Source organism: Ruditapes philippinarum, unplaced genomic scaffold, assembly GCF_026571515.1.
Source record: "Ruditapes philippinarum isolate M1 unplaced genomic scaffold, ASM2657151v2 ctg2660_1_1_1_1, whole genome shotgun sequence".
NCBI classification, from domain to species: domain Eukaryota; kingdom Metazoa; phylum Mollusca; class Bivalvia; order Venerida; family Veneridae; genus Ruditapes; species Ruditapes philippinarum.
In genome coordinates, this window is record NW_026865822.1 from 307,938 (window position 1) to 380,026 (window position 72,089).

The 72,089-nt window shown below is 31.6% G+C and overlaps 1 protein-coding gene across 1 annotated transcript; it reads left to right on the forward strand.

Moving 5' to 3' along the window:
• Positions 1-6,762: 6,762 nt before the first annotated feature.
• Positions 6,763-16,170, forward strand: LOC132730420 (tyrosine-protein kinase receptor torso-like). The gene is made up of 10 exons (XM_060716338.1): positions 6,763-8,629; positions 9,011-9,168; positions 9,405-9,624; positions 10,333-10,517; positions 10,903-11,017; positions 11,339-11,409; positions 11,775-11,989; positions 12,385-12,522; positions 12,969-13,127; positions 13,876-16,170. The coding sequence occupies exons 3-10, from the start codon at positions 9,408-9,410 to the stop codon at positions 14,375-14,377; spliced, it is 1,602 nt and encodes a 533-aa protein (XP_060572321.1). The 5' UTR covers positions 6,763-8,629; positions 9,011-9,168; positions 9,405-9,407; the 3' UTR covers positions 14,378-16,170.
• Positions 16,171-72,089: the final 55,919 nt, after the last annotated feature.

Below are 72,089 nucleotides of genomic sequence, written 5' to 3' on the forward strand. Positions count from 1 at the left end.
CCCCAAACATACTATATGCCCTTTTTGGTTTTGGAATTAGAAATTTTAAAAATAAAATTAAATTTTTTTAAATTTTAAATTTTTGGGGAACCCTTTTTTTTTAAAAAATTTTTTAAAAATAGAAAATTAAAATTGTCCTTTGTAACAACTTGATGAGTTATTTAATAAAAGGCAGTGGACCCTTATTATTTAGCTGCCAAACCCCGGGAACCCTGTATAACTTCACAAAACATAAAACCCCTACAGTTTTTAAATTTTCTGCTGGGAAAAAACAGGAGGAAAGGGGGATTTGTGAATTTATCCAAAATGTCATAGGTATGTAAGATTTACCACCCTTTTTCCCTTTTGTAATTGATAGTCTTTTAAAAAAAAATGTTTCCGTCTTTTTATTTTACATTAGAACATTGATTATTAAATTTGGATTTCCCCTTACGTTAAAATTGGGGAGGTTTATCTTTAAATCTTTTTTTTCAACAAAAACGCTAATGGGTACCAAAAATCAAAAAACAAATTTTCTCTTTAAAAAAAATGGTCCATTATAGAAAGGAAAAAGAAACATTCCTTTCATTTTTTCCATTTTTCTTTTTTTAGAGGAACCAAAAAAATTTTAAAAATTCAACTCCTTTGGCAAATGAATTATTGAGATATTTTACAATTTTTAAAGTTAAATGAAAAGGATGCCTTCCCTGTATTAGATTTTAATGCTCGTTACCCTGCTCAGTGGCCCTTTTTCCCGTATGTTAGATCACTTATTAACGTTAGTAATGTTGTTGCTTTTTGGCAGGTGGCCCCTTTCAAAATTTATTTTTCGATAGTTTTTAAATTTTTTTCTTTTTTAAAAATATTTCTAATTTTAAAGATATTTTAAAAAAACCTGGAGAGGGGGTTTTTTGATACTGTTTTTTCCCCTTTTTGGCCCCCATTTTTGGAAGGGGGAGCATGTAGTTCAAGGCTTTGGGGTTCCCGCTAAAACTTATTTTTACACCGCTTTTGGGGGGTGCTAACCCCGTTTTTTAATTGTTAACACATCAAAAACTATTTCTTTTAAAATAAAATTTTATAGGTATGAAATTCCCAAAATAGTTTTCTTCCCCAAACCAAAAATTTTTTAAAGCAATTTTTTATCCCGTTTTTTTTGATTATGAAGGGGGAAAAAAATTTGATTTTTTGTATCGATCCTTAATAAAATATTTTAAAAAACCAGTTAAATTTTTATTACTTTTAATAACCCGGGAGGGGACACCCTGTCTGGAAATTATCACAAAAAATTGGGAAAAAGTTTAAATCATTTAAAATGTATTCCAAACCCGAAGCCCATGTTTTTTATGTTTTTTTTGATTAAATATTTTTAAATTTGTTGTTTAGAAATATCAAATTTATTTTTTAATTTTTTTTTTAATCAATATAAGTTTTATCTACCCTTAAACGATAAATGGGAAAAAGATTTTCAAACCCCGTGAATTTTTGTATCTGCTAGCCCCCTTTTTTAAAATAACATGAAAATTTCAAAGATTTTTATTTTACCCTTTAAATAAATTTTGCAGTTACCAAACCTTGTTTATTTCCCTTTAAACAAATCAAAGTTTGGTTAAAGTTTCTTCTGTTTATTTTCCAAAGAAAGAAAAAACCAAAAAAATTGAAAAATTTAAAATATTTTTTATTTTTTTGTTTTTGGAAATTGGGCGAAATTTTTTTCCCAAGGGGCTAAAGCATCATTTTATTTATTTCTAAGTTTTGATTCTAAGATAACTTTTTTACCTATTAGTCACTTTCAACCAAATTTAAACATTTTGGGGTTTTTAGCCATTTTTTTAAAACTTCCCTTTTGGGGTTGGCTAAATTTTTTAATCGTCCGTAAAAAAAAACTTCCCCTTTTCCCCGGGGCTTAACAACGGAAAAAATGTCCTAAATATTTAAAAGTCGAGGGGAAAAAATATTTTGAAAAACAAGGGGGGGCGAATACCAATGAGCTATGTAAAGGTTTTAAAAACCCGACAATAAAATGGGAAAAAATTTTAAGAATGGGTAGGAAATGTTCATATAAAAAAACCCCCCGTACAATCAATGGGCAGACAACCGTTCAATCGGGCCCACAGTGTACATTTTAAACATGTCCCGGTTTTTTAAAAAATTTTTCAATTAAAGGCGGTAAAATCAAAAGTTAATTGGGGTTTTTGTTAAAAAGATAAAAACTTTCCGGCCTTTTGGTTTTTTAAAAAATGTTTTTACTAAAATTTCCCAATTTCCCAAATTTTGGTTTTCGCCAAAAAAATTAAAAAAATTTTCTATGCTAATTTTTTCTATTTTAAGAAAGTGCAAAACGAATTTGTTAAAACTTTTTAAATACCTTCAAAAAATTTTTTTTAAAAAAAGAAAATTAAATTTTAACCCAAAATTTTATGTTTGGTTCCCTTTTTTTCATTTTAAAGGGGCTTTTTGGAAAAAATTTTAATTTTAAGTTGGTAAAAAAAAAAAATAAATTTGAAAAAGATTTGGGGTTTCTTATTTTATTTGGGCTTTTAAACAACGAAAGTTTAAAAATAAAAATTTTTTAAAAAAAAAACATAGAAGCATTAAAAAAAAAGGATACCGACAATTTTTGGAAAAAGGTAAGACAAAATTTTAAAATGAAATTTTTGTAATGTAAAAAAGAAATGAAAAGCCCGAAAAGGGAGAATTTTTATTGTTTATATTTAAAACTACTTATACAAATAATTTTTTTCAAAAAATTTAAAAAATTTTGGGGGAAACCCCAAAAACTTTTTTTTAATTTTTTTTTTCCATTTTTAAATTTTTAACCATCTCCTCCCCTTACATTCAACCTAATAAACCCCTGTTTTCTTTTATATTAAAAATTAAAACAAATTTTAATAAAACATTTAATTTAAAAAAAAACTACGGGGGGGGGCTTAAATCAAACACAAATTAAACCCAAAAATAAAAACATAAAAAAACTTAATTTTCAAAAATAAATAAATTTTAAAAAGTAAAACTAAAAAAAAATACATTTAAAAAAAAAAAAATTTTTCCCTTTAAAACCCTCAACAAACCCTTTTTCTTACCTTTCTTTTTTAAAAAAATTCAAATTTAAAACATACAAACATTTTAAAACATTCTAATAAAATAAACTTTTTTTAAAAATCCCCCACAACCCAAAAAACACCCCATTAAAAAAAATTTAAAAAAAACATTCAAAAATCATTCCCCTTTTAAAAAATTTACTTTTTAATATTTGGGAAAACCCCCTACAACAACATCAAAAATAAAAAACAAATTTTTTGGAAAACCCGGGGGAAAAAACAAAAATGATATTTTCCCCTTTAAAAAATTTTAAAATGTTTTTTTTTTAATTTTTTTAAAAAATTTTATTTTTAGAAATAAATATTCTTTTTATTTGGCAATTTAACAATTTTAAAAATTTTGAAAAAAAATTTTCGTTTCCCCCAAATATAAAAAGTTTTCCCCATTTAAAAATTTAAAAAAAATTTTTGTTTTTGAAAAAAAAGTTTTAAAAATGGGTTTGTTAAAAACCCAAAAACCGGTGGTTTTTCTTGGGTTTTTGGGAAAAAAAAATTTCTGAATAATTTTATTAAAAAAAAAAAACGGGGTAGAACCAAATTTTAAAAAAAAAGAAAACCCCAAAATTTAAAAAAAAGGGTTTTTGGGTTTTGAATAAAAAATTCCCAAATGCTTAATTTGGCTATTTTTCAATTTTAAAAAATTGGAAAAGGATTTTTTTAGGAAAAAAATTTCGGCCTAAACGTGCAATCAATTTAATAAAAAATTTGGGGACCAAAATGGTTAGAAAATATGAGAAATAAAACCTTAAATAAAACTTTGCATTTAAGAAATTTGGGATTTTTTTAAAAATTTAAAAAACTACTTTTTAGTCCCCTTTTTAAAAAATAATCTTAACTTGGGGGTTTAACCCTTTTTGCCCAATTTTACAAAAATAGAAAAAATTTCAAAAACCTTTTTTTTATTCACGGGCTTCTTCCAGAAAAAGGTCAAAGGGAAAAAGGGGGTCAAATTTTTGTTTTTAATTGAAAAATAAAAAAAAAATGAATTTTTTTCCGGTTTTTTCATTTTAAAGGGTTTTTGTAAAAATAAATTTTGTTATTCAAAAATTTTATTTAAAAAATCCTTTTTCAAACTTTTTAGTGTTCCCCAAAAAAATTAAACAAAATTGGTTTGTTTTTTTATTTTTTAAAAAAAAGTTTAAAAAATTTAAAATTTTAAAAATTTTTTATGGGGTTTTGCAAAAAATTATCTCAAAAATAATTTTTAAAAAAAATTTTAAGAAAAAAAAATAATAATTTGGAAGGGAAATTAATTGGTTAAAATTTTTTTCTAATTTTAATTGGATACATTTAAAGAAGCACCTAAAACGCCTTTAAAAATGTTTTGTTTTTTGACAAGAAAAATTTCAATTTTTTTAAAGTTAAAAAAAAAAGAAAAAACAAAGTTTTCAAAAAATTTTCCCCTTAAACCAAAATTTTTTTAAACAAAAAGGAAAAGTTTTAAAAAAAAAATTTTTGTTCACGTTCCGCATTGGGGCCAAACCGTTGTTTCCCCCAAAACCCCCTTGGGAAATTTTTAAAGGAAGGTTTTAAATTTTTAATGTTTCCAAAAAAAATTTTAAAAAATAATTAAATTTTAAAAAAAACACCGGAAAATTTTAAACAAATTGAAAAATTTAAAAGGAATTGGGATTAATCAATGGGAAATAAAATTAATATAAAAAGGGGCTTTTTAATTTTAAATAAAAATGGAAAATTTTTAATGGTAAAAAATTTCCCTTTTGTACCTGGGGTTATTAAAAATATTGTAATGGTTTTAAAACCCAAAAAACCTTTGGTCCCCCTTTAAAATAAAAAATCCCTTTTTTCTTAAAATTAAATTTCCCTTTTTTTAATGGAAAGTTTTTTTTGACAGAAATTTTGTCCCCTTTTTTAAAAAAACTTAAAAAAATTTTGGCGGTTTTTGGGGGGATTGGTTTTTTCCCCTTTAAATTTAATAGTTTTTTCCCTTAAATTGGATTTTGCCATTAAATTTTTTAGAAAAAAAAAAGCAAAAAGCTTTTTTTTTTATTTTTTTTTTTTTCCTTTTCTTTTTTTCTAAAAATTTTTTCCCTTTTTTTAAAAAAATTTTTTTTTTGGCAAAAATTTTTTTTTTTGGGAATTCCCATGGGGAAAAGGTTTTATTTTTTTAGCAAAAAATAAACTTTTCAAATTTTTATTTTCAAAAAAGGGAAGGGAAAAAAAGGTTAAAATTTTTTTATTTTTTAAAAAACCAAATTCCTTAAAAATTTTTTTGTTTGTTTTTTTGGTTTTAAAGAATCGGGGGGTTGGAAAATAAGTACTTTTTTAAAAAGTTCCAAAGTTTTGGAAAATTTGGACTTAAACTTTATGTTTAAAAATTTGACATTTTCCTTTTTTAATAATTTTTCTTTTTTTCTTTTCGTAAAATAGGGGAATATTCCCTAAAATTTTTTGGTTTTTTTTTTCCCGGGATTCAAAAGGGGAAAAAGCCCCTTAATTTTTTTAAAATTTTTTTAATTTATAAAAAGGGTTTTGGAATAAAATTTCTTTTTTTTTCAAATTTGAAAAAATATTTTAAACCCCTTTTTTTTTCACCGTTTGTCCAACCCAAACAAAAAACCGGTTTTTGGTTTTTTCCCCTTTTTCCAAAAAAAATTATTTTTTTTTTATATTAAAAAAATTAAAACCCAAAACTTTAGGGTTTTTTATTTGTTTTAAATTTTACGCAATTGTCAAAAAAGTAAAATCCCTTTTTTTTAAAAAATTTTTCAAAGAAAATTTTTTTTAATAAGGAAAAAAAAACCTTTCAGACTTTTTAAAAGGCAAGGAAAAGAAAACCTTTTTTAAATAATTTTTTTTAAATAATTTTTTGGGGGGTGAGCTTAATAACTTGGAAAATTTTCAAATTTAGGTTTTACCAAGTTTTTCAAAAAAAAAAAAAAAGCCCCTTTCGTCAAAAAAATTTTTCCCGCCCCCGGGGGTTTATTGGAAAATTTTTCCCCCAATTTTTAAATATAATTTTTAAAAAAATTAAAAAAAGGCCCCTTTCTTTTAAAGAAACCCAAGAGAAAAAGGTAATTTAAAAATTTTCATGAAAACCTTGTTTTAATTTTTACCAATTTTTAAATAAAATCCCCCCGGGGGAAAATTTGGCCCCCCCCTTTTATTTCAAAATTTTCCTTAAAGTGTAAGGGAAAAAACAAAAAATTCTTTTTTAAAAAAAACCCCCAAAAAAATGGGTTTTTTTGATTTTTTTAAAGCATGAAAACATTTCGGTTTTTTGTCTAACAATTTTTTTAAAAAAAAATCCCTTTTGGCCGGCAGAACGGCCCCTGTCCCCGGGGTTTTAAAAAAATTTTGGGTTTTTTCTTTTAAAAAATTTATTTTTGTAAATTTTCTTTTAAAAACCCAATAACCCGAGGTTAAAAATTTTTTAGAAAAATCTTTCTTTATGGGTTTTTACCAAGTTTTGTTTTTAAATTTTAAAAAAAATTGGGTAAAAAAGGTGGAAAGGTTTTGGGTGGGGGAGGCAAAGGCCCCCTTTGTTTTTCTTTATTTTTTTTAGGTTAAAAAACTTAAAATTTCAAAGAAACAACTCTAACGGGGTTTTTCCAATTTTCATTAAAAACCCTTTTTTTATTAAACTGGGCCCTTTTCCAAAACCCATTTTAAAAAAACGGGTTTGGTTTTTTTTTTTTTTTTGGTTTTGTTTTTCGTTCTAAGAGCAAGGGAAATATATGTACATATGGATGTTTTACTTTATCTGTATTTTTTTAATTTCTAAATGGTAACTACATTAAAAATTTAACAATGTTTGAAACATTGTACATATATAACACGAACAATTAATAATATAAACAGTTGCCGACGGTGGTCTATATTTATAGTGCTAAAATCTTGATGTTGAGTAATTTAAGTAGCATATTTGTTAAAAGGTCTGCGTAAATTATCCAGTTTTTTTATTAAATCTAAAATTATGACATGCCATGTTTGGCATAAAAATGGGTCAGTGTTTACCTTAAAAGTGTGTGTAATAAAGTGTGTGCAGTAAAGGCTAGGACCCCATCAGGGGTTTCACTCAATGGAAAATACTTAAATTAAGTAGATACAGAAGAAAACTAGTTTTATGATAAAAAATGCCTTGCATTTGACTTTAGAGCTTTTCTCACATGACATAATTTTTGCTTTCATTTTAGATTTATTTTTAAAGCAGATACTTACATGTACGTGCATGTATATATGCCATTTAGTTGCCTCTTTCCCCTGCCAGTTTCTTAATTTGAAAGATTTTACAAAATTATATTTGTATAAATTTGTTTCGCATTAAATTCTACCCCTCCGAATTGCAACTGAAATATTTTAGATTTATTTGATCAACATGTATGTTTATGGTTTTCATTGGTAAAAGAACACAAAGCTGTTTGTTTCTTAACTCACTTACCAGAACTAAACTAATGTTGTGTTTCTAGCTTTATGTCCACCTTCTGTTCTTTTCCGCCTCTTAATCAAAATTCCTAACCTTATTGTTCATTTTTTTTATCTTTTAACAAAACTAAGCAACATTTAATTAATACAATTAGTTTTTAGGTTATATCTAACTCTATGCTTTTGTTGTGTTACTTTTATTGTGTTCTCCTTGTGTTTTACATTAACTATCCAAATCAATTAAGATCGTGTTGTCATTGTTATTTTTATTACTCTACTTGGTTTATAATCTACATTTGAGGTACTATGCAATTACGAATCTCTTCAAATGATATTGCTTATATGCACTTACATAATGTATTATGTATTCCAACACTTATTTTGTAAGCTTTCGTTTTGTGGAATGTAAAAATATTTGCAAATTTTGTAGAAATGTTTATATATTTTACTCGTGATACAATAATCACAATTTTTTGTGATTGTGGTACATGCATGACTTTGATGCATGATTTAAAGATGTATTATTTATAATGGAAATTAGGTTTGTTTTTCTCTTCAATCTGCATGCTTGTTAAAACAACAAGAGTTATTTTCTTTTTTTATATTTGCTATTTTATTTGTTCAAGAGCTATCTTTAATTGCATACATTCCCTTTTCGAGAGTTTTATATAATCTTATTGAAATAGAGATAATCAATATGTTCGTTTGTCTTTCTTCTTATGTGACAAGTAAAGTTAAATCATAACACAATTTGCGAAGTAGTTATAAGTGACTATAGCTTTCCTTTAATTTAACAAATCTTACGACATGACATTAATGATTGGCTTAATAAATTGACGATAACAATAAAAGATGAATTGAATATTTTCAAAATGTTAAGTCACTTGTACAACAACTGTTGCTGTAATTGATGGTAATGATTTAGAGAGAATATACGAATGGATGTAATAGTTTTCTAATAAAACGAATTCGTAATCACATCGACATTGTAATGCTTTCCATCACGAATGTCTGTATATAAAATTGTTTAAATTTTGTATGATCTCTTTTCTAAACCTTGCTTATAAACTATTAGATATCGGGGTTTGTTTATATTTAAGGTTTATACACCCCGGACGATGCATATACCGAGGAACCAAGTAGTACTGAACAGTCTGATAAAGGTAAGATGACATGCTATAACATTAATATAGAAATAATAAAATCCATATGCTTAAAGGTATAAGGTGTTTAGACTATGTTGTCCGTACGTCCAATCAGTGTTTAAGCGGTCTACTTACAACGAGCTTACAGCTTTTTATCTGCCGTCTTGGCATTCTGAATGGTTTCAGTTTTGTTTTATTTTGTTATTATTCTAAAGTGTTTTGGACTAATTGTTGATATTTGAAAAGTAAATCGGAATTGGTTAATATTGCAATTACTGAAACTCTAGTTTTCACAATCATTGACTAAATAAAAAGACATTGCATGTATGTTGGATAGAGATAATTTAAACATAATAATTGAAAAATGAAATTTAAAAAATAATAAAAACATGTTTTCAGAATCAGAACATAGTCTAACTATCAAAGAGATATTGTCTGTAGTGTTAGTACCTTTGGTCCTCATCATCATCTTAGTGGTAGTAATAGGGTTTATTATTGCAAAACGGAGGAGGAAGTACAAGAGGTATCCATCACAAAGACGATTTGGTCCAGTGGAGGTACTTTTTGAAACATGTTTTTCTATTATAGTATAGACGTGTATGGAAAAAATTCGGTATAATTAAAATCTTCACGTTCAATGTTATACTTGTTAAAGCGGCAGGACTAAATATTGAAAATTATTGAAAATAAAACAACCCCGCCAAAAACTGTATCAAAATATTTTGATTTAAAGAGTATATTTTGAAAATTATTAATAAATAGCGTATGTAATGCTTCTTTATTTTGAACCCAGGAAATGAATCCTATATATGATGGAATGGCTTTGAATATAAACAGTGAAAAGAAAGCTCAGTTTGCAATGGATGGGTATGAGATAGATTATTCCTGTCTAGATTTTATCTCTGTTATCGGAGAGGGTGCTTTTGGAAAAGTTGTCAAAGCAGAGTATTATCCTAATCCTGAAGATAGAAGAAACCAACAGGGAACTATTGTAGCTGTCAAAATGTTGAGAGGTACTTCAAGAGTCAATCTTGTTACAATATGTTTATTCTCTGGCATAAAATATTTTTGATATGAAATTTTAATTATTAAAGATTTTAACTCGCATAAGCACTGTCTTATTAATTCGAATAAGGTTGCGCAATCAAGTAACAATTATGGACAATCAAATAATTGTTATTGAAATGATATACATAAGTCTGCAATGTTTTACAATCACTGACTTAATTCCTCGTTTAACGATTTATATCCTATTTTAAACATATTTTTTTAAATGATTTTATTATACAGATTTTTGCATAATGTCAAGGGAATAATAAAAGAAAAATACATTTGTATTATGGTTACTTTATCAATTTTTGTATAACTAGACATATAGCTTTCTAAATTTACTATGCATGGCAATTAATTGGATCATAACTTATACTTTTAAATTAATATTCAATAATGATTATTTATTAAGCAAAACTTATAATGTTCATGACTTTGACAATGAGTTGTATTGAGTCTGCCTCAGATATACTTTTATTTAAAAAAATAATGGCGCTAAATTGCTATTCTTTTAATTGAACATTTAGGTCATGTAGGTTTTGTTAAAATGTATAAAGCTGTTTATGTATTACCGGACAAACGTGTGTTAGTAAATTAGTTATATGTAGCTGTCGAATGTGGACTTTACTGTATACAAGTCTTTGCTTATGATGTATTTTATCCATGTGTAGACTTTTATACCGGTGATGAGTCCAGGAATTTCCTGTTAGAGATACAAGCTATGAAGAATTTAGGTCACAACCCTTACATAGTTAGCATTATTGGTTGCTGTTTGACTGGGCCTAAATTATGTCTTATCATGGACTATTGTGCCTTAGGGGACTTAAGAAATTATCTCAGGAAATATAGAGAGAAAGTAAGTTGTTTCCCTTACACTACATAAAACAATTTCTAAACAACTTCCGATTTATACTAAAAACATGTTATTTAAAAAGCAAATTAGTAATATGAAAAGTAACACATATAAACATTTAAGTTTACAGTTTTAGTTCAATTGTGTTAAAAGTTATAAGCTTATTGAAACACTTTCGAACGAATCTGTTCCTGGATCTAGCCAGTACTAAGCAACGAGTGTAAAGTTTCGTTTCATACTTGCTGTAAGTTGTAAAATTAAATGCCTTATGTAATGACGTAAAAATTGTTTAATATCATAGATAATGTGATTTGTATAATGGGATATTTATAATATGTAATTGTTTCATTAGTTTTAATTTCTCAGTTACTTAGTTCTATCATTGTAGCTGATGTATTCAATATCTACGCCATATGGACTAATGACAAAGCCAACAAACTGTTATATGCAAGATCAGGTGTTCCGACCTGAAAAGCAGACTAGCGATGGAAGTGGAAGTTCTGGTAAATAATGAAGTCAATGACTGAATCATGAAACAGAAAACAATGCATAGTTACATAAATTGTTATCACGCAGTATTCACCAAACGAATGAAACAAATATTTTCAGATTATAAATAATAATAATTTATTTCTAGCATAAACTAGTACAAAATGTTTGCATATGGTACATTTAAACGATGTTATGATAAATTTATATGTCGATATTTCTACTTTTTGTTAATAAAACGTTGCTTTATGAAACATATGAAACATCAGCCAGCGTGAATTAATATGTTATTGTTTTGTTATCTGTAAATGTCATCTTAAGTGTCATTTCTTCAGATTTGAGTGAAACTGCTGAAATATCTGAAGCACAGTTGATATCATATGCCAGACAAATAACTATGGGAATGGTATGTTGAACAAGGAATACAATCATTTTTGTGCTAGAAATTTAGAACTCTATAATAGCATTCGTCTTTCAGATTGTCTTTAAAGATTAAATCAGACAAATGTACTTTCATTTCCACGAATTCGTTTTAATTTCGAAATATCTTAGAAGACCGGACTAATTACTTAAATATACGCTGATTAGTTTTATGAAACTCGTAAATGTTTACTGCATTTAGCACTAAATATGTCTTATTTGGTATAATAGTATTCAATTGGTATGCTACTTTATTGTTCTATCAACGCAATAATAGCAAATCACATATACAATGAACGATGTAATGTAGACAAGAAAAGTACAAAAAATAAGTAATAAATATTGTTGCAGGAATTTCTTGAACAAAGAAAGTTTGTACATAGAGATTTGGCGGCAAGAAATATTTTATTGTTCGACCATCGCCATGCAAAAATATCTGATTTCGGACTTACAAGAGATGTTTATGAAACAAATGTCTATCAACCAACTTCAGCAAGAAAACTACCTTACAAATGGATGGCGATCGAATCGTTATTTAGTCAAAGATTCACCGTGAAGAGCGACGCGTAAGTAATGCTGATGTAATGCAAAGCAACACCTATTGTTTCTGTCTGAAAACGATAACAATTATGCACAAGATTGTCAAAATAATATCATAATTATACTTGTTGTATTTTTGTATCAATAATGAAAAATGTAAACAATAAGAAAATGATTGTAAGAAAAGGTGAGAAGTAAGGAAATGACAAGAGAAATTACTTATAATAGAACGATTTATTTATCTTTAATATTCTCTTCAAACTTGCAAAGAGTGATTGCAGTGATAAAGAGTTTTATATTTTTATTGAGCATGTTTTCGTTTCAAATCATATCAATTTAAAAGCCTTTAACATGTTTAAATTTTACCCTGTAAGCTTTAAATGAAAATGAATGTTTGGTAAAATATGTGATACATTTACAGATGGTCGTTCGGAATTGTGTTGTGGGAAATTGTTACATTAGGAGGATCCCCGTATCCAAGCATTCCATTAAAAGACTTGTATGGTTTACTTAATGACGGTTACAGAATGGAGAAACCTGAAAACTGTAGCACAAAATTGTACGGCAACTCATTATTACAGATTAGATTACTATGGACCTAATTTTATACATTTAATTGTGAGAGTATGATTGTAAACATGTCATGTCCATAACGTTTTAAATCCATTTAACTTTTATGTTACTATTTAAACATTCAATGACGATATACACAACTGATATTCTCTCTAACGTTTTAATAAAAGATAAAAAATGACGTGCTAAGTAATGTTTGATGAAGTTTAATAGAGATGTTTAGACTGGAAATGTCATAACAAGTTTTAACTGTTTTGACACCTCTGTTTTTATTTCATTTAACACCATTGAATGTATAACTAGATTATAGAAAGTAAAGTTTCGGGTATCGATTAATTGCATCAAAAAGACATCATATATCACACTTAGCTTAGATACCTATTGAAATTTAAGCTGATACATGAATTAACAAAGTAACGTTTGTTTATTTAGATATCAGATAATGCTTTCTTGCTGGCATCCAAATCCAAACAGCAGACCAACGTTTACACAGCTAAGGATTGAATTAGAAAAACTACTAGAAGAAACCATGTCGTATATTGATCTGTCAGTAGAAGTTAGCGAAGATTACTTCAATGAGTCAGCAAATGAGTATGCCAAGTCTTTGAATTGATTTAATACTAAATTATGCACTAATTAACACTTAAGAATTATAAAGTTTATTGGTCTACAATCAAGACATGTTCAATAAGTATTTCACATAAAATCAAAACACTAAGCTTATAGAACTATACAATTCGGATAGTCTCTCAAATATTCTCAGCAAAAGCGTTGATAAATTTGTAATTATTTAGTATGAACATTTATGTGATGAATAGTATTTTTCAAAAAAATATGATTTGAAAAAATTACATGGCTATGTTATAGTGAGGTCATGTATCTTGACATAAAAAATATTCATGCATCATTCTTTCGGTGTTTGTTGTCCCCTTTATCAACAGAATTATTTATGGTTTTACTGACCTGCCATTATGGAATGTCTTATAATAATTATTGTCATAATGTTAAGTTAACTATATTGGCTGTATTTGCAAAGCAGCATACCAAACGTCTCTGATGTTTAGATGTTTTGAAACTTACATGAATGACCGTTTGGTAAAATTAAAGTAAAACACAATTCAAGTTGTCTTTGCCCAACAGGATAATATTTTGTTTGATAACTGAACACTGCTTAAGACGATGCGATAAAGAGATGGTGCTTTTTTATTGTGTCCAGTGAGTAGGCTCAAAATATCTGGGTCTGTATTGTACTGCATTTCTCATTTGATTCCACTTTTCCAGAAATGTTCAATATGAATAAATAAATATAAATCATGTCAATAATCATATATGTTTTCAGGTCAGTTGTACCTGGATATCAAACGCCAAATGATACTTTTTCCGAAATGGAAACTGTCAAAAGTCAGGGGAATATAGAAAACGAAAAGTTATTTGTAGACATCCATAAACCTGGATCAATGGACACACTACATAAACATACTGCTGGAAACGACATATCAGAAGACAGGACAGGCTACGACGATTCGGATTATTTAGAAAGTGCATTGAACAGGCCATGTGACTCTTGCCGAGAAGAAAGGCCTCTGCTTGAAAATAATACGCCAAATACAATAAGTGATTGCAAACATTGCATTGCATGTGGTAGTAGAACGCAATCTGACGATTCAGTTAAGTGGAAACCAAGTCATTTGGTAAAATCTGTGTTCCAAGACAGTTTGCGGAGTTTGCTAGATAACGTTGGCAATGAGTCTGTCGTATCATCAAAAGCCTCCGCTAAGAAACTTTGTGTAAGTTTGACAAATCTGAACGATAGCAAAGGCATAGAATCTACTTCATTGTAAGGGTTGATCTTGTCATTTGAATTACACATTGCTTTGTTGTTTTATTAACATTCCTAGTACAAATGAAGATGCTTTATTGACAGCACATCGTTTTGTGATGTTTAGATTAAGTAAACATTACAATATAATTTCTTTACTATGATTTCGAATTTTAGTCTTTAGATTGCGCAAATATTTGAGTTGTCAATAAAACCTGCATATGGTTTGTACTGCTGATCTAGACATGTCTTTATAAGTTTCATTCCGTATATTTTCGTTTTGATGATGACTTAGTCTTAAAACAGTCATTTTCATCAATGTGAGAGTACATGTAAAATTATTATACAAGGTGCCTTATCACATTATTGCTCAATTTACAGGTATTTTAATGTATAATATAGACCATAAAATGGTTGAAAAATAGATAAAGATAACATTTGTATATACATGTATATTAGATGCTTCGTCCTATACTTTGCTGTTCTCAGTTGTTTTAGATAAATTCTTTCGAAACATTTAAGCAGAACATATTCTAATTTATGCTGATAATAACAATCATCCAGTTTGCATCACCATCCTTAACAGGGAGAAATAGTTATACACAAATATATTTTAAACTGTATAAATATTCATTTTTTGAGCTTTAAATCCATTTGTCTCATAATGTATATAAAGGCTACGTTGGTAATTGTTCAAACTTAGTTACTCTTTAAAGCGATCAGTATCATCTTATTGTTATTGATTCATTTATTCGCCCATATTTCATGAAATATAAAACAGTCTTTATTTGAAGTTAAGCATTCATTGATATTTATTTGTTTATATGTATGTATATATAATTATAATAACTTTGATGAGAATTTTAGTGATAAACAATATTTTTTATCAAAACCGGTGAAAACTTTTTTTCAGCTACTTTACTATTGACATAATTGTATTCGAATCTTTAATATCGATACATAGTATACAAATGTTTTACAGATTACAGTTGATTATTATTATTAATTTGTGGTATATATTTTGAGGAAGATAATTATTATATTGTTTAATATAGATAATCCTAGCCAATCCGGTGATCTTTAAATGTTAAGTTTTCATATTTATATTAAAGCATTTAAAATGTTGTTATTTGCCTTATATAGTAAACAAAAATAGTTGAAAGTTATCTAAAAATGTTATCTTTGTTCAATCTCTTTTTCAAGTAATCAATTATTCATTGATACATGGGTAATACAAGATATGTTTTAGACTAAATCGTTAATACAAATATTCCAATCAGTTTATTTTCGTTTCAATTAAGTGTACATTATCAAATATATACGATTGTTTTGGATTACGATTTCAAAGACTTCATTATTACATATCAGTATTCAATATTGTTTTCTTTTCAAAGCTAAACGACCAATAATCAAAACCGACTGTTTTAGATTACTAAAAGTATACCCCCTTGATAATTAATTATGCGTCATCTCTGATGTGCTGTAACGACTTAACACACACAATTAGTTTCATTGTATGGCAATAATTGTAGTTAAATTGAGTTTTTTAGTGAAAGAGTGAAAAGATATTTTCCTCGTTCGAGTTTATCTTATTTTAATTATTCTTAAAATGACTTACTTTTTATCGTGTACATGTAACCCGACGAAATCATTATAATTTCTAAAAGAATTTCGCTCAATACAAAGGAACAGATATTAAATTGAATTGGCCGATTTTGATTAAGGGCCGTGTACCTTTTTAAATTTGTTGTATGTTAAAATGACAGTAATGCTCATCTATTATAAAGATTTTCATTAAATACAGAAAGCACGAAACTATGTTTGTTTTAATTCTTTATTGTCATTGAAATAAAATGTAAAATATGATAATTTGTTTTAATTTAACACATGTGTATGTCATATATCGGCGGTCGATTAACCTTACCGGCTTTCCCTTGCCTGTTTTGTTTGCTTAATTGGATTTTACGTCACACCGACACAGTACAGGTGGTTATGTGGCGACGTTCCAGTCTAACTGGTAAAGGAAGACTTAAGGCGCCTTTTCGTGTATTATTTCAGGTACGAACGGACACCTGAGTAGATTCAGTGATGTTTCGTAAGCTACTTGGATAGCTTCTTCACATAAAAGAATCCAAAGTCCCTGTCGGAATTCAACCGACAGCAATGAGTGGCAAGTAGTGTGAAGTCAACGTCCAGCCACTAACGGGTACCTTAATAGAACCACCGTCGTTTGGTAAGCTAGGTAGATAGCCCTCACATGAAAGAATCCAAAGTCCTTGTCGGGATTCGAACCTAAAGCGATGCGGGGTTAGTGGTGTGAAGTCAACGACCTTTACCAATGGGCCACGGACGCTCCTGGAAAGCTAATTAGTAATTGCTTAATATTGGTTCGCATATTATAGACTATTTATCCCAAATGATATCAGAATCAGCGTTGAGAGACAAATTTACATTAAACACAATAGCACGGAGGAATTTTGTCTCACAAAGAAATAAAACCACCTATTACTACAACTAATACTAAAACATATTAATAATTCTTGGAATATTTATCCGATGCTTTCCATAGTGGACAGACACAAACTGCGATACAATAAATAATAAACACATAGTAGTTTATTTTTAAGACGCATGGAAAAATAATTATATCCCTTCATATATTTTGAACGTGAAGAGGCCGGACAAGAGAAGAAAACTAGTAATTCTCAAAAAAAAGATAATTATATATAATTATGTGCTAAAATAGATTAATTATAAAAACACTACGTATATTCGCATCCTTATCATAAAGGAGTGTATAAAATGCGATGGACTTTAACAAATGTTTAACTGTATACTGTATCAAATATATATTTCTCATAATCCTTTCGCACATGTTAATGCCTTAAAATGTATATGACTAAAATATAAAAACAAGAGGGCCATGATGGCCCTGGATCGCTCACCTGACACAACCGCATCCAAGCAATGTCTTAAACAAGCATCATGGCCAAGTTTGATGACAACTGAGTCAAACATGTGACCTCTAGTGTGTTATAAAGATTTTTCCATATTTGGGCAATGTGACCTAATTTTTGACCGGACACGACCCATATTCAAACTTGACCTAGAAATCATCAAAACAACCTTCCTGACCAATTTCCAGGAAATTTGGATCAAAACTGCAGCCACTAGAGTGTTAAAAAGATTTTTCTATTTTTAGCTCCTGTGACCTAGTTTTTGACCGGAGATAACCCATCTTCGAACTTGACCTAGAAATCATCAAAACAACCTTTCTGACAAATTTCCAGAATATTTGGATGAAAACTGCAGCCCCTAATGTGTTAACAAGCTTTTTCTATTTTTAGCTCCTGTGACCTAGTTTTTGACCGGAGATGACCCATCTTCAAACTTGACTTAGATATCATCAAAACAACCTTCTTGACAAATTTCCAGAATATTTAGATGAAAACTGCAGCCACTAGAGTGTTAACAAGCTTTTTCTATTTTTAGCTCCTGTGACCTAGTTTTTGACCTGAGATGACCCATCTTCGAACTTGACCTAGATATCATCAAAACAACCTTCCTGACAAATTTCCAGAATATTTGAATCAAAACTGCAGCCACTAGAGTGTTAACAAGCTTTTTCTATTTTTAGCTCCTGTGACCTAGTTTTTGACCGGAGATGACCCATCTTCAAACTTAACTTAGATATCATCTAAACAACCTTCCTGACAAATTTCCAGAATATTTGGATGAAAACTGCAGCCCCTAGAGTGTTAACAAGCTTTTTCTATTTTTAGCTACTGTGACCTATTTTTTTAACCGGAGATAACCCATCTTCGAACTTGCCCTAGATATCATCTAAACAACCTTCCTGACAAATTTCCAGAATATTTAGATGAAAACTGCAGCCCCTAGAGTGTTAACAAGCTTTTTCTATTTTTAGCTCCTGTGACCTAGTTTTTGACCGGACATGACCCATCTTCAAACTTGCCCTAGATATCATCAAAACAACCTTCCTGACAAATTTTCAGAATATTTGAATCACAACTGCAGCCACTAGTGTGTTAACAAGCTTTTTCTATTTTTAGCTCCTGTGACCTAGTTTTTTTACCGGAGATGACCCATCTTCAAACTTAACTTAGATATCATCTAAACAACCTTCCTGACAAATTTCCAGAATATTTGGATGAAAACTGCAGCCCCTAGAGTGTTAACAAGCTTTTTCTATTTTTAGCTACTGTGACCTAGTTTTTAACCGGAGATAACCCATCTTCGAACTCGATCTGTATTTCATTGAGACAAACATTCTGACAAAGTTTGATGATGATCCAATCAGAACTGTGACTGCTAGACTGTTAACAACCCAATTGTTGACGACGAACGACGCACGACGACGGACGCCGGACATAGCCCCATCACTATACCTCACCTTGACCACTTCGTGGTCAGGTGAGCTAAAAATGAATTTAAAAGCCATATAATCAATCAAACACATTTCCTTCTTATTGGTATATTTCATCAAAATAATGAGTAATGGATTCTAAAGACACTTAAAACTTCTTTCTTTTATTCCAGACTTATTTTCTTATTTGCTTATGATTCGAAAAGAGGCAATCCAACAGACACAAACAAAGTGGTTTGTCAACATGATTTAATGTCTGTCATTTTGGGTTGTAAGCTTCCAGACATTTCTTGATGAATTCAAATTGAAAAACGTAACCGAATTATTCAGATTAATCAAATGTGTTCTCATTTGATGAATTGTTTAAATTTATTCATCACTTGTGTTCAGCAGAGCATACTAAAATGAATAGGACTTGTTAAGGCTTAAGAATAACATGGCTAACATAACTATTTCTTGATAAGTCTTAAAGATGTCTAAAACATCAAAAACAACAACAAAAAAAACCCCAAACAAATATATATCTTTGGATTGATACATTTATTTCTTAAAGATAACTGCCAGTAACCACACGACACCCTAAACGCAAATGGATTAGAAAAAATGTATATATTATATATTCACAAAGGTTAATGAAGTCATGTTACTACAACCAAAAATGAAAGACAGAGGTGAAAAGAAGCACGGGGAATATGGGGGACGGTAATGATTTTGAAAGTGACTTATAGCAAAATTATCAAAAACATTACAAATCGTTCATGAATTTGAGGCCGAGCAAACTCCACTTTCATTTACAGTGCAAAAGAAAGTCGTTTGGATTTTCTTAAATAATTTGCATGGAACAGACACTTGAAAAAACAAGTATGTAGAAAGAGTCTTAAATGAGGATGAGGAGACCCTCCGAGAGCAAAGGAACCAAAGAAAATAGATGACTGCAGGCTTATATTTATACAAACACAGTATATAAGTATGTAAAAGGGACACGCTGTTGTACAAGTCCAAAAATGAATTTATATATTAATGAATTCATATTACCGAAAACGATTAAAAAATGTTCTAATACACACTTCAAAATAACAGAATATTTTGCGTTGTATGTGATATAAAAAACAGTTTCTCAATAATTTAGCAATAAAATATACATGTATTTAAAAATAAGTTTCTACATAGACTAATGCATCTTGAAAAAGGCTTATGATAAATTTTACATGAAGTCTAATTCTCAAAAGACACCTAAAATGTTTAGCAATAAACATACTTATAAAACAATGAACTTGACACAAATAAAACAACCATTACAAGAAGTATGTGTTTGAATTTACTGTATATATATGGATAAGTCATTACTTTGTGAGATTGATAAAGATATCAAAACAAATAATTTAAAATAAAAAGATTCGAAATTTAAATATTTTCCATAATGTTAACCAATCATGAAACAGTGTAGCGACGTACTTACTATTCGCTGAATCCGAATGTAAAAGCATTTTGAGATTTAAATAAATAGTAAAAATGTATTTTAAGACATGTGATTCAAGGTAAACGTTATCAAATTTGTTGCTGCGTCTTTTTTTCCACATCATTGAAATGCATAGCACATTTGAAATTTCTCGACCTCATTTATTGGTATCTAAAGATTTCATCATATTAATTTAAATGCATGATTTTAATGAAGATACAAAACATTTGAAATAAATATTATTGTCAAGCTACAATCTAAAAAATACTGAACTGTCATTAGAAAAAGTACCAACAAAATTTCCACATTGAATGATCTTTCATGTATGTCTGGACAGGAGTATCGAATAAGCACACATGTTGCATTTTCTTTTATTTCAAATAAGGTTTTTAGACATTGATCAATCATTGATAAAATAATACATTAATGATTAAGATCCTGTTACAATTTTTATGGTTTTCTGTCATAAATATGATGTTCAAAGGACTATTAATCAATATTGTAAGTTCCAAAATGCATTATATGTAAAGAAATTGCCAAATTTACCTTTCATGTAAATAAAGGGAGGTAATTATAAATTCTTTTTCGATAAAGTCCAATTTTTTCAATAAGAAATGAGTGCATATATTTTTGAGATTACTTATAATGCGTATAAACATTTGCAGAACATATTTTACATATTATTGGATGTTTGGAAATTGTTTTAGAAGAATAATTATATACATATATAAAATTTTACTTAAGTGTTGTTACATCCTTTATACAATATACAGGATCTTTAAATGAGTTAGAAAATACATTTTCCCTAAACCAGACTAAAGTAAAACAGTCGAATTGATAAAATCAGGTATTTAGTAAGGATTTTTTTGTTTGTTTGTTTCATTTTACGCCTTTTCCCAACAGTATTATAGTCATTTAGGCGGGTAGTTTCTTAACTATCGTTCCTGGAGAGTTACACCAGTACTCCGCGCTAAACTACCAAAGCATCTCCCGGGGATCTTTTATATCTTCTTTAGCAAATTCATATTTCAAAAAAGTAAGTTCAGATACAAGTTTTAAGTCGTTCCTAAATTTTAGGCACGACAATCTTCATTTTCATTAACAGCGCTTGGATGAATAAAGATACTTTGAATGATGCTGACAATTTGAAAAGAAATAATACAATGATTCAAAGAGAAGATCCATCTACAGCAATGACCATAAAACAGACACCTAGCTTCAGCTATGGAACGCCGTGACTGTCTTATGCTATAAATATTTTTGCTATCTTCTGAAATGATGGTATTATTTTGTCATTTAAGCATATTAACATGTGCAATTTACATCATATCTTGTCTAAAGACAATGCTGACTTGTCCAAACAGCATGTTAACTTGTCAAATAATCATTATGACATGTGCAGGCAACATGGTAACTTGTCAAAGTATCATGATGACTTGTGCAAACGACATGTTAACTTGTCAAAATAACATGATGACTTGTGCAAACGACATGTTAACTTGTCGAATTATCTTGATGACATGCTCAAAATACCTAAACAAGTTAACATGTGTTTTGCACAATACATCACGATTCTTTGACAAGTTCACATGTTGTTTTTACAAGTCATCATGATAATTTGACAAGATAACATGGCATTTGCACAAGTCATCACGATACCTTGACAAGTTAACATGCTGTTTGCACTTGTCATCATGAAATTTTGACAAGTTAGCATGTCGCTTTCACAAGTCACCATGATACTTGGACAAGATAGCATGTTGTTTGCACATGTTATCACGATGGTTTGACAAGTTAACATACTGTTTGCACATGTCATCATGAAATTTTGACAAGTTAACATGGCATTTTCACAAGTCATCATTACACTTGGACAAGTTAACATGTCGTTTGCACAAGTCATCATGATACTTGGACAAGTTAACATGCTGTATGCACATGTCATAACGATAATTTGACAAGTTAACATGCTGTTTATACATGTCATCATGGAATTTTGACATGTTAGCATGGTATTTGCACAAGTTATCATAATACTTTGACAAGTAAACAGTACGTTTTGACATGTCAGCATGATACAAGATAACATGTCATTTGCACAAGTCATCACGATTCTTTGACAAGTTCACATGTTGTCTTCACAAGTCATCATGGTAATTTGACATGTTAACATGCTGTTTGCACAAGTCACCATGATACTTTGACAAGTTAACATGCTGTTTGCACATGTCATCACGATAATTCGACAAGTTAACATGTCGTTTGCACAAGTCATCATTATACTTTGACAAGTTAACATGGCGTTTGCACAATTCATCACGATTCTTTGACAAGTTAACATGCTGTTTGCACATGTCATCACAATAATTCGACATGTTAACATGTCGTTTGCACAAGTCATCATTACATTTTGACAAGTTACCATGTCATTTGCAAAAGTCATCATTATACTTTGACAAGTTAACATGTTGTTTGCACAAGTCATCACGATACTTTGACAAGTTAGGATGTTGTCTGCACATGTCATCATAATCATTTGACAAGTTAAAATGTTGTTTGTACAAGTCAGCATGTTCCTTTGACAAGACATGATGTAAACTGCACATGTTAACACGCTCAAAAGACAAAATAATATCATAGTTTCACAAAATAACAAAAACTTTGATTACATAAGACAGTCACGGCGTTCCATATTCAGCGAACTCTGTTTGTGCTATCTATGTGCCCTGCTGTGGTAACTTTGGTGCCTCGGGAGCTCTGTCTTGTCAACGTTGCCTTTGCCTTGTTGATCATTATTTTCGGTCTTTTTATAAACACAAAAGTACATAAACGGATTATGCTTTGTAGAAATGCGAACATTGTTTTATGTCTTGAAATGATGTCAACTTTAAATTTGATATGAAATACATTTCCTGTTAGCAAAATATATGCATGTTTTACTAATAATTTTCTAAATAGATATTTTTATATTGACAAAAGTCAATACGTTGTTTTTGCGCTAAATCAGTTTTTTTTGGAATATATGGTCAGACCGAACCATGCATGAAGGTTTTTTTTACAAAATTACCAAATGACATTTGATTTCGTGTAATAAAAATTGTTTTGAAAATGATGCAAATGACACAAATAAAGCACATACTGCACAAAAAGAAACATGTTTGAAGACACCTTACCCAGTAAGGACATGTCTATGAGGATAAATCAGTACTGACAAGAGTATATTATAACGGATGTATCAAGTTGTCAAAAGTAGTTTTGTATGTCAATACAGACGACAATTATTCATTTCTACAGAAAAAAACATCAAATAACACAGAATATGTGATCGTGATAAGACAAAAACGACTTTATATCTCTGGTTTACAGAAAGGATTCGGTTATCTTCGCCATAGGTGAGGTGTATTAACATTTTTGCACTATGATTAAATGCGTTTCTATATTTGATGTTATTCTTTCAAATACATACCCTTTCTTGTTAAATTAGAATCACTCAACCATGCAAGAATAACATAGATCATGCTTATGTTTTTTTTATCTTCAAATTTATAGATATGTATTTGTCATCTGAAGTTACCACAGCTATTTGTTTCATTGAACGATTTTTATATTGATATGTCTTGTCAGGAGTATTGAATTAACACACATATATATGTTTCGTTTCTTTTACCTCAAATAAGGCTTTTTCACACAATTATCAATGGATATATGTATATATAAATGATTAAATAAAGTTGCAAAAGTACAAGAGGGGAATAAATAAAATCAGTAAACATAGCAAGGAAATTGGTAAGAATAAAGTATTACAAGTTCTATTTCTATCCATGAGCATTTGTACTTGTAGTTATTAAAACAAGGCAAACGTAGAATATTTGCTCTATGGTTATGAATTGAAACTAGTACTGTTGAAGTTGCTTTTACTCTCTTTTGAATAAATATTATTGACTTTATGTGTACTCCTATTGACTTAAGAGCAAAGAAAATACGCACTTAGTAAATTGTTCGCAACGAAATTTTAGGTTTAACAAGTTATTTATACACAGGTAATCTGTTAGCGTGTATATATCTGGCAGAAGATCTGTAAAATATGTTGTTCTTTTTTTTCTATAAAATTCACACTTTAAACGTGTTTGAAATTGGAACTATTCATAGATGAGGAAATTTGCTTTTGATTAACATTTTAACGATCCTTATTGTCTGATTCGTGGTAATTTTTCTCATAATGAAATTGAATAAACTTATTAAAAGAACAATATCGTTCGATAAAAAAATATGAATTGGGTGCGTAACGTAGCTCGTAAATGTATTTCCTGAATATAAAGGACATTTTAAGGAATTGCCTTGTGTTGAGTAAATCGACGGAGTTTATTTAATACTATTACTGTAATTATTATAGAACTTTTAAATGGCGTCAATTATGGTTTTGAAAAACAAAAGTATCCCAACATTGTTGAGATTTCGACTGTTTTGTAAATTCAGATCAACCCTTGTAACAGTCATTACACAATCTAGGACTTGTCGTGGATGCTTTTATTAAGAAGAATTTCATTTCAAGATCTTGTCTGTTTCTATAGAAATTAAATTAACCGATAACCTCTGACCTTAAATGTTGTAAACAATAAGCAGTTATTCAACGTGTACATCAACTATTGATTAAACAATTAAAATGTATCATTTATACATTCTAAATGAAAAATTCTTTTAAAAAATTTGTTTCGATAGGAATGTTTCATCATGAACACTTTTTTCAAATTGTTTGATTGATAAAATAATGATTAGTTACTGTAATGAATTTTAAGATACCATTAAAAAGTTTGTTGAATGTTTATATAAAATCGGTCTTTTATAAGCATGAAAGAATTTAATTTTTAGCAGCCTTTTTAATTTAGAAGAGGCAATAGGTTGTTTCTTTGAATATATTGGCCACAATGAAATCATCTAACCAAATAAAAGTTATGGATTCAAAAACGTAAAATTTAAACTATAAAATAATTCTAATGAAAATAATACATTTGACACAAATGAAACACCCATTACATAAAGTATATGTTTAAAGACAACTTGTTTACTTAGGGTAAATCAATACAGTTTGTGTAAATTTGAGGGATGGTTTAAATTGTCAAGCAAAGTTATTCCTTTATAGCGGAACAAATAAACAAATCATTAAGTAAGTCAGATAAGACATAAAAGACCCTCATATTCTTTGGTTAACTTATCATCTCCATCTGTAAAAGACCAAGCTTTGGAATGTTAATGACGAATTGTCCCAACCGCAAGAACGGAAATACTGTTTCATGCTGATCTAAGATTGCAAAGTAACAAAAATTGGTAAGATGTTTTTTCGTCTTTGAACTTTAACTAAATGCGTCATTGCCTTTGATATAATTTGTGTTTACATAAATAAGCCTCAAATCGTAAAACAGAATGTCCGGAAAAATAATGCCGAGCAACATCAATTAATCTCTTGTTCGAAAATACTTTCGTCGTTAACGGTTAGTATTTTCTTTCGACCCCCCCCCCTTTTTGTCCACTACCCCTGCCTTTCCCCATTGCGTCTGGTTTGGTGTCTTCTGAGTGCCCTGCTGTTATGGCTTGGGTGGGCTGAGGACTGCGTTCTCTGAACGTTGGCTTTGCCTTGTTGATCTTCATTATCATGTTTTCCTAAACTTACTTCGAAGAAGACATTAATCAACGACATTTTAATTGTTCACGCAAAGTGTATTTTACCATTGTTATGCCATCAAACATAAACCATCAATAAAATGGTATTTGTGCCTTTTAATTTAAATTTTATTAGATGTACTATGTAAATGAAGATAAAAACAGGATTACCGTCACGTAAAATGTCGTCTGAAAAGAACGTATTATACATAATACTTTAACCTCAGTTTGCCCAAACTACCGATCTCTCGAACAGATGTGCTGGATCTCTAAGAGTTCTAGCAAACCAAGTTCGACTGTATACATATTTTTAGATTATCTTTCTTGAATCCCAACGTAACATAATTTTGAAATTTCAGTAGTATAAAAAAAAAGTATAATAAACCGATTATAAAAAAAAGAGATGTGATTTTAGATAATTAAAATTTCGAGGGTTCTTCGTTAGGTTCTCATTATTATGAAATGTAGAATAAATATTAGATACTTCGATATTATACATTGTAATGACAAGAGTTCATTAATTAATCATTTTTATACACGATCTAATACGCAGCATTTTTCGTCATTGGATGATCTTTGATCTTGATTTGTGTTGTCAGGAATGTAGAACTAGCATCACATAAGGTTTAATTTCCTTTATCTCAAATGACAGTTTGCAGACATTTATCAATGGATAAAAAATGTGATTGAATGATTCAGAAAAAAGCACTTTTCACTGGACCTGACAACCAGTAGGAAAAGTATTAGCAGTTCCGTAGTAAAGAAACTATAATAATATAAGGCAAAATTGTTTAACAATGTAAATTTGTATACACAAGACTTGTGTTGTTATATTTTTCTGGTCTTTTGGGACCATTGATTCCAGCACTTTTAAGTGTTAAAAGCCGAGTACAGCTCCAGCCGGTGCAAGGGGGCGTACTTTTTTTTATTATCCCTCGTGTACAGACTCAGTCATACCGAGTTATGTAATTTTCGTGTAGGTTGTTGTTGAGATTAATCCCTCCGAGCGATCACAATGTATCCAGATCTGTTAAAACTTATTTCTATATTTCTATCAAATAATTAGCATTTGTTCTTGTAGTTATCACAGAAGGAATTGCGTAATCAGTTTTTAGATATTTTCGCCAAAAGTCTTAGTCGACTTAAATTTGTTTTTACTTACTTTGAGACGGACATTTATAGCATTTATTTTGTTTCGAAAGAACTCCAAAATACTTGATGCATGGTGGCGACTTAATGAATTTATCTGCACTGGCTCGCAACAGGTTCTTGAAGGATAAACACTTCCTGAAAATTGCCCTACTTAGACTGCAATGTCAATTCAGATACAATTTATATCTGTTACTTGTCATTGCAAATGTAGGATTAATGTCGTGAATGCTTTTATCAAAGAAGTATCTTGTCTCGAAGAGGTCTGGCAATTTTGATTTTGTTTTTCACAAGTAACTAAACAATTGTTTAATCAATCAGTCGTTCGATATCTGCTTGACCAATAAGAAATATAAGGTTGATAAAGGCGGCTGATTTCATTATCGGAATTTATCAACAAACAAAATTAATGTGTATTTGGTTAAAACCCTCATTTTTGCCAAGCTTAAATTTAAAAGTTATACAATATATAATGACAGTGAATGGAATACATTGTAAATCGTCTAAAGCAGACACATGTGAATGAAAAAATGAGCCAAATATTAACAAGAGTGGTTAATAGATGCTAGTATCCACGCTTTTAAGCAAAACTGCAGACATGATGATAATCCTGTTTAATTTTTACCCTAACCGACAATTTTTCAGCCACGAATTTATTTTGATTGTTGAATTCTTGAGTTTTTGTATAGAAATAAATGAAATCTTTGCATAAACTTTGAGCTGAAGTGAAAAGACAAATATGCTTTCATTCAACTTGGCATCATGTAATTATATCACAACAAATAAGCAAATAACGAGAAAAATGGAATCGAACACGAAAAGCCATAATAGGAAAGTGTAATTATCATAATAAGCAATTACATGTACGCTATATGTTGTTATAAACAGGAATAGTTCGTCTATATACTAATGTATGTGAGCAAGAGAGAAAAATGGTCGTTCCTCCAAAAGGAGAGAGAAATACTAATTTTTGAACAAAAATGAAAAAGACTTTAAAAACCTTTAGATTTTGCAACCAAACAGACATACTTGACTACATTTTAATATATTTGTTTTTCGCTTTCATATTCATTAATAGCCAGTGACAAAAATATATGTCATTTTATTAGGATAACGCTTTGTTCATTTTCGCTGGAGATACACATTTATAACAAAGATGCGCTGTTTTATAACTTGAATCTATATCAGTTCTAAGCTTTACTGCCTGTTCAAGATTTTCGTAATGCGTGGATATCCAGAAGTATTTTCGTATGTTAATTGTTGTCACAATAACAATTTATCAATGAGACTACTTATAAGATTTATAAGGGAGATTAATATTTGGTACTCATCGTTACAACGTATAGATGAGTATCTTTGTACTAGCGTTTGTAATACAAAATCGTTTTTTGTACATTCATTGTTCGTTTGAATGATTCGAGCTGTATATAATCGGGATTTTCATATTTGAAAATCAGTTTCTAGCGAGCAACTCTTCGGGACAAACTCTTTCAAATTCAAATTCAATGCTCAAGTTATGTTTTGATAAGTACAATTTTAAAAGTGTTCAAGTTTTGCGTTTACTTTTTGAAAAGCTATATTTTTGTTAGCATACTACATAAAATGTATTGTTTAAATATAACGCAAACAAATAGTAGACATTTTACATCGTTCTGTATAAATGTCAAATGTTTTGCAAGGATGAGGCCCAACTTACGGTGGTATTTGACAGTCACTTTCCTGCGATGACAAAGGTTTCCAAAAAGATTTTTCCTTACATAACACTGCAATCAAATAAAAAGTATTTGTTTTTTTTTGTTTACCTGGACAAGTAGACCAAGATTTGCAAAGCATACATGCGACAGAGATAAAATTAATCAATTACAATATTTATTGTTTCATGCTATATTTGCACATTTATTATGTCATCTTGTATACTGAATGTTGTCCCTAAATACAAGCGTTCTCGCATATTGCATTCGAACGTTTAGTTGTTATTTGTAGAAGTTTTGTAGGAAATGAGATGGTACATACAACATACAACAATGCTTTAACTAAAACACTATCACTTGCATTTAACGATCCTTCAATTCATGTCGTGAGTTATGATCTACAATTGTTTATAATATATTAGGACAGAATGATAATTACTTTGAAATTATATAAAAATTTGGTACAGCAAATATTTATTTCACATCCGCTGAAAAACGAACAATGATTTGACACCTGCTGTGTGTGTTCTTTTGATTTATTTATTCATTTATTTATTGATCATTAAGTCTGATGATTTAATTCACAATGTAAATGCTAAAATATGCCTTTGTATGTTTTTCTGCCCATTACTGAACTATAAACTGTGAAAGTTACAAAATGTGTTAATGGATAATTTAAAAAGAAAGCGCATATTTTCTAGACCATTTCAAATTTAAAATAATGTTAAGGTCAGCTTCAAGATGATCTACTATATAGTATGCTTGTCATCGGGGTCGTTTAAAGGAACAATGCTATTGTTTTAAAACGAACGAAATACAACTTAGAGAAATCAATAAGAAATCGAAAAGCAAATCATCAGCTTGTAACAGCTTTATATAAGTTTAATTTGTTGAAATTTTTTAAACGCTGTTGATAACATTATAATTACATTAAAGACTTTAATTTTACTTTCATCAATAAATAAACGCATATCAACTCATATTTGGTCTTAAACAGCAGTATGAAAAACAATAACCGATTATCTACAGAAATGAAAAAGATACATAAAACATGCAAACCATGATTATAGGATTTCATATCTTAAAAGATATAGATACGTAGTACCACGCGTGCGGTTTTCAAAATCTTCACAGATTAAATACAACCTTTATAGTCTAAATGCCTCATTTAATACGTATTGTATCTGGGAAATGTCGGTTTAATTCAGACATTACCTTTGTCTTTACAATAAAAACGTTAATTTGATGGCATCAATTACCATAAATGACATTTATTCCCTGCAAATATATCGTTGTCATGCAATACCATTTCTCATTTTTGTTCCGAATGATCTTTTAAACGAAATTATAAAAATAATTTTATTAAACTGTTTGTTACATTCCAAGCCAAGTTCGTTGTCAAATTTTGAAACATATTTAATATTACCTGTATCAAACACGTTTACTCATTAAATGATGTCCTAAATATGTAATTGTGCCAATGCAAACACCTGAATAAACTTATTACAATAAATATTATCTTAATACATATAATGCAGTTTAAATGTCCCCTGATTTTGCTTAACATACTTCGCATTGACAGTTAATTATTGTTAATAAAAGTACACATGAGAGTGTTTTAATATACAGTTAAGATACTCTGAAAATGCAATGTGATTTTCTAGTAGATGAATCTAAACATTTCCTGTATGTGATTTCACATATACTTTAACTATATGACAGATAAGGAAATGATATACTAAAAGCAATGTTGGAATAAACAAATTGTCATATAAACGTAGCTTTTACTGCAATAGCTTTTATTGATATCTGTCATAGTGCCGTTTCCTGAATACATACATGTGGTCTGTTTCGTCTTAACAGTATTAAACGGCTTCTTTGTTTTAACATATCTTTAAAGCTTACAGTGACATGTCTCTTTAAACTGAAATAAAAACATATGTAACTAAAATATAAACATGAGGATTGTGTAATCAATCTCTATTGAAAAAAGGCACGCACTTTGGCATTTGTGTTGAAAAAGTCGTGTATATGTCAAATAAAATAACAATTGAACGTGATAATTAAACACAAAATATTAAAATTAACAGTTTCTGTTCAGTAAATGAACTTAAACTAGTATATACACTATTATTTATTGGCAGCAAATACAACATATTACAACATACGATAGCCGGTCCAGTGAAACAAAACAGGTGAAATGTTTGCTTTTTCCAACAATGTCGAACACTAATAATTAAATTTTCAAAGCAAAGCATTAAAGAGACTCCTCTAAATCCCTTTCGGGGCATGCGCGTCGCGGAGAAGACAAACGGCAGGTCAATATCAAGTCATCTCAAATAGTAGGGTGGTTGACCTGTCGTGAATGACTCGAAAGGGTGTCGCTGATGAGGGCCAAGTTTGCAACTTGATACATTAGATACTTGAGTCGGCTACTTCCACCAACGAACGAAGAATAGGCTACAGATCGACGGCATGAAAAGACTTCCCCGATGCGACTGCTAGAGTGGACCTGCATTGACGCTGATGAATTTAGGACAGATGGTTTATACCGGTGCCGAGAATAAATAAATTAATAAATACTACTAATACAATATAGGGTATTTATTCAGTGGGACGTTACAGTAATCTCAAAAATTCTGACCCGGATGGTGAAGGTTTTTTACAAGTTATACTGCAACCAGAGTTTAAAAATATTACCTTAAAGTGTGTAGTAAAAGCAGACGTGGTTTGATACTCAGATGTTCAACGATATATGATGGTTACAGGTAGGTTACATTGTTAGATGCTCAACAATACTGAAGCGTACACAGAGTACATGTTTATACATATGTCATTTTGTATGAAAATATTGGTTATTAAGTCTATAGACTTAATAATTCTTTGAAAACATGAACAATAACATTCTTTTATTAAATAAATGTATTGTTGCCAGAATCAATCAAATATTCATGTATTTATGTATAAATGGAAGGCTAATAGGAGGTTGCTCCTTGACCCCTATATATCATGCCAATGATATATAGGGGCAACCTCTTAACTAAGCGCCCGAAAAAGTCTATAGACGTAGCTAATGTGTTATTGTATATATCTATATTAAAGGATCTTAGGCCATGCAAAGTAACCATAAAAGAATAAATCATCAGTAAGTTCTACAAAGCTTCTTAATACAGCCTAACTTAGTTTAAAATAGTGAACGATAAAAATGAAATATTAACATTATCACATTAATCACGTATCTCCAAATAAGCGTACAATAAAATACCAAAGAGAAGAAATTATTGTAAATTATCATATTTTTTACCATGTAAGCAGACATTTATTATTCAGGAGGGATCCATGATAGCGTTCCCGTTCTTAATATGACATGCGGAGGATTATATATCGACTACTGGGTAATCATATGATATAAGCAATGATACATAATCAAACTGTCAAATATTCCTGTAACAAACGTAGTAATTTGCCTAGATTATAGCTCGGATGAATATTCCTATTATTTGACCATTTATCCTTTGTTTTCGTGAGGTTGTTTTGTTAGTATAACAACTTAAATTGACAAGATAGATTATGTTACTTTACTATCTAAAATAATCAAGGACTATTTTATGAATGACATATCCTACTATACCTATTAACTTGTCTTCTTTCGTGAAGGTTTACTAAACTTTAGATAATTCACATGCGTATAAAGCGCAATTGGCAAGAATGTCACAAACCATTTGACAATTGACAGAACCCTACACTGAACTTTTATTTGATCATCAATAGATTAAAAGATCCTGTCACACAATTTTTTATGGTTTAATATAAAAAATATGATGCTCAAGTTTAAATTTATCAATTTTAGCAGTATTTATAAAAATATTAACAAATTTAACATTTCATGTAAATAAAGGGAGGCAATAAAAATTTATTTTCTATAAAGTCTAAGTCAAATATTTCAATAAGAAATGAATGCATATATATGATAATATATATTAATATGTAAAAATACATACTTATTATACATATAATGCATTACATATTTTACATGTTCTTCGATGTTTGAAAAATGTTTTATAAGCATAATTATATACATATATATAATTTCACTTAAGTGTGGTATACAACCTCAATTACAGCATACAGGATATTTAACCGTAAACATTGACATGTGCTGCTTTCGATACAAACATGTTGATGTGAAATTCGTATTGTTATACTACAATTAGACAGATTATGGGAATTTTAATGGATACTAATACTAATATACTGTATATTAATTGTGGCTTCGAGTCGAACTAGGTTTATTTTATTTTTGTTGATAATTTTTCACAGCATTAGTGTATACATTCCTCTTGCAGTGATGACGATATTAATTTTATTTTTCATGTTTTTTTTATGGTTTAAAATATCACAACAAACCACCTGATAATGTATACAGAGGTTTTCTCAAATGTTTATATATTTGCATTTTATAATTACAATTATTTTTATTTTAAAATATAAAGTATCATTTGATTTATATTTATGTACGCTTAATGTCACGTCACGTTGGCGTTACCGCATGAACTTACGTCATTTTCGCTTGTTATTGAATTTCATTTTTGTTCAAGATGTAATAAAGTCGAAGCTAAAAATGTGTTTTATTTATTTTCACATTATTAATAGTTGTGAGTGAAATAATATTTTAGGAAATCAAAACAAATAAGATTCTGTGAGAAAATAAATAAATGAACAAACAAAAAAACAAATTAATAAACACGTTTTATTTTCATTATTAAACTGTTTACTTGTTCCTTTTTGATCAATTGGAAAAGTTTCAATTTTGCCGTGTTGGGCTTTCTATAGGAATTCTGTCGCTCTCTATGTTATTGTCACATCTATGTTATTTGTGACGAGTGGCGGCTGTAAAAAGTCTCCCCGTACATTTTATTTAATATTCCTAGTTGAATACTGTATAATCAACTATAGGATATGTTGCCTGCTTTTTAATTTGTCTTTTGACGTCTTGTCTGTGATATCCAGGCTTCATAACCTCAGATCTCCTTTCAAAATTTCTTTTTATTTATTTACACCCATTGTTTTCTCGTTAAGGGCGCTTGGGGACCATACGCTAGTTTTCATGGAATGGCACTATTGTGTCACATTGAAGGTTCCATTATGACGCCGTCTGAACACATCTGCGGATATTTCTAAATTCAAAATTACACCATTCCCGTGTTTAAATGTTGAATTCTGCTTAAGCCGATGCTAGCGGGCGTGGATGGTAACTTGCACTTTCCAGTACCGTCCATGAACAGGCTCAATCATAACGAGCCTGCAACATTTTACAATTATGCCGTTTTGGGCTTTCTTTAGGGATTCTATTTTTTTATATACTTTGTGATTTAACTGGTTTGCTTTTTTGTATATCATGGAAATATATTTCTTGCCAGGAAATAATTTCGCCCACGTCATAATAATATGATATCAGCAATGATTATATACAATCAAAAGGTCTCAGTCTCGTGTTTAATCTAAAGAAATTTGTCTCGTAATCGTTTTCTGCCTACAAATTGTGTCAAATGATATTGTAAGTAACTTAGCCTTCAGCTGAATAAAGATGTTTATCACACACCCGTGCCGATTTTGCGGCTCCGTAAAAATGGTATTGCACGGCCATGCACATATTTTCACGTGACGTCATTAGCGTTATACCAATATAGTGTAAAGACGCGCTAAATGTAAGCGTTATACTATAGGCGCGTCAAGGAAAAAATGACTCTTGTTTCAATTTAAACGGTCTTTATTTTAGGTGTGTGATAAATAGAAATCATTGTGTAAAGTTATGAAAATTTTATAAACTCGAAAAATTTAATAAATTCCCCAACTGTCCCAATAAATTTTCAGTATTAAATTTAATTTTCTTTCAATACCCTCAATCTATCATTGGACTACCAGATATTAAAGATCCTGTAACATGGGGTTTTATGGTTTTATATCTGAAATATAATGCTTAAATAAGGATTTATCAATATTGTAAGTTCCAAAAAGCATTATTTGTAAAGATATTACCGAATTTACATTTTCATGTGTAATAAAGGGGGTATTAAGAAATTTATTTTCTATAAAGTCTCAGTCATTTTTGCAATAAGAAATGAATGCATATATTTTAATGATTGCATATAATGTGGAATAATATTTGCAGTACATATTTTACATATTCTTCAATGTTTAAAATTTGTTTTAGAAGCATAATTATATACATATATAAAATTTCACCTTAGTGCGGTAACAACCTTAATTACATCATACAGAATCTTTAAAGGGTCTCATTTTTTGAGTGTTTATTTTGGTAAGGGTAATTTCTAATTGATGTTTTAAAATAATAAAAAATATTTCTTAACATAATGTAAAAAGAGATGATTTATGACAGTTAAAAGGGACAACAGGAGCCAACGCCGGGCGGGGGCAACGCTCGACTTTTTACTTTCTCTAAAAGCAAACAAAGAAATGTTTGAACAAAATATTAACGTTTCCTTTTTTATAAAATTAATCATTCTGTTTTGTCACATTAGTTTTGTCTATATATTTTATATAATATAATTATATAAATATACTAATTTATATATATATAAATAGAGACATCCAATTCGAAGTCAACATGGTGGTGTCACGTGGTGAAGTCTTGTGGTGGTGTCACGTTGTGGAGTCACGTGGTGGAGTTACGTGGTGGTGTCACCTGGAAGTCACGTGGTGGAGTCACATGGTGGTGTCACGTGGAAGTCACGTGGTGGTGTCACTTTGTGGTGTCACGTGGTGAAGTCACATGGTGGAGTCCAGTGTGGAGTCACATGGTGGAGTCACGTGGTGTAGTCACGTGGTTGAGTCACGTGGTCAAGTCACGTAATGGAGTCACGTGGTGGAGACACATGGTGGAGTCACGTGGTGGAGTCACGTGGTGGAGTCACATGGTGGAGTCACGTGGTGGAGTCACGTGGTAGTCAAGTGGTGGTGTGGTGGAAGTCATGTGGTGGTGTCATGTGGTGGAGTCACGTGTTGGTGTCATGTGGTGGTGTCACGTGGTGGTGTCACGTGGTGTAGTCACGTGGTGAAGTCACGTGGTGGAGTCACGTGGTGGAGTCACGTGGTGAAGTCATGATAAACAACAAGGTCTTGTCTTTAAGTATGTTCTGTTATAATATGAAGTTGATCCCTTCAATAATAGCAAAGTAACAGCCAGTTACAGCCAAAACAAAGTCAATGTCATTCATGAGTGAAGGTCAAGGTCTGTCGGGTTATTTTTAGGGTTATCCTTGAAGATTATTATGTTCAAGTTTGAAGACAATCCATTCAAAAAAAAACAAAGTTACAGCCAATAATAGCCAAAAACATGAAAATTTCAATAATTTGACCTTCAAAGTCAAGGTCATTTATGAGTGAAGGTCAAGGTCTGTCGGGTTATTTTTAAGGGTTATCCTTGAAGATTATTATGTTCAAGTTTGAAGACAATCCATTCAAAAATGACAAACTTACAGCCAATAACAGCATGAACAAGCAAAATTTGGACTTTTAACCTTGAAGGTCAAGGTCATTTATGAATGAAGGTCAAGGTTAGTGTGGTCTACTGAAAGGTCTTGTCACAAGGGTTGTTGTGGCCAAGTATGAAGACAATACACCAAGAAATAAAAAAGTTATGATACAGGTACAAGTTTGCGGACGGCAACGGCAACGGCTACGGCAACGGCAACGGCAACGGCAACGACAACGACAACGCCGCCGCGACTATAACAATACCTCTACATTTTTTTTCAAAAAAAAAAAGTCGAGCTAAAAATGTGCAATTGATTTAATAATTATCTTTTTCAATGTTAAATTGTTTGGATCAGTCAAGAGTTTCTATAACGGCCTTTTCGTTGAAAGATTGCACAATTATGGCGCAATTTTGATTTTGTTTGTTTGTTTGTTTTGGGTTTAACGTCACATCGACACAGTATAGGTCATATCGCGACGTTCCAGCTTTACTGTCGGAGGAAGACCTCAGGTGCCCTTCCGTGCAATTTTGATAGCGGACTTTTTTTATCTTAACTGGTTACAAGTTGATTTCATTTTATGCCTCTTGTTCAGCCTCTTGATTAAGGGAAAACTTGTCATGAAAATTACTATTACTCAATCATCATTATTGTTGTGTACATCCATCATTACAATCATTATTAAAGACACTTGTCATGATTTTTAGTGCGTTGTGGTTTGATATTACTCAATCATTGACATCATACCCATTAGTATCAGTTCACCATCATTATCATAACCGGTACAACATAACATTGTCATTGGCATGAGTACATCATTATTATAATAATCATCAGTATATAATGATCGTCAATATCATCAGCAGTATATGTTATTATCATTATTATTGTTAGCATCCTCAGGACAGAGTCATCATCTTCATCATAATCACCATCAGAATGTTCAGTACATCATTAACGTCATCATTATCATCATTATGAGCAGCATCAGTACATTGTTATCTTATCAGTTCATCGTCATCATCATCATCATCATCATTTATTCTAATACTGAAAAGCATTGTGTCGTAATAAAATGGCCTTATATTTTAGGAGGTAAAGTAGAACATATTTATGTTTTTCGATACAAAATATATTAAGTGAAAAATCAGTCATTGAAAACAAAAAAATCCGAAACTTTTTTTACAAATACGAGTACACGTTAAGAAGCATCGGACTTCGTGTAACAAACTATATTCGTCGAGATCTATATTTTTAAAATAAATGCATATTGTGAAAAAGGGGCACGCTTCGGACATTCAATGTTTATATAAGGAAAGTATAACTTCTTAAATACAAAGTGTATCGTACATGTTTATCGTTCATTGTCCATAAAATATGTGTTTATTCACTTTCTATCTCTTAATTGTACAGCTTGTCTTTTGTTTTTTTTCAGTATGCGTATTCTGGGAACTTTAGATGGAACACTGTGGAAATTATGCGTTATATGTTGATGAGTAATATTAGAATATATGAGGCACATTTGTCATACAAAACATACCAGTCAAATCAAGTATTCGTAGGTATATCAAAAGTTTTATGGATATGCATCAATAAAAAAGCAACAAGAATATTACAGCATAAGTGCAAATAATCCAGATTGATTTATACTTTTAATGTTATATGCGTTTGCCTAACATGATCAATATAGTATCGGTCTATTCAAAATTCTTGAAACTTGGCAGGAATGTACATGACACGGAAAATTGGATCACAAAATGACTTGAAAATCAACCCAAATGTTTGACTATTGAATATCCAGAAAAAGGGACCCTTCGGAAGCGTCAAAAATAGCAAAATTTATGACAATATGCCGACTTGATTTGACTGAGTCTGTCCATGACGGATAATGAAAAAGTGCAACATCTCTCACGCCTTCTGAAGCTTTGTATGTTCAAAAAAGGGGCATGTCTGAAGACAGAACTTTATTTTCGTTACAATAAATGAGTTGTATTGTAATGAAACTTAGCATCAATGAACATAATAAGTAAATGTTGCTCAGTCTGGAAATCATCAGAATAAGAAATTATTAACCTTAAATCTTAGAATATTTATGGTTTATGTCCGTTTACCTGAAATGTTTCTTTTTCTATATTTTAAGATCTTAAAAAATTAAATTTATTCTATTTTACATTTTATAAGATGAATTTCATATGTCTATAATAATGCAATTGTAGCAAAAGCCATTAAGGTGCATTAAATAGTTTGAATAGTAAGTAATAAGGCGCAATGAAAAGTGAGTTTCGTTATCAAGTAATCACTCGCTTTTTTAGTTTCACTAAAATTACTTCATGCTACGTTTATCCTAAACTATGGCTTCTAAGATTTATTCTGAAATGAAATGTCTGCACAAATAATCTGAAAAATGGTAAAGGATTTGCGAAATAGGCAATATTTGTACTCCAGACAAAAACATAATGCTAGAACACAATTATGACACACACAAAAAAACATTGGTTTGTTCAAGATTTCATTATACTAGGGGATATGAAATACATTCACAGTAATTTGATTACACTTTCATTTGTTACAGTCTGGCTATTCTTAGATGCAACTCATTTCGCTGATCAGAATAAGAATAATACATTTTGTTTGCTTATCTGTTTTTGACATTCTGGTCATATTTCGACGGTCAATAACATGACCGTCCTAAAGAGATAACTATCTCGGTTACCAAATCCCTGCAGGTGACCGACTAATAATGTCATAATAACCCGAGTCAGCAAAAATTGAAGTCAAAATGCAAAAAAAAAAAAAAAATAAAATAAAAAAATAAATAAAAAAAAAAAACTTCCAAGATTTATTGTAACAGATATACTTTGCCAGATCAAACCAAAAATTCCCTGATTACTTCTTTCAACCCAGGTTATATTTGTCGGTGGAATAAAGAGGAATATATTATGCGTATATTATATATCATGGTATCATGATATTCTTTGTATTGGAATAATGAAAATGTTAAGCTTCGAAAAGCTGCCTGCGTTTTCATGTACAACTTTTGACTGAATTATACCGCCTTTTGAAGTTTCAGAAATGTCTTAGTAAAAATGTGCGTGTTACATAACTTTTCAAAAATACTGAAAGTAAAATTAAAATAAAAGAAAACCACGGGTAAAGGGGAGATACCTACCGTAGACGAGAAAACAACAATGTACTCAAAATGTCACCATAAAAGTATAAAACAAAAGACATACACGTACATCTGAGAAACACAGAGGGGCGCCGCCTTGGAAAGGTCAGCAGCATAAGCACTGCTGGAGAATTTATACTGGTTAATTGCGCACCAAACCTCACTCTTATCCCCACCATGTTCCGTATAAACGAGACATTGTAAATAAAATGAATCCCGCCAAGCGAAATTCTAACAGTTGTTATGGTTGCAAATGGTGAAATAAATAAAAAATAAATGTTTATTAATGATGTAAATATCATAGCATGTTTGAATAATTATATGATCTTCGAACTTGAATAATTGCATTTAAATTTGTTTTAACCAATTTTTAAACTATTAATTTATAAATAAAGTCTAAGAGTTAATGCACGCATATTTTAAAACTCAACTTAAGCAATGTCACATAAGTGTTTTCCAGTAACGGAATGTTTAATATTGCAACTAAACTACTTACGAAGCATTTTTGAATTGTGTTCATACTTTTGTATTTGCGAGACATTGCTTTCTCCTGCAAATGCGCTCATTACAGATACCTTACCAAATCATTCCTGCGCAAAGGTCATTTCTATTTAGATTAAGTACTATTGTACATTATTCCAGATGTTTTGTAAATCATTTAAATTTGCATAATTATACTTATCGTATGCACTATCCATAAGAAATATAAAAATCCAGAAGTAAAAAAGCCAAAAACAAAAACTTTCATCGACTTTATTTTTTCAAAATGTCATGTTTTGCGGGCTGGTAAATGGTATATCGAGATATATTACAAGCAAGGCATTGATGTAATGCATCAAAGGGCGTCTAAGCAAGAAATACAGCAAGTGACGATGAACTAGTAGACATCTGATGACAAGATATAAATTTGCATGGCATGTTGATATGGTGCAACATAATTTATAACAGGTATAAGGAAATTCACTTACATCATGTTCATGCGAGTCAAAGATATCAAAGCTTCTTGACATTGGTGATAAATAAAGAGCTATTGTTTGTTGATTTATTGCGAGATCAATCTACTATTTTGTTGAATTGCTTCAAAATCCTCGTCTGACCCACCAGTGTGTTAACATCCCTACATATATCAATAAACCCATAACACCTCATGTTAACACTGCAGACGAAAGTTTCTGTTGGTAAATTGTCACGGAATTCGGCAAATCAACATTACACTCAAACCACCCTAAACCGATTGCTTTCAAACAAAATACATGAAACATTTAAAAAAAATTATTTAAGAATCAACTTCTTACAGCAAAAATCGAGAAATCAGGGTCGATTTTGATATTTACGGTAAAATAATGTCAGCAGTGCAATCAGGGCCGTAAAAAGAAAGAAGCTTTTAATTTACAGTAAAAAGCCTACAAAAAAGACAATCTAAAAATGATAATGCTATGATATAACAATTCGTAATGGCATAATAAATATTTTTCGATACATTTATAAAGATTGCAATTGATTGTTGAATATGTTTGCCCTTCATTTCCTGCAAAATTCTCCAGTGCGTTATTTATTACCATAGCGCGCGACACGAATGACCTATTCGGACTACTTCTATAAATAGATGTTCGGACAATGTTAAGGTCATCTATTTAAAGCTTTCTAATTCATGTACACCAATAATATACATATTTAACCCACTGTGTACTACAAAATAATTAGTAATTTCGTGTAGAAGATACAATGTAAGAAATAAGTTACGGAATTTAAGTTTATTTTTGTTTTGTCTTTTGTACTGCCTGGCGTGAAGTTTGTTCCTGTTCTCATTCTTTTGTATGACATGCTGCGAATCAACGAAGGGGAAACTAATATTTGACTTTACATAATTTATTATAGTTCTAAATCGGAAGGAATTCTTGCTTCTGAATTTATTTTAGCTGTAAATCGAAGGGATTAATTGATAAAAATCGGGTCCACGGACAAAAACAATAGTCAACACAAATAGCTCCGCGCGCAATGAGCGACCGTTAACACAATTGTACTGGACCCTTTTGAAGAAAAATTAAATAATGTGAAACAAATGAGTGCAATTGTATATTATTCAAACGCACTTTTGAGTAAAAAAGATATCATATATCTGATGCACGTCCATTTTCAAAAACTTAACATCTGCATCTTCTCAAAAGCGGTATTAAGTACTGAAATAATTCACTTCGAATGGTCATGATTTTAATATTGCAACTTGAATAAATACAACAATGTTGAAATTTGTTTATACTGTTGCTATCTGAGAGTCAAGATGAGCGAGTCATTTTTCTTCTATCAGAAACATAATATCTAAAGATACTATCGGATACTTGGCATTGATGGTTTGAATTATTTTGAATGATGTTGTAAGTATATAAAAAAGTTTAATTTGATGATCCCTGTAACGAGTTTGTTCATTTTTCATTTTATTCATTTTTTGATAAATTGATAATTTAATCGAAATAAACATAGGATAAAAAAGCATACCTCATTACCAAATTGAATATTACAGAAAATGTTTTAAGTTTTAACTTTAATTGTTTGCAAAATGACTATATAAATAGACAGACCCGATTACGTGATGGCCTATATCAGTCAGACACTTAACTTGTAGTGATTCTCATTAATAATCGGTGTTAATGCGTTTTGAATGTCAGCTGAAAATTAAACTATTCTTTCCAACAAAACATGATTATTGTAACATAACATGTTAAACTATCGGATATTGGATTTTCATTTTCTATCTATAGAAATTTGTCAGCAAGTTTAGCTTAATAGGAAAAAAACATCAGTTAAGTAATCTATGTATAATAATAAATGCACAGTACCAAAGAGAAATAATAACGAATTATCACTTTTTTTACCATGTAAGCAGATATTTATTATTCAGAAGAGATCCATGATAGCGTTCTCCCTCTTTATATGACATGCGGAGGATTATATATTGACTACTTGGTAATCATATGATATTAGCCAAGATACATATTAATCAAACTGTAAAATATTCCAGTAACAAGCTTAATTATTTGCCTAGAGATAGCTCGGACGGATTTCTATTATTTGACTATTTATCTTTCTTTCTTTATTATATTCTTTAGTAAAGGTTTATTAAAATTTAGATAATTCACATGCATCTTTTGCGCAAATGGTAAGATTGTCATAAACCATGTGGTAATTTATAGAACCCTTCTCTGAACTTTTATTTGATAAACAATATTTTTAAACGCAAACGCTGTCAAAAGCTGTTTAAGTTAAAGACATGTTGTGGTGAAATTCGTATTGTAATTCACGTAAATGATACACAGACTTATACAGATTAGGGTTTTATGAATGCTTGATTACATTAATTGTGACTTCGAGTCGAACTAGGGCCTATTCTCTTTTGTATATATATTGTGTACATTGCGCCATTTGACCTATACTGTGCTTATGCTACGTACAACCAACAAAACAACGATAAAAGAATAATAAAAATAATAATTAAAATTTATTCATGCAGAAATTAAATAATGATTAATTAATTATGATTTATGTGGACTGGGTGAACTTTCGCATGTTAACGTTGTACATTTAATTTACTGATTTGCCATTTCGCCTTGTTATAAGACACATAGGCACATATGACTAGTCGGTACAATGTAAAGAACCATTGTAGTTATGAATATATTAATGTGTTGGTGATATAATTAAAAAACACCACAACAAACCACCGGAAAATGTAATCAACATCGGTAGGTTAATATTGTCGAATCACGAATTGTATCAAATAAATTGAACTTGTTTAAACTTTCAACTTCAGATGGCACGGGAATTCAACGATGGCAAGGCTGTAATTAGAAATAAAACAGCTCATACTTAAAGTAACTTTTGCATTAAGTTGTATTTTTTCTTTAAGTTATATTACCCTCCCCTTTTCCTAATTATCTTTAATGTAAATGTTTGTTTGTTTGACATCATTATATGTTTATTCAAAACCCTATATTATCATATTGATCTATATCTATACTTACACGTTGACGCTACTGTCTCAACGGACGTTATGTCATTTATATATTTGCTGTTTAAATTATTAAATTTAATAGCTTATAACTGAATATCTAAAAAATAACATTCTGGTAATTGCAATTTGGTAACTGTTACAACAACAAATAAAGAATTATTGAGATAACTTTGTCTTCAATATTATACTGGTTGTTTGGTCCTTTTTAATTAATTGGAACAAGTGACATTGTCATTTAACTGGTTTGCTTTCTTGTATATCATGGGATTATATTTCTTGTCAGGAAATTATTCCGCCCACGGCATAATCATACGATATTAGCAATGATTACATACAATCAACCCGTCTCAGTCTCTTCTTTAATCCAAAGAAATTTGTCTTGTAATCGTAATAGCTTTTGGCCTACATTTGTGTCAAATGATATTGTAGCTAATAAAAGATGACTATCATTGAAGTACCACTTGAAGTATAATTCAGAATAGTTGGTAAGGGGTCTTTTTATCTAGTTTTTACTTTAGCTTTCGTTTTTAAATTACAAAAAATATCATTTTTAACACAATTTAGTAAAGATGATTTATGACTCTGGAAACGGAGGTGCAATTGTTTCAATAATATTCTTTCAAAATGTAAATTCGTTTGGGCCAATCAAGAGTTTCTTTAACAGTCATTTCTTAAATAAAGGCGATAATGCAGGTGATAATTATTATAATTTTGAAATTAAGGTGAGGCTGCTTCTTTATTATTATAATGATGATGATAATAAAGTTTTGACAATACTGATTGACGTGATGATGATTTTGACGATGAATGACATGACGATGATTATACACCTTATGGGAGCTTTATTCGTTTAAGCGAAACATCAGATTTAAAACCAATGCATCTTACTGACGAAAACTGCTCTGAGAGAGCTATATGTGTTACGGTGCTACGGAAAAAGCTCTAAAGCTCTCCGGAGTTTGTTGAGATCTATATGCTTAACGTAAATACATTATTATAATGACTAATATCAGTATAATAATTAAATAAAGGAGTTGTATTGTAATGAATGTACATACTCAGAAGTAAAGAATGCTCAGTCTGAATAATGATATTTGGTGGTCTTGGCATGCATAAGAATTTTGAAAAGGATAAAATTAACATTAGTGTTAGAAATTATTTATTGACCAATAAGATTGCAGTATTTGAAATGAATCGTAAGCAAGCACACGCTGTATTTTTATCTTATTTTACCTTTATCCTAAAATATCGCTTCTAAGAAAGAAAATGTCTACACAAATAATCCGAAAAAAATATAATTGTAAAGAAATGCGAAAAAGGCAATATTTGTACTCCAGACAAATTAGATATTGCTAGAACACAACTATAATGTAAAAACATTGGTTTGTTCAAGATTTCATTAGACTAAAGGATACGGAATACATTCACAGTAATTTGATTACATTTTTATTTCTTACAGTCTAGCCGTTCTTAGTATCAGCTTTGTTTGCTGATCAGAATAATGAGACAAACTACACTTAGCTTTCTTTCATTAACAATAGAAATGAATAAGACAAGGCTTGTTATTGGTTTGTTTTTCTATTTTATATCGCTTGTATTAAGACATTCTGGTCATATTTCGGCTATCGAACAACCTGACCACCGTCAAATAAGATAACCAAGTCACTTACCAATTTCTCTACAGGTGACCGGCTTCTAATCTCAAGAGATATAAGAGTCAACGAAAAATATGAGTGAAGTGAAAATTAGACTCGGTTTCCAAGAATAATTGTAACAGATATATTTCGCCTCACCAAAACGTCAAACCAGAAATCCCCGGAAAACATATTAAACCCAGCTTTCACTTTTTAGTAGAATAATGGAGATTACATAATATGTAGTTTTCATATATTCCTTGTACATTTGTATTGAAAAAATTGTGTAACCTTAAATAGAATGCCCGTGCTTTCTTGTTTAACTTCATATTCTATTAACACTTTTATAGATTTTTGTTTTGTACTTTAAAATTTATGTCTTTAGATAATAATTTACAATTGATTTTGACCAAATTATAGCACTTCGTAAAGATTGAAAGTATTAAGATAAAGATGTTCATGTAATATAACTCTTCAAAAATACTGAAAGTATGCATGTATATATGAACTATATATAACCATTTTGTATGTTTTGGAAGTGTCTGATGTACGTTTTGCATGCAAGCTCAGTTTAAACTACTGAAAACATTCACTTTGATCTTTAACTATCATTTCTTTAAGATCAAATAACTGGATCAATGTATGTTGAAATGAAATTTCCACTTTGTTAATTCCTATTCGTACTTTTTAAGCACTCTCATACTTAAGCACACAGTGTTACCTACATCTCCATTCTTTTTAACTAGATGGTCTAAATGCCGGTGGCTTTGTTCCATCAACGACACTCTTCCTTGCTGATTTGTATCACATTTATCTGTTGCAAAATAATGTATGATAATTAAGTCCTAGCTTTTAAAAGTAATGAACAATCACCGTGTTCTTAAACATTTTAAAATGAAAGAGCATAATGTATAATTATTATATTTGAAACTAAACTGTGTGTCATTGTTTGAAGAAAGAATCCAGCTATTATGTCATAATTTTAGTGGGAAATAGAAAAACAAACATTGTATGGCTTGTGTATACCACAACATGTATGTCAACGGCCAAACTATTCCCAGTGTATGGTTTCTCATTTGATTTCAGTTAACGCTGTTGCAAATGCTAATAAAGACACCCAGGTCATAATTGCTATGTCTGGAGCCATAAAAAGGGCTTGACATATTTTTAATTATTGAAAACAAAAACAAATGAGCAGTATAAATAAAAGTCTTTAGAATTATATAATATATGAAAATGCTTGCCAACATAAAGTAATTATAAATATGATATTAATATAAGATTAAGATGTGTTGTGTTGAAGTAACTTTACATTAAATTTTAATTGAGCAAGCAATTGTGATTTTTACTGACAATTACATAACGATACGTGTAATGCCCTTCCTTTTACATACAAAATCCGGATACTGACTATGTCACGTATTATTTTCTTGTCTAGGATAAAATAGATTATAATATTCTATCCTTTCTTTTGCATCATAAATTACAATAGAACAAACCAAAGAAACGATAGAAAAGAAATAAAAAGATATTGAAGAAAGAATGAAGCTGTAATCAGCGTTCACATATACAGAGGCAGAATTAGCCATAGTATTATCGTTAGTAACAACAAAATGTTGTTATTTTTCAAACAGCTAGGTCTTTAAGAGTATCAAGACACATAAGAGTTTATGAGTGATTATTACAACAATATCTGTTTCTGTTCTGCTTTTCTTGGTGTAATATCAATAGTTTAACCAGTAAAAACTGTTGTTATCATTTAAATCAAAGCCCCGACGTCAAAGTGTTGACAATTTGTTATTTACTCGAAGGGATTTTTGCTCAAAATGTAAAATATTAGAGGCTAACTTACTTATTTATTGTTTAACAAGTTATTTCAATTTATTTGAGAAAACATTTCGTTTTTAGTATCATGTCGATTAAATTAATTTCCACAATCTGCCTGTTTTATTTGGTACGTTCCAAGTGTGAAGTTCAAAATACCATTGCTGATTCATTTTAAATGCCGTTATCAAATATGATACACATTCTAAGAATATAATCTGATTCAGAATATGTTCAGCTGACTAATTTATTGATAACATGTGTTTATACCTTGCTGTTCTATTTGTAATATTATTATACAAAGGTTTAGTCCTTAAATGTGGTACAAATATTAACATATTAATTAATAATTGTTTGCAGAACAAGACAAAACGTAAGCAATACATTACTTATTAAAGTAGTCAATACTCTCATAGGTTTTATCATACATTCTTTGACAGAAATAACTGTTTATCTATGATGTAAATATTATGACATGTTTCAATATGATAATTTTATATAGTTCTTGACTTTGTTCCTCGAGTGTGAACAAATGTATTTGCATTTAGATTCTGTCTAATGATGTTGTAAGTATATAAACAAATTTTATATATAAACAAATTTAATTTAAAGAGTTTGTTCACTATTCATTTGATGATAAATTATATTTCTAATCAAAATAAGCATAAAATACATGTAGATAGACCCGATTACGTGAGGGATTTTGTCCATCAGACACATTACTTGTAGTGAATCTGATTAATGATTGGTGTTAATACGTTTTGAATGTCTGCCAGAAATTAAATAATGTTAATCACCAATTTTTTTTCCATAAAACATTTTTATTGTTACGTAACTTGTTAAACTATCAAATATTGGATATTTCATTTTATAACTGAAGAAACTTGTCAGTAACGTTAGCTCAACATAGAGAACATCAGGTTATCTAATGTGCATTCCTCGCTTTTCAGTGAAAATCGATCTCGGAAATCCTTTAAGTGTTGATATTTGGGTACTGCTCAAGCCGTTGCTAGGAGGGCGTAAGGGATGTTGCACTTTCTCATGTACAGACTCAATTAACAATTTCAATTTCATGCAATTTTGCTGTTTTAATGCTTCTGAGGGATTACTGTTTTCAAGATATTTATGATCATTTGCGTGTCACCCCGTTTAAGAAATAATGTGGCATTAGAAATTGATCACTAGCGGTGAAAATGGCAATTATCGGTTAGTTGTTCTTGCAGAACTTTAAGGTGGATTGACCACGAAAGTATGGGCTAAATTCGGCATAAAACAGAAAAACGTACAAACAAATACACAAGATACTGGTGTTACAATCATAAGATAATCGCGATGGATTGAAATAATTGATAAACAATGATTACATACAATCATCCTGTCCTAGTCGTTTTGTTTAATCCAAAGAAAATTGTCTCGTAAGGTCTACATTACATGTATGTCCAATGATATTGTAAGTTACCTAGCCGTCAGCTGAATATTGGAGTAACCGTTATTAAAGGGTCTCATTCCTTTGAATATTAATTTTAGTTAGGATTTCTTTTTGTATGCAATACCTAATCTATGTTCTGTTTTAAAATAGTAAAAAAAAATACTTCTTAACATAATGTAGTAAAGATGATTTATGACAGTGGTAATGGATAAAAATGTGCATTTTTTTTCAATAATTTTCTTTCAAAATGTTAATCGTTTGGGCCACTCAAGAGTTTCTTTAACAGTCATTTCTTTCGGTCTATTCTTCGAAAACATTTGGCGAAATAATGAAGTGTAGATTCAAATTTAGATCTTAACTGGTTTACAATTTATATGTTTATAGTAAAGTTCATAGTGTAATTCCCTTCTTAAAAAAGTAACAGACAGCAATAGCCCTTTGACCAATTTATTTCGTCAGTTCATCATTTTACAAAAATAGTTACTGTATTTGTAAATAAGAAAAAACAAGCAATAATGAAATGAAATGCGTTTACCAATCTATTTAAATCTGTATAATTATGTATCTACATTTTACGACCGCTTTTGTGCTAATATTTTTAGGCACTGTGCTTTGTGCATAATGCACGGCTCACTCTTAATAGCAGACACTGTAGATGTACATTCATTTTTGGTTTGGGATGAGGGGATTCCACTGGTGGGTAGGTGGTGGAGTTTCCTAACGGTGACTGGACTGCGTTTGCAACGCTAAGACAATGCTATGCTTTAATGATTCAGGGGGACGTTTGAAATTTTTTTTCAGTTCATGAATGAGGTAAAAAAGACAATGCAGGATGTATATAAAGCATACAACAAAAACACGAATCTATATGTCAAGTAAAATATTTTCAACTTCAGCCGGACAACCAATCAATATCCTGAACCCTAGGGTTGTTTAAGCATTAAGGAAAACGTTAAATGAAAGTTACCTACCCGTTTCTACAAGAGCCCACTCTTGAGAAGCAGCCATCGCCCATGATTTCTGTCTAAGAGTATTTTTCGGTAAGCAGTTTTGCTTCTTGACTTCATATTCAAGCGCTGTGTACGGTGTAATGTCATTTAATCATTTAAATAAAGAATCAACAGGAATAACAACAAAATTTCTCAACATGCAAAATTGTAATAATATCACATTCAGAAATGATAAATTCTTCCCAAATTTCTTCTTACTGCACCTTTGTGATGGAATGTGAAATCTATCATTCATAAGATTGTGTATACAGTAACTTATGAAAGAACATGAATTATGCCAATTTCTCGTGCTTTTTTTGCCTACAATAAGGCCAAATAGATTGAGCAAGAAATATTTGGATGTCCCTATGTAATTGTCGGAGTAAAAATCGTTTACGCATATTAAGTCTTCACCTTAAACAGAGAAAACTACCTGTGGTCTAAGTCAGATAGATCGCTCGTACCAGATGGATGTGAGATTTATCAACTCGCTTCGCTCGTTGATAAATCTCACATCCAACTGGTACTCATGATCTATCCTATACAAATCCAGCTGTCAGTGTTTAGTGGAATAATGGTGATTACATAATATATAGATTGCATATGTTCCTTCCTTAGAAAAAAAATGACATTGTTACCCGTGTTTTCTTGTACAACCTCATATTTTATTAACAATGATATTTGTTTTGTAATTTACAAATGTCATTAGGTTGTAATTTACAATTGATTTTGACCGAACTTTTAAAACTGAAAAATATCAAGGTAAAGATGTTACATAATTTTTGAAAAAAATACTGAAGGTATTTACTTGAAACTTAATATATATCTGATGTTTTGTATGTCAGTTTTTAAAACTACTGAATAAATTCACTTTAAGGTTCACACTTCATTTATTTTGATAAAAACTTTGGATCAATGAATGAAATGTCATGCATTATGAATTGAATTTTCTTCTTTTGTTAATTCCTATTTGTGTTTACATACTCAATCACACAGTGCTACTTACAGCGCTATCTTTTAACCTGGATGGTCGAAGTGTCGGTGGGTTAATTCCATCAACGTCACTTTCCCTTACTGGTATGTTTCAAATTTCTCTTTTGCCAAATGATGTGGTAACTTAATGATCTGGTAAGTCCTTGCTTTCACAAATAAACAATTATCACTGTGTTTTTTATGTAAGAGCTATATGTATTAGTATTTCATTTGGAATGAACCACTCAACAGTGTTTGAAGAAAGAGTCCTGAAATTATGTCATTATTTTAGTGAGAAATAGAAAAATTATTGTATGGCTTTCTGCGTTCATTGAACGCCGCCTTTCCTTGTTATGCTGACAACCGTGTTGTTTGTGCCGTGTAGCGGCTGCAAAAGTCTCCCCGTACATGCAATCAATGTTGTTATATTTTCATCCTCAAGGGATTGTTCGGCGTTCAGTGTAGGTGTCCCCCTCCTTGACCAGTCTTCACTCTTGTTACTGGGTCGGGTGGGGGCTGCGTTCATTGAACGCCGCCTTTCCTTGTTGATCTTGTTTATCATAATTTATTGGGTAATGGGTATAACATTACTGTATGTCAACGACCAAAATATTCTCAAAATATGGTTTTTCATTCATTTAGTCTCAGTTCACGCTGGTGCAATTACTAATAAAAACACCTAGGGCATGAACGCTATGCCTAGAGCCACAAAAACATCTTGCCTTAGTTTAATTATGGAAAACAGAAACAAATAAAGTGTATAAATAGTTTTGAGAAAGATAAAATATATGCAATTGTTTGCCAACATAAAGTAATGATAAATATGGTACATTTATTAACATAAGATAAATATGTGTTGTGTTGTGTTGATGTTACTCGACATTAGAAAGCAAATAGTGATTTTAACTGACAATTACATTACGACACGTGTAATGCCTTTTTATTTACATATCCCACAGTATTACGACAATTTCTGCTAATTGCTTTGCTTTTCTTGGTGTAATATCATTATTTCAACCAGTAGAAACAGTTGTACCATTTACGTTGGTGTTGTAGCCTTGGTGAAATGAGAACCTGGTGATTATACATAAAATTATTTTAAAATATAAATAACAACATCTAATCAATTTATGATTAATTTCTTTTTAACTTCATTCACTACCTATTGTGACGATTTCAAATCACGACGTCAAAAGTTGGAAATTTGTTATTTACTCAAAACGATTTTTTATTTGATAAAAACTCTCTGTTTTAGTGTTCAACAGGTTAGATCAAGTTATCTGTGTAAAACATTTCGGTTTTTACAATTACGTTGAATTAATTAAAATAAAATTAATTTCCACAATCCGGTTTATCGGGTACGTTGAAAGTGTGAAGTTAAATATACCATTACTAATTCATTTTAAATGCCGTTATTTAAAGTGAAGCATATTCTAGGAGAATAATCTTATTCAGAATATGTTCAGTTGACTACTTTATTGATAGCATGTGTTTATTTATACCTTGATTTTATAAATTTCTTTTCTATTTATAATCTCATTGAAAAAATGTTTGGTCCCAACATGTGGTACATTTTCTATTATTAATAAATTAAATAATTATTTGCAGAACAACATTTAACACAAAACATAGTCAAAACATTAAAGTTATAAAGTAACCAATACCCTCGTTTTAAATAAATATGATAAATGTAATATCGTTCTTGACGTTGTTTCTTGAATTGTTTCGTGAATGATTACATTTAAATTTGTTTATTTTTGCAAGCGTTTGAAATATTAATATACAGTCTAAGAGTTAATGCACGCATATTATAAAACCTAACTAATGCAATGTCAGAAAAGTGTTTTCAATGCTTTTACGTTTTCAATGTTTAGCATTGCAGCTAAATACTTACGAAACATAGTTAAAATATGTTCATACTTTTCGTATCAGTGAGGCATTGCTTTCTCCTGTTAATTTGCCATTTTGGTAAGTTTTTATTTATTTTCATCACAACACTTGAACACACGTAGTTGTTAAACCGATAAATGACAATTTAATTTGAAGGTTTGTTATTATTGTTAATGATTTAATTTTAAAAAGCATTCAACGTTATGATAAAATCTTATACGTCATTAGAAAGATTGATTGTAGAGAAAACATGTTTTCTTCAAATTATTTCGTTTTGCGACATGATATAAATAATTAAGCTGTTAATAGTTATTTTAGTCATAGCAATACTGCACTTGGAAGTTCATTTCGCAGTCTGACTATTCTTTACCAATATTAATATATGCTATTGTCTTCTGTTGCTTACATGTAACTTGTATAAATGTGTTAAGTGATGTCATGTTCTGTTACACTATGTACGACCATTAAGGGAACGCAATTATATCGAGTTCTATTGTAGACATTTAAAGGAAATTATGTGCACAAATTAATTGTAAAGTGTAAATAATAAATTATTGTACTTAATTAATCAAACTTTGAAATATTAATATTATAGATTTGATTCACGTTCATTTTTAAAAACTAAACATCCACAATTCACAAAAGTGCTATCAAGTTGTGAAATTGTCTACTCTGAGTGATTTGGATATTGCAACTTGAATAAATAAAAAAATGGTTAAATTGCGTTACTTTGTACTTTTGCTATCTGTGAGTATAAGTTAGCGATTCATTTGTTTCTTCTGTCTAAATATACTGTCAGGTGTTTGACGGGAAAGGTTTGAATTATCTTCTTCTGTCGAATGTTGTAAGTATATAAACAAAATTAATTTGAATATATTTGTAACGAGTTTGTTCACTATTCATTTAATGATAAATTAGTTTTGTAATCGAAATAAACACAAGATAAAAAAGCATGCGTCATTAACAAAATGAATGTTACAGAAAATATTTTTAAGTTTTAACTTTGTTTGCAAATTCAATACATAGAGATAGACCCGATAACGTGATGGCTGTTATCCATCAGAAACATAACTTGTAGTGAATCTCATTATTAATCGGTGTTAATGCGTTTTGAATGTCAGCCGGAAATTAAATAATGCAAAACAATATTTTTTCATTTGCTATCTGTAGAAATTTGTCAGCAAGTTAAGCTCAATAAGGAGAACAATAGATTAGTAATCTAGTGTTCGTTTCTCGATCGGTTTTCATTGAAATTTATCTCAGAAATTGTGTCTTATTTCATATGCCTGTTACCCGATTCAGAAAGGTTAGGTGGCTCGGGCCCAAAGGTATGGCCAAAATTCGGCATCAAACAAAGAAATAAATTAGATACTGGAGTAACAATCATAAGAGAATCGCAATGGATTAAAATAATCCAGATATGTAAGCATCTAATAAGCTCAGTGGAATAGTGTTTTTACATAACATGTAATAGACAGAAAAATCAACACCGGGTTTGCCAATATCACAGGCACTAGACACAAACAATTTACCTAATACGTTAATAATACTAAATTTTAAGAATAAAGGCCTCTAACTAGAGAAAAATATCATGCAAAACTGGCCAAAACTGGCATGAAAAGAATGTAAAAATAGACAAGATCAGATCACTATTTTGTCTTTATGGTCGCCTCTAGGAATAATTTATTCTTTCATAAATTTCATCAAATCCTTCCAATTGTTCCAAAATGCAAGAAAGTTTCCAATTTTCACTAAAATTTAATTGCATGTCGATTTCGACGTCCAAGCGATGTGTATTAACAAAGATGAATATTGCTCATTTCCTACGAAATCAACTAGTAATTGTAAAGAATTCCACATACTTCCTTTAATATAGAATAGAGAACTCCTAAAGAAAGCTCAACACGGCAAAATTGAAAATGTTGCAGGCTCGGTTTCATTGAGCCTGTTCATTGCATGGACGGTACTTGAAAGTGCAAGTTACCGTTCACGCCCCTTAGCACTGGCTTAAGCAGAATTCAACATTTAAACACGAAAATGATGAAATTTAGAAACATCCGCAGATGTGTTCATACGGCATTTATCCATCAATAAAATCACCAGATGAATTGTTATCATTTAAAATGTATATTTATTGCTGCTGACATCTTTCGAAACATTCTTCAATAAACTTAGTAAATACCCATATATTCTCCACTGTACACAACAACATAAACATGATACAAACAGTTTCCACAAATGCATAAAAAATGTCATATTTAAGTTATTTATACACTGTTTCATAAAAGTGCTCCAAATTGACACATGCCAATTTTGTGAAGGGCAAAGAAGCTGACCCTGATTTCTTCTGTAGGGTACGTAAATTTCAATTGCATTAAGATACTCATGTCCCATGAAAAGTGTTGAATATCTATATTTTGCATATATTTTAGCTTATAAATGTTTTTTTAATGTTCTTATTGATGATAGTTACACAATCATTCGTTTATATGATTTTGTAATTGTTGACTGAACGACAACTAAAATATTCAAGATTTTTTTTAATATCATTAATTGTGCGGTGCCATGATACAGTGTCATATGAAAACATATCATTACAATGTTAAATATATTGCTAAGTGAAACATCTTTAGCCTTTCCCTACCTGTGAAAAGTAATTAGTTTTTTCTAACACTTAATGATGAAATTTAATGTGAATATATATGTTTTAATTAAAATCATGTTTGATGGCTTTGCAACTTGGAATATTCAGGAAATTCTATTTACAGATCATATTGTTGTATATCATGATTTCTAATGGTGGTTACCTGATGATATCATTTCAGACATTCAAGGCTAGGACTGCATAAATTTAGTTGCTTAGGCGATGGTAGATATACAGCTCTGGAGATCATGGCTCTCATTGATGCCTCGGATGACCACTACAGGGAAGCTGTAAAAAGAATGAGACAGACTGATATATAATTGATAAAGTGTCTATGTTCAGTCCGTTTATGCTGAAAATATATATTCCAGATCCGTGTAATCAATTGCTTTACTTATTTTTTCCCTCGCTATTACCCACAAAGACGTATTTTCGAAATCACCACTGCGTCACCTGTAGAAGTGACTCGATAGTCAAGATACCCCGACAGGCCAGGAATAGAACCTTTTTCGTTCTGCAAAATAAAAGGGAGCCGGAGAAGTGTATACGCTGGGGGGAGGGAAAAAAAGAAATACGCCCTCATTTGTCGATGATTTAAGGTGCCTAGTATAGTTGGTAATTTAGTATTTTTTTAATGGAAAAATGACTAAATGTACGTTTACGTCATTTCCTTTATGTATCAACTGACGAAGCTAATAAAGCGAAACATGTAATGACATCTAAATTTGTGTTTGCTTTGATTTATTTGTCTTATCGGAAGTCAAAATAATACTATCACATTATGCTAATATTATGACAGATCATTTCACATTCATCAAACTTTCTTTAGATACTTTTAATCAAATCCTTCGCCCTCGCTTGTAAATTTTTTTATATATGGTGTTGTTGCATGATTGTAATAAATCATACTTTCATCTGCATAGTTGAAGTTGACTGTCAACATATTTTTTCAGCCGAGACAGTTGAAGTCACCTGATGACTTGAGAGTAGTGAACTTCACAAACGATTCTGTTATATCCCAATGAGCAACAGTGCTTGATTACTTGAAAATCCTATCAGAACCTGACTTTTTATGTTGCAGTTTAAGATAAACAACCTCAAAGTTTTTAGATCTGTGTTTGCTCTCCTCTCACAAACAGATTGAAACCAACATCATTTTGTGTTGTTACATGTTTGGGCATCAGTACAATTCATTAAAACAAATTGAAAATGTTAAAAAAGGACTTTAACATTCTGACGAGTACGCATGTAAATCTAGAGAAAATTATATCAGATGTAATAAAAACTAGGTTATATCGCCTTTCATGTGTATTTAATATAGACTTTTAAACTCGGAAAGAACAAAACGAGGGTAAGTTACAACATGGAATTTGCAAAAGTGCATTTGTTTTGATTCGGCACTGGAAACGAAAACGATTTTTGTTGAATTAATTAAATTTATATCTTATTTATTTATACTGCAATCTCGAAAAGGATACCAATTTGTAAAGACTTTTAGTCTGCAAGATTACATGTTGCGAGCAATAAACACTTATTGATTGCCTATAATACTTGATTTTATGTGCTGCCATACTTAAGTAATATTGACTCATTTTCAACTGTTTTTCTATAAATTTCAAACACAATAATCTTGTCACTTGCATATTTCGTTAGCTTCAAAAATTAAAAACAAGTGCATTGTGATTTTACAATTTTGTTTTCAAAATTTTCAAAAAGAAAAAAGGAAAGAAAAGACTTTACTACTGTTACAGTTAAAATGATATATAAGGCAAGGACTAGAAATCTCTATTGAAATAATCACCTTCAATCTCAAAACTCTAAAATAAATTTAATAATAATAATAATTATTATTCTAAAATAAAAAAAATAATGCAGAGCAGCCGTTGTAGAGGTCCATGTGATACACCTGGGTGTAAGACTTGCGTGTTCCTAACACAGAGCGAAACGTTTCAAGGGAAAGATACTACGTACAGTATGTATAGAGGTTGAAACTGTAACACCAAGAATGTAGTTTACCTGATAAGTTGCGGAGAATGTAATCAACCTGTGTATGTGGGTGAAACAGGGAGGAGCATTAAAAAGAGGATAAAAGAGCATATTTGGGATATAAGGGCATTCGGAGACAAACCTGCGTCTAACCATTTAATTCATCATGTGCATGTGAAAAGAAAAACAAATAAAACTAGAACTGTGTCCAAAGGACACGTATGCCCCCACTGACAACTTACATATGGTATATAGTGAAAAAATCAACAAAGGGCCATAATTCTGTTAAATTTGGTCGCAGCAAAAATTCCTTCCTTAACTTCTATCTACATATTAAGGTTGTTCATCCCTGGAAGTTTAACAAAATCTGCCTTCCGGTTTAAGAGGAGTTGCGTTCACAAAATTTCTACATAGTATATAGTGAAAAAATCAACAAAGGGCCATAATTCTGTTTAATTTGGTCGCAGCAAAAATTCCTTCCTTTACTACCATCTACACATTAAGGTTGTTCATCCCTGGAAGTTTAAGCAAAATCTGCCATCCGGTTTAAGAGGAGTTGCGTTCACAAGATTTCGGGGCGTACGGACAGACGTGCGGACGGACAGACGTACGGACAAGTGCAACGCTATATGCTCCGCACTTTGTGGGGGCATAAAAACGCCGCAATGCGACGAAACTATGTTTACAAAGACCAACGTTTAACGTGACAGGAATAAAAAGGTCAAAGTGCACTGAAACTTTTGATTTTGTTTGTTTGGATTTTTACGGCACGTCAACACATAACTGGCCATATTGTGCCGAATGCTATAAAAGGCTTAAATGTTATGCAACACTTTGTAAATGACAATAAAAATGAGCCAATTAGATCCTAAAATTAAAGTTTATCTCTTTAAAGCTGAAAATTCTATTGCTAGCAAATGACATTGACCTTGCATATATCTAAGTGACACCCCAAGCTGCCACACGGCAAGTTTTGTGTTAAAAAGTCAAAGCAAACTGAAAACATAATTTCTTTTTAGTGAACTTGACACTTGGGTAGCAATCCCAATCTGCCTCTTGGTGTATGCTACCATCAAACCAAGTTTGGTGTCAATAGGCCACAGCAAACTCGAGTTATAGAGGAGAAAATATTTTTTTATTTTTTAGAAATAGTAACCTTAAACACAGACTCATGGGTAAGCTACCAACACACCAAGTTGGGTGTCGATAGGTCAAAGCAAACTGAAGTCATTACATGGAAACTGAATTTTCATTTTTAGCAACAGTGACCTCGACCTTGATCAAGGACATTTGGGTAGCAATCCCTTACTGCCTCTTGATCAAGTTAGAGTATGTCCGGTGAAGTACGGACAGTCAGTAAAGAACGGACATGTCTTTAAAAGACAGGTGTTTTTTTTTCATACGTCATCATATCTTGCGCAAATAACTTCCGTGTTTTTCAAGTACATTTGATTACGCACACGTTTACTAATGACCAATTACATGAAGAAAAAACAACGCATGCGTATTTAAGAGAACACCACTTCGTTTGTTTACGTCACACAAAGTTGCTTAAAGCGCGAATTTCAAACCTGCAGCTGCATCATTCAATTCGAAGGTATACATGCATTAGAGCTTTGTATAAATGTATTAAGTTTGACAAATATTGTTCGAATTTTAAAATCAAAGTCAGAATTAGGCCAAAAGTAATTGTTTGTTTAGGGTAACCTTCCCAAAATTGCTAGGTAGGGTAGGTACGGATTTTTTTTTAATTTTTTTTTTTCAAAATCTGTCGTAAGTTCAGAGTGTTTTCATGCACATGGCAGTCTTTCCTACACTACTGACATTGCCTGACTTTGTATTATCATATTTTATCACGTAAACAATAATTCTGATTTAAATCTGCATAGCTTTAATGCCATTTTATGTTATTTCAATATTGAATAATGACAATATACCCAAACATGTGTTAATTTTGATGTTTGTTTGCTACAGGCACTACTTTAAAGTTTGACTCTAACCTGAACAGCAAACAGTGCAGATTCTCGTCAGCTTGCATGGTTGCAAGTCTGCTGATCTGAGTCAACATTGGTTGCATGGTAGGACTTAACCATAATAAAAGAGCTAAAATGACATGCTGTGATCTGGCTTTCAAAGTTTTAGTTAAAAATCTAAACTTATTCTGTTTTTCACTATTTGATATTCATGCATTTAATACTGCACATTTCATTGAATTAACAATTGTAGTGCTGACATATTGAAGCTCTTACAGTATTACAAAGTGTATATTTTGACACTATGGTACAATTTAACAAAATCTATAATTTTGAATTGCACTTTTGATACACTGGTTCACATAAAAAGTGCAAACACTTCTATTTGTAAAATTACACCCTTGTCAATCAAATACTGTTTATTTTCTATCAGATACATGTATGTCAACATATCAAAGACAATAGCCAAGCTTTTTGATGAATTGGCATTTCGTAGATGTCATTCAAAGTGTCGTCTAATAGTATCCATGGCCCATCTGAAAAAAGCAAAGACTAGATCTCAATAACACATGGAAAATGGGATACACTTGTGACGGTTTGAAACAAAATGATGCACAGTACAGTGTCAGACTCCAAGTCTGGCTAAAAATTTGTTTCAGTATGCAAAAGAGGATGAAACATACACTGGAAAAAGCTTTGCAGGTCTCCAGAATAGCTATGTACATATATGAACTGTGGCTATACTTTATACTCAAGTGCACTTGATTTTCAGTGGGACTAGGGTCTCATTTGCCTCTAACTACTGTCTGAACTTGAACTGATTTAATAAATTGTAACACTTTCAATTTTCCAGTCAAGCTGAAATGTGTAACTTCAGTGTTATTTTCATTTTAATGTTACTGTTTATTCATTTTGAAGTGTGGCACAGGACATCAAAACAGCTTTTCAAATATTAAAAGCAATAAAAAAAATCAATGAAAGATATCAAAGCAGTATTAAATGAAAGGAGTATTACATGCATGCTGTTCACAGCCCCTTAGTGCATGACTTAAACCTGTTAACATGTCGAGATAAATGAACAGGCCTGAAATAAATTTACCCCTAAGTGGAGGGAATGTTCATAGACAGAAATGCCATCATGCGGCGGAGATAAGCTGTTTCCGCGTGCTGGACTCTCAAATGACTTTTTCGAAATTGGAAAGCCATGGAGATACGATGAAATGGTGGAAATTTTCCTTTCAAAAACAAAGGTGCTAGTGGTATTGATTTTACCTAAAATGTGTTTAACCTTGTTATTTATGCAATAAAATATCAATATACTAAAAAAATAAAAATATTTTTTTTTTCACTGACATGGTAGATTTATGCAACATTCGAGTACGAAAATTATGGGTATGTTCGTTCTCGGTGTCCACCGGGTGGTAATATCGTCGGATTTTCGCATGGTTACACGTTAATTACCACAGTGGATTTTACAATTTTTTAAATGGTTTTATCCTCCACGAGTGGCACTAAGTCCAATGTGCCTGTATTTTAAGAAAAATTCAACATGTATAAGAAATTTCTAAATCGGAAGTGTTCTCCCGCAACAGGTGCGTGGTTCCCCGTTCCGCTCTATGTTAATGTATGTTAAACGGAAGCCGGAGAATACTTCCGGTAGGAATTACCTTCTAATCGTCTACATGAAGAATTTTTTTTCCAATAGCGTGATATTCATTGGACCGCAATACAGTACGAGCCAATCAAAACACGTATAACTAAAAATGACCGATCTAAATCGTCTGAGCGTTTTACGACAGCGTCTCAAGCGTTCAATTCGCATTTATCCGCCCTTTGAAACTCTCTATTCGCTAACGAATAATTTTTTTGTTGTTCAGAAACGGAAAAAAATAGTTAGGGTCGGCGCATTTTTATAGGTAGGGTCGGGTTACCCGAAACAGACATTTTTGGCTTGCAGCCACGGCTGCAAGCCATTTCATTTGGAAAACTTGTTCCGGTTAGGTGGTTTCCTGCTTACATCTGTTGACCTTACAATGATGAAAGTGATTTTACCCTCAAAATATAAACAAGAGGGCCATGATGGCCCTGAGGTCGCTCACCTGTATATAGGCCCCCCCAACCCCCACTCCCCCAACGTTGCAGATGCCAATTTAACCCAAGGGCTTTTATTTGCACAAACTTGGTAGACACCCATAAGAAGATGTTTCATGCTAAAACATTTAAGTTTTTTAGCTCATTGGGCTTTTTTAAAAGAAGATTTTTTTAAAAACAATGACACCCCTGGGGCCGGGCCAGTTTTGACCCCAGGGCTTTTTATTTGAACAAACTTTGTAGACACTTACTAGAAGATGTTTCATGCTTAATATCTAAACTCTAGCTATTTGGGTTTTTTTCAAAGAAGATTTTTTTAAGTTTTTACTATATGCATATAGGGAAAATCAATGACCCCCCCCCCCCGGGCGGGGGCCAATTTTCACCCCAGGGCTTTTATTTGAACAAACTTTTGGTAGACACCCATTAGAAGATGTTTCATGCTAAATATCTTAGCTCTAGCTCTTTGGGTTCTTTAAAAGAAGATTTTTTAAGTTTTTTACTATATGCATATAGGGAAAATCAATGACCCCCGGGGCGGGGCCAATTTTCACCCAGGGCTTTTATTTGAAACAAACTTGGTAGACACACACTAGAAGATGTTTCTTGCCAAATATCTAAGCTCTAGCTGTTCGAGTCTTTTAAAGAAGGTTTTTACTATATGCATATAGGGAAAATCAATGACCCCCGGGCGGGGCCAATTTTCACCCCAAGGCTTTTTATTTGAACAAACTTGGTTAGACACCCATTAGAACATGTTTCATGCTAAATATCTTAGCTCTAGATCTTTGGGTTCTTTAAAAGAAGATTTTTTAAGTTTATACTATATTGCATATAGGGAAATCAATGACCCCCGGCGCGGGGCCAATTTTGACCAAAGGGCTTTTATTTGAACAAACTTGGTAGACACTCACTAAAAGATGTTTCATGCCAAATATCTAAGCTCTAGCTCTTACGGTTGTTTAAAAGAAGGGTTTTTAAGTTTTTACTATATGCATATAGGGAAAATCAATGACCCCGGGTCGGGGCCAATTTTGACCCAGGGCTTTTATTTGAACAAACTTGGTAGACACCAATTAGAACATGTTACATGCTTAATATCTTAGCTCTAGCTCTTTGGGTTCTTTAAAAGAAGATTTTTTAAGTTTTTACTATATGCATATAGGGAAAATCAATGACCCCCCGGGGCGGGGCCAATTTTGACCCCAGGGCTTTTATTTGAACAAACTTGGTAGACACTCACTAGATGATGTTTCATGCCAAATATCTAAGCTCTAGCTCTTATGGTTTTTTAAAAGAAGATATTTAAAGTTTTTTCTTTCGGTTGCCATGGCAACCAGAGTTTTGCATGGAATTAAATTCTTTGAACAATTTTTAAAGGTGACCACCAAAGGAACATTCCTGTGAAGTTTGGATGAAATTGGCTTAGTGGTTTATGAGGAGATGTCATTTAAAGTAAAAGTTTACGGACGGACGGACAACGGACGGACGGACAACGGACGGACGGACGACGGACGGACGCCGGACGAAAAGCGATCACAAAAGCTAACCCTGTCACTTTGTGACAGGTGAGCTAAAAAGTGTCCGAACTTTCCGTCTCTCTTGCAAGCTTGTAAACTACCAGCATGTACATGTAATATAATCACGTCACGAGAAACACAAATTATCTTAATTGTGGTTTTGTTTCTAATTCATATCAATTCGCTTTATTAATTTGCAACAGAATATAAAAGACATGTATAAGAAGGCTGAAACCTATTTATTTGTAGATATAAATAAGTTTTCCCCGATTTATTTTTATAAAATTTATTTCACATTGTTGAAAAAACCGATACAATGGCAAGGAGGGGTAACATTTTGTCTATATAAAGTCTCCGTGAATCAAACGGATGTTGTTTGCAAAATGTGGAACAAAAACTTCAAGTGGAAGATCTGTTTTTGAAAGATACTGTGTATTCACACCCTCTGATAACTGCTCTTTTTAATAGAATGGTTGAGACCCATTATATGTGCATATTATGGCAAACTCTCTTCAGGATGTTAGAAACAATCTTTATACAGGTGATATGATTATTGTTTGGCTGGTGCACAAATTTGGTCGTTTAATTAAAGATGAAAAAAGAAACAATTAAGGAAGAAACGTTTTAGACCGATACACAAATTATTAAAACTGAACAATATCTTTGTCTTTTTATATCATAAGTTCATTGTTTTGTTGCTTAAAGTTTTGCCACATTAATTATAATGTAAAAGACCGCCCTTACTGCTTAAAATCTTATTGACAATGACAAATTGATATTTTCTTTGATAATAAGTGTTGGTTGAATGAAAAGACTAAAGTAACCGTGCCCAGAAATAAAACAAAGCTTGTTTCATATGGGTCAAATCACGTCAATAAGTATAACTGACGCAACACTCAATAAATGAGTGCGTTTCATTTTTAACTTTTGATACATACTATTATTTTGAAATGTTTGAGTAAATAACTTATGATTAAAAGCATCTATTTAAATATGAATATCCACCACGTACATCGATATTTCACCGAAGAAAAGATACACTGTGACAGATATCGCAAAGACTGTAAATCTCAAACCCATAAGAAATTAACAAACACGCATAAACACTAATGTTATCTTATGGAAAGCAATAGCTGCCTGATATTGTTCTTTTTCATTTTATTTAACCATTTGAATAATATATAAGTTCACTGCGACTATATATGACTTGAAAACACCCTATTTAACCGGAATCCATTATATTAATCCACAGTTACAATAAATGAAACCATACTGTCAGTGTATGAAACAGAGTTAGCAATATATATGTTGATTTTCTCAATATATAATTCCAATTCTTCAATATATTGTACCAAAGTAGCAATGTATGGAACCAGATATCCTTATATGAAACCGAATTATTAATATATTAATTCATTTTTACAATATATGAAACCAATTTATCAATGTATGGAGCCGAATTTTCAATATATAAGTTGATTATATATATGATACCAATTATTCAATATATGGAACCAAAGTAGCAATGTATGGAACCAGGTGTCCTTATATGAAACCGAATTATCAATATATTACTTCATTTTTACAATATATGAAACCATTTCATCCATGCATTTAACCCAAGTATCAATATATAAGTTGATTATCACATTATATTTCTTTAGGGATTCTGTGTTTATCTATTATATATTATCCAAATGGTTAATTAAATTGAAAAAGAACAATATCAGACAGCACTGTGGATTAATATAATGGATTCCGGTTAAATAAGAAGGTGTTTTCAAGTCATATATAGTCGAAGTGAACTTATATATCATCCAAATGGTTAAATAAATTTAAAAAGAACAATATCAGACAGCCATGGCTTTTCATATTATCTCTTTGCCGTTTTTATCTGGTGTCACAATATTGAATATTATAATAAAATAATAAACACTTTTTCAGTACGCCAAGAAAGAGTTTTTATACGAAGAGGGGCAAAACCCCAACTTTATAATAAGACACTATTAGACGACGCTGTTAATGCCATGGAAGACGGCATGTCTATTAGACACACTGCAAAGCATTTTAATATACCTAAGCCGACCAAAGGGGATATAATTGGCGGTAAACATGAATTGCATGTACCTAATGGCCGCCCTCCACATATGCCTAAAGCCATAGAAGATAAGATTCTTGATGCCGTAAAAATGGCAGCCCGTCGAGACATTGGACTAACCAGGCAGCAAATCTTAAATAGAACAATAGTTCCTACCAAGCGGATGACAATATGTGGGGGCTTCCCCAACTTCAAAGCTGGAAAGGGATTGTGAGACGGGGTCCGGCGCCGCCACCCAGATTCAGTCATAAGGAAGCCGGAGAGATTGTCCACTACACGGGCGAAAATAATGAATAAGGAAGTGATAAAGAAATAGTATGTTGATCTAGGTTTGACATTTTTAATAGTTTATATAGATCATGACATAATTGAACGCCGGCACGAGAAAACTGCCTTTGACGTCATTTTACAAATCACGTCAAAGGATGATTACGTTGTCATTTTCGTTAACAAAAATATAATTACCATTAAAACGTTAGAGATAAATATGAATAGGTAACAATGAGCAAACTCCATTTTTTTATATTTATTTCAAGAGTTGTATAATTGTCTTTCAATAAAAATTCAATATGTCAATTAAAAATAGTGACATTATGGTTCATGGAATGACACTACTGCGTCACATTGAAGATTCAATGAAAAATTTTTTTAAATTAAAAATTTCACCATTTTAGTGTTTAAATGTTGAATTCTGCTTAAGCCGGTGCTAGCGGGCGTGGACGGTAACTTGCACTTTCCAGTACCGTCCATGAACAGACTCAATCAAACCGAGCCTGCAACATTTTCAATTTTGCCGTGTTGGGCTTTCTTTTTTTATTTCTGTTTTTATCTTTTTAATTGATAATTTAGAAATGGGCACTAATCAATAGAGGTACAGTTATTATTTTAAAATAGAGAGAAATAAGAATCCCTTAAGAAAGCCCAACACGGCAAAATTGAAAATGTTGCAGGCTCGGTTTGATTGAGCCTGTTCATGGACGGTACTGTCAAGTGCAAACTGCTGTCCACGCCCCCTGGCACCGGCTTAAGCAGAATTCCTTAATGTTAATTTGTTTTTGAAAGCTTCCGAGGGTTTCATATTTATCAGGAATTCTTACAAACATTCCAACAAATGAACTGGTAATAAAATTTGTCCCTAAGAGAAAAAATCCGCTGAAGACTGTTGTTTGGTGTTGCCGGTTCTTTTTGGGCGTCGGTACTTGCACTTTCCAGTACCGTTCATGAACAGGCTCAATCAAACCGAGCCTGCAACATTTTCAATTTTGCCGTGTTGGGCTTTCTTTAGGGATTCTATATTTATCTATTTCATATGGCGGTTATCATGGAACCTTCAATGTGACACGCAAGTGCCATTCCAAGAAAAGTGGCATATGGTCCCCCAAGTAAAAAAATGCTTGTGCCCTAAACGAGAAAACAATGGGCGAGCCTGCCTGCAACCGAGCCTGCAACATTTTCGATTTTGCCGTGTTGGGCTTTCTTTAGGGATTCTTATTTTGTCGCACAGTAACGCACTCTCAAAAACGTTTCAGTACTTGTACCATCACTTCTTCTGGTGATGCACACTCCAGCCTTTAAATGTCCCTTTGCTTAATACAACAACTGACCACGTTGTAACATTGAGCGATGATTTCCGGGGACTATTCTAACAGAATTAATGACGACCCAACACTCCAAACTCCCTTCATGGCTGTTTCATTCGTCCTTGATATATGATAAGTGGCCCGTCTGTATTTTTGCAAATGGTGAATGTGGGTGATCTGACCATGAACTCACCTTTTGTTCAAAATGGCCATGAACTTGTCATAAATTCCTCTGCTTCCTCAGTCTTTTCCGAGTATTCTTTAATGTGTCTGTCATAGGCAAAGATCTGTATTGAAGACGCTATCACATTATCATTTGTGCCTCCATCCACCTCAACTACTAGGCCACGAGCTCTGAAGAAGGGAAAGCAAATAACGCGCCACCGTCTTCTGACAAATGAAGATATAACCTCTAAAAAAATAAAAATTGAAAAGATTAAACAAGAGAAAGATCAAAACTAAAAAAAGAACTGAAATATGATAAACAAGATCAACAAGGAAAGGCGGCGTTCAATGAACGCAACCCCCATATGACCCAGCAACAACTAGAATGCCACTATCATGGCGTGAATAACCCCGCATACCACTTTGTCAGAATCAACAGTGGCCATTTAGAGCTCAAGGACAACCTCCCTGCCAAATCTGAGGTTACTAAGCCAGTGCATTGCAAAGATATGTATTCTACATGCTTCAAATGTGAAAATCAATACACTGCGTACAGGCATTCTTTAGCAATTGAGAAGAAAAGCTTTGTTTTGTCAAGGTCCCTGTGACCTTGACCCAGTGACCTCAAAATCAATAGGGATCACCTTATGGTCATGATCAACATCCATGCCAAATATGAAGACTGTGGGTCAAAGGAACCTTAAGTTAATAGGGGACGGCCCCTGTGACCTTGACCTTTGACCCAGTGTCCTAAAAATCAATAGGGGTCACCTATTAATCATGACTAACCTCCATGCCAAATATGAAGACTGTTGGTCAAAGGAATCTTAAGTTAATGGGCAGACAAACTTTTTGAAGTCAAAGTCCCTGTGACCTTTGATCCAGTGAGCTCAAAATCAAAAGGGGTCATCTACTAATCATGACTAACCTCCATTACAAATATGAAGACTGTGGGTCAAAGGAATCTAAAGTTATTGGGCAGACAAACTTTTTATAGTCAAGGCCCCTGTAACCTTGACCTTTGACCCGGTGACCTCAAAATCAATAGGGGTCATCTACTAATCATGACTAACCACATGCCAAATATGAAGACTGTTGGTCAAAGGAATCTAAAGTCATTGGGCGGACAAGCTTTTTGAAGTCAAGGTCCCTGTGACCTTGACCTTTGACCTGGTAACCTCAAAATCAAAAGGGGTCATCTACTAATCATGACTAACCTCCATGCCAAATATGAAGACTGTGGGTCAAAGGAATCTTAAGTTATTGGGCGGACAAGCTTTTTGAAGTCAAGGCCCCTGCGACCTTGACCTTTGACCTCAAAATCAATAGGGGTCATCTACTACTCATGACTAACCTCCATGCCAAATATGAAGACTGTAGGTCAAAGGAATCTTAAGTTATTGGCCGGACAAGCTTTTTGACGTCAATGCCCCTGTGAACTTCACCTTTGACCTGGTGACCTCAAAATCAATAGGGGTCATCTACTAATCATGACTAACCTCCATGCAAAATATGGAGACTGTGGGTCAAAGGAATCTTAAGTTATTGGGCGGACAAGTTTTTTGAAGTCAAGGCCCCTGTGACCTTTGACCTCAAAATCAATAGGGGTCATCTACTAATCATGACTAACCTCAATGCCAAATATGAAGACTGTGGGTCAAAGCAATCTTAAGTTATTGGGCGGACAAGCTTTTTGAAGTCAAAGCCCCTGTGACCTTGACCTAGTGACCTCAAAATCAATACGGGTCATCTACTAATCATGACTAACCTCTATGCCAAATATGAAGACTGTAGGTCAAAGGAATCTTAAGTTATTGGGGCGGACAAGCTTTTTGAAGTCAAGGCCCCCGTGACCTTGACCTTTGACGTGAAAATCAATAGGGGTCATCTACTAATCATGACTAACCTCCATGCCAAATATGAAGAGTAAGGGTCAAAGGAATCTTAAGTTATTGGGCGGACAAGAAAAAACCGACGGACAGCCGGACGGACAAGCTGATTCCAGTATACCCCCCTTACAACTTTGTTGTGCGGGGGTATAAAAACCAGTGGCAAGGAGCCGAGGTGAAAGCCAAAAGTGACAGTAAATGTTAGTTACATGTACAAATGTTGCTGCAATGCAGCAATTGAGAAGCTCCGCGCAAAAAATGTGCTCATTACAGATACCTTACCAAATTATTCCTACGCACAGGTCATGCTAAGTACTATTGTAGATTTTTTCAATTTTGCCGTGTTGGGCTTTCTTTAGGGATTCTGTATTTATCTATTTTTCCGAATGTTTTGTAAACCATTTTTTTTGCATAATTATACTTATCTTATGCACTGTCCATAATTAAAAAGAGGGGAAAGATATTTAATATAAAAAATGCTTTCACTGATGCCTACCTGGTAAGGAAAGTAATTCCATTGAATACAAACATGCAAGACATACAAGACTTGTAAATGTTATGTGACATGACTGTACTGTGTTCTGTTTGTGTTACTACTGTAGTCAGTAACATAAGATGATAAAAATATCAAAGTCTGTTTTTTTTATTATTATTATTGCAACAAATATACAAATAGTAACAAAAGGGACTAATATTATAATATAGTAATATTACATGCATTTTTTTCATGTCAAATTAAAAAAAGGTTTCTTTCAATACTGAAAGTGGAACACACTCTGGAATGAAAGACCAAATTCAGGAATTTTTTTGTTTGTTATACACGCGTTACATGTTGATACAGTATTTATCAATATAATTGAAGACTGTTACCTGAATTTTAGGCAGGTTTGAGGAAATTCACTAACATCATGTTAGTGCGAGTCAAAGATATGAAAGCTATTTGACATTAGTGATATATATATAAAAAAAAAACTATTGTTAATTTATTGGAAGATCAATATATATTTTTTGTTGAATTGCTTTAAAACCGTTCATAAAAAACATTTCACTTCATGTTCAAACTTCAGATCAAAGTTTCTGTTGTTATCATGATATCTTTCTATAGGCTATGCTTAATGAGAGTCCATCCTCTCGTAAGGCCACAAAATGCAGCTTTCGCTTTATTCATTATCCCTCATGTACAGACTCAATTAAACCGAGTCTGCAATTCTTATGTTATTTTGTTGTGATTAATGCTTCCGAGGGATCACTTTGTTTCCAGAATTTTGAGTTTGTCACCAGTCATACTTTTTCACAACGTGGCATGCTATACCAATGACGCTCATGAAATGTAACCTTATATACTAAAGTTTAATTATTTCAAAACAACCAATATATCAACATGTTATTATTAAACATTTAATTTCATAAATATAAATTAAGAATAATTATCAAAAGCAAAATTGTTAAAGTCTTATGCCTGAAATCTTCATATTGACAAATTCAATCACTAATAGTATACTTGATATGCTGTGTGTAAATGTAATTCAAAATGTAACAAATTATAATTTCATGTACTACTAAGAAAGGGAAATAACAAATTTATAACTAAGTGTAAAAAATCAGAACATTCTGCGGATGTTTCTAAATTCAAAATTTTACTATTTCATGTTTAAATGTTGAATTCTGCTTAAGCCGGTGCTAGGGGGCGTGGACGGTAACTTGCACTTTCCAGTACCGTCCATGAACAGGCTCAATCAAACCGAGCCTGCAACATTTTCAATTTTGCCGTGTTGGGCTTTCTTTAGGGATTCTGTATTTATCTATTTTATAGCTATTTATAGCTTTCGAATTCATGTACAGCAGAACTGCTTTCCGGTTCTCATTCATTAATATGACAGACGGGGAAACCAATATAGAAATCGAAAGGAGTTCTTGAATGCGGATTTACTTTAAGCTGTAAATCGAAAGGATTGATTGAGCCTGTTCATGGGTGCTGGGGGGGGGGGCGGCGTGAGGGATGTTGCACTTATTCAGTATCCCTCGTGTGCGGACTCAATCAAACCGAGTCTGCAATTCTTATGTAATTTTGTTGTGATTAATGCTTCCGAGGGATCGCTTTGTTTCCAAATGTTTATGTTTTTCTGGTTAGGTTTCCAAAACTTTAATGGCGCATCAGATGAAAAACAAAAATGTTAAATAGCGGCTTATTTTCTGGTCCTTCGGGATCATTGATGCCGACACTTTAAAGTGTATAAACCGAGTCTGCAATTCTTATGTTATTTTGTTGTGATTAATGCTTCCCAAGGACCACTTTGTTTCCAGAATTTTGTACTTCACAACAGCAGGTGTCAAGTGCCGTGTGGCAGCCGTAAAAAGTTGCCCCGTACTTTACTTCAGTGTTGTTATATTTTCTGGTCCTTCGGGATCATTGATGCCAAACCTATAAAGTGTTGGGATTAATGCTTCCGAGGGATCACTTTGTTTCCAGAATTTTGAGAATTGAGTACCGCTCAAGCCGGTGCTAGTGGGGCGTGAGGGATGTTGCACTTATTCATTATCCCTCATGTACAGACTCAATCAAACCGAGTCTGCAATTCTTATGTTATTTTGTTGTTATTAATGCTTCCGAGGGATCACTTTGTTTCCAGAATTTTGTACTTCACAACAGCAGGTGTGAAGTGCCATGTGGAAGCCGTAAAAAGTTGCCCCGTACTTCACTTCAGTGTTGTTATATTTTCTGGTCCTTCGGGATCATTGATGCCGACACTATAAAGTGTTGAGAATTGAGTACCGCTCAAGCCGGTGCTAGGGGGCGTGAGGGATGTTGCACTTATTCAGTATCCCTCATGTACAGACTCAATCAAACCGAGTCTGCAATTCTTATGTTATTTTGTTGTGATTAATGCTTCCGAGGGATCAATTTGTTTCCAGAATTTTGTACTTCACAACAGCAGGTGTCAAGTGCCGTGTGGCAGCCGTAAAAAGTTGCCCCGTACTTCACATCAGTGTTGTTATATTTTCTGGTCCTTCGGGATCATTGATGCCGACACAATAAAGTGTTGAGAATTGAGTACCGCTCAAGCTGGTGCTAGGGGCCGTGAAGGATGTTGCACTTATTCAGTATCCCTCATGTACAGACTCAATCAAACCGAGTCTGCAATTCTTATGTTAATTTGTTGTGATTAATGCTTCTGAGGGATCACTTTGTTTCCAGAATTTTATAAAATAGATAAATACAGAATCCCTAAAGAAAGCCCAACACGGCAAAATTGAAAATGTTGCAGGCTCGGTTTGAACAGGCTCAATCAAACCGAGCCTGCAACATTTTCAATTTTGCCATGTTGGGCTTTCTTTAGGGGTATTTATCTATTTTATGATCACATCCGTGTTATTTGTGCCGTGTGGCGGCTGTAAAAAGTCTCCCCGTACATATAATCAATGATGTTATATTTTCGATCCTTGAAGATCGTTCAGCACGACATTATACTTGTGCTTGTGGTATTTTTAGTTTCAACTTTTCGGCATTTTCTAGTTGGGTGGTTCCAATATTCCTATATGTATAATGTTGAATCACTCTTAGGATATGTTGCCTGCTTTATAAATTTGTCTTTTGACGTCTTATCTGTGATACGCAGGCTTCATAACCTGATCCCTTTTCAAAATTCCATTTTATTTAGTTCCGCCCATTGTTTTCTCGTTTAGGGCACACGCTTTTTATTACTTGGGGACCATACGCCGCTTTTCATGGAATGGCACGGAAGTGTCACATTGAAGGTTCCATGATAACCGCCGTATGAACACATCTGCGGATGTTTCTAAATTCAAAATTTTACTATTTCATGTTTAAATGTTAAATTCTGCTTAAGCCGGTGCTAGGGGGCGTGTACGGTAACTTGCACTTTCCAGTACCGTCCATGAACAGGCTCAATCAAACCGAGCCTGCAACATTTTCAATTTTGTCGTGTTGGGCTTTCTTTAGGGATTCTGTATTTCTCTATTTTCAAATTATGCTCCGGACAAGACAACGGACGGGCAGACGGACAAGGTTGC

Excerpts from the sequence above, each read along its gene's own strand:
- LOC132730420 (XM_060716338.1), top strand. The coding sequence starts at position 9,408 with ATGAATCCTATATATGATGGAATGGCTTTGAATATAAACAGTGAAAAG. Across the intron at positions 11,410-11,774 it reads GACAAATAACTATGGGAATG|GAATTTCTTGAACAAAGAAA; the intron begins GTATGTTGAACA and ends ATATTGTTGCAG. Across the intron at positions 12,523-12,968 it reads GAAAACTGTAGCACAAAATT|ATATCAGATAATGCTTTCTT; the intron begins GTACGGCAACTC and ends TTGTTTATTTAG.